General features: G+C 40.0%; 6 gene segments (V, D, J or C); all 6 read left to right on the top strand.

The window, feature by feature from the left end:
- The first annotated feature begins 12,210 nt into the window (after window positions 1-12,210).
- On the top strand, window positions 12,211-12,730 carry LOC122128843. The segment is given in 2 exon segments: window positions 12,211-12,232; window positions 12,387-12,730. Coding segments are annotated over 2 exon segments (366 nt in total).
- Window positions 12,731-27,990: 15,260 nt separating this feature from the next.
- Window positions 27,991-28,539, top strand: LOC116219508. The segment is given in 2 exon segments: window positions 27,991-28,044; window positions 28,195-28,539. Coding segments are annotated over 2 exon segments (360 nt in total).
- Window positions 28,540-35,791: 7,252 nt separating this feature from the next.
- On the top strand, window positions 35,792-40,503 carry LOC105898776. The segment is given in 2 exon segments: window positions 35,792-35,870; window positions 40,160-40,503. Coding segments are annotated over 2 exon segments (423 nt in total).
- A 4,249-nt stretch (window positions 40,504-44,752) lies between these two features.
- LOC116219506 lies at window positions 44,753-45,650 on the top strand. The segment is given in 2 exon segments: window positions 44,753-44,894; window positions 45,262-45,650. Coding segments are annotated over 2 exon segments (360 nt in total).
- A 13,234-nt stretch (window positions 45,651-58,884) lies between these two features.
- On the top strand, window positions 58,885-60,285 carry LOC116219503. The segment is given in 2 exon segments: window positions 58,885-59,476; window positions 59,639-60,285. Coding segments are annotated over 2 exon segments (393 nt in total).
- Window positions 60,286-61,782: 1,497 nt separating this feature from the next.
- On the top strand, window positions 61,783-69,319 carry LOC122128842. The segment is given in 5 exon segments: window positions 61,783-61,822; window positions 61,933-62,091; window positions 67,328-67,384; window positions 68,128-68,900; window positions 69,056-69,319. Coding segments are annotated over 4 exon segments (447 nt in total).
- Window positions 69,320-72,089: the final 2,770 nt, after the last annotated feature.

Below are 72,089 nucleotides of genomic sequence, written 5' to 3'. Positions count from 1 at the left end.
CCCCACAGGAGTATAGCACCACTATGTGGCTCAGTATCTTGTCCCTGACTTAAAAAAATAGCAACGATTAGTAGGCATGAAGGCTGTTTTATACTAAATTATAGTTCAGAACTTTAACATTAAAAAACAAATAACATAAAATAAATTCCTAATGTATGGAAAGGTCAGCTACTGAGTCATTACTTGCATGGCAGAGGACCTTATGGCATTTCTCTTGCTTTAGTGGTTAGCAGAATGATATAAGAATAGACAGTACATGAAGAAATATGCAAATATACAAATACATAATGGGACCCAATTTCACTGACGGGCAGTGAGTATATTCGCACATTTCTTCATATACTGTATATTTTCAAGTCATTAAGTCCAGTGTCACATTTAGACATTCGTTGTAGTTTATTGTGGCCAAATGTGGGAGCGTCTTCACAGTCTACCACCTTTATGACAGTGGTAGTGTGGTGACATGTGATGGCACCTGAATGTCTGGAAGGTCTTACTTTAAACTTCTCCTGTAGCTGTTATGGCTTTGTCCTGTCATATAGTTCAGACACCAGGTCTGTGTCAGCTGAGGGGCAGGAAATAGAGATTACATGTTAATTTGAAATAAATGAATGAAACTCATGAAATTATGTATTTCATTATTACAATAAAAGCTTGAAATGAAAGTATTCCAATGTATACATTTCCTGAAATTATCACAGATCAATTTGGACCCATAGATTTATGGAGAAATCATCACAAATACTGAGAAAGAGCATCGCAAAAATAGATAGATAGATAGTGTGTGTGTGTTTGAGAGAGAGAGAGAAAGAGAGTAGTGTGAGGTTGATGAACTTCCAGTGTAAGACAGTGAGTGTGGGTCTGAGTGGGGGGAGCCAAACGCATGAGGGAAAAGAACAGAGCAGACGGGTCTACAATGTTAGTCACATTTACAGTCCAACTCACTAAAATCACAATGGCATTTCTTTACACCACCATATTACTCTTTGGGAATTTAGGTGAGTAACTAAAACATTTTCATACTACAAATTGATAAAAACCTTTTTCATAGCATTTGGATGCAATATTACTTGACACAACTTACAACAAATATGTGCTTCTTCTCATTTCTGAAGGGAAAATACTTTCAGATTCCATTTCTCCAGACAAAGTTGAAGTTCATCTGACAGAAGGCAATAATGCAACACTCTCCTGCACATACGATGGCTCTCCATACAGTTTCCTTTGGTATCGGCAAAAGCCAGGGACAAGCCCAGAATTCCTGAAACTCATAACGGAGTCAACAAGTTATGTAGAAGAAGCAAAGCCACCTTTCAGGCAAATGTTCACCACGTTTGATAGAAAAACTAAAAGGGTCCATCTGGAGATCTCCTCAACTCAAGGCTCAGACTCTGCTCTGTACTACTGTGCCCTGCAGCCCACAGTGATGGAAGCTCAATCTACCCTCCACAAAAACCTCACAGCAACAGGAGGGGGAGCCATGAACATGCCGGGTCCTTTTCTATGTTATGGTTCTCCAAATACTCTCAGGTTGTTTTAAAGTGAAAAATCATTCATGAACTTGGTTAGACTTTTTATGAATCGTTGTAAACCAACATTGGCTTATTTATCTGAATTCTGTTAACAACAACAAGGCTGACTGCAGTCAGTTTTTTATTGCACGCACAACTCACAGCAACACACGTGTTGTGTATATATATATATATATATATATAATCTTAATGTTTAACAGTAAGTGGTCTATCAGTGAAGTTCTAGGAACATCGAGCTAAGCCTATAAAAATACTCCTTAGTTCAGTGTCAATCATATGATTGTTAAATGTCGTAATGTAATGTAGTAATGTATTAAAACATAAACTAATGACCCAATAAAATGCATTTCATTGACTGGTACTTTACACAATGACAATTATATAATAATGTAAAATCTAACCAACTGCACTGAAAAGGGTGGAGTCTGCAAAACTATGTGTATTTGGATGAGGGGTTAAACAAGATGTCACTCAAGATGTCCCTTTTTAAAATATCACATTATGTGGTAGTGCAACAACATGCTACATCACCTTACATGACAGTACATTACAATAGTGTTCTATTGTGTAGTATAGTATTAGTGTTAGTCTTAATGTTTAACAGTTAGTGGTCTATCAGTGAAGTTCTAGGAACATCAACAGGACGAGCTAAGCCTATAAAAATACTCCTTAGTTCATAAGAGCAAGTAAGACTTTTAACAACAACACCATCAACTTTTTATGAGTTCACAGCCTTACTCCATTTATACAGAGATAAGCCTTTCTTATACCAGTGTGTCTCTTCATTCTCTTTAAACATTGTTGCAGGTGAAAAATGTAAGTACATCAATAGTAAAGTAATGTGGATACAGTAAGAAATACCTCACGTTTGTGTATGAAAAGGAGCACTTGTTGTTGTTTTAAATTGTCATCTGTTCTGTCATCTGCATCTGCATCTGCATCTGCATCTGCATCTGCATCTGTCATCAGGGAGGTGTATGGGAGGTGTACAACCAGGAACAATGTTTGTGATGAGGAATCCAGAATGAATGAATAAATGAATGAAGAACAGAATACAAAACTGAACTTGACTTCATGTAAAGGTATCTGGCCCCATCAGTCTGTCATCTTTCAGATAGAGGACATCATATGACATAAATTCCACACTGGTTCATCTTCACTGGTAAAGGCCGTATCCTGATCAGGCACCTCAGTATTTACTGATATTAAAGTGGTGAAAACATCCATAGTCCCCAGTCTGGTTCTATTACATCACTTGTATCCCCTGAAACCGTCATTTAATTATCCAACTCTGGCAGACACAGCTCTGCACTGTTGTGCTCTGAGCACATATACAGCACATATGATCTCTTTGATGGAGGAGGTGGAGTCACAGTGTGTATGAATCCTGGGGAGACTAGGGGGAGCAGCTGAGGTGAAACTGAAGTAGACCTGAAACACTCAACTTTTAGGCTGTGCAGATCTCTCTCTCAGTAGGCTATAATTCAGGGACCATGGCACCATGGATATGTCGTGTCTTGTCACTCATGATAGGTAGGTTAACTGAAAAATGTATCATAACATCAGTACATCTCTTGACGTCTGTTGGTTGTTAATTCTCCAGAGGGAAGTCTGTAAAATATTTTTTCTTTACCATCACTGACAGGAGATTATCTGTAAAATAACAAATTGTACTTTCTTTTCCATGACTTTGCAGGAGAGTCTGTTGGGGATACAATAACACCATTTCGGTCCTCAGTGGTCATTAGTGAGGGAGAAAATTACACTTTCTCCTGTAACTACAGTGGTAATATCTATAATTTGCAGTGGTATCGACAGTATCCCAGCTCTATCCCAGAGTTCCTCTACTTCATACTTGAGGCTGGTTCCTCTTCAGACAAAGTTCCCCGTCTGACTCCCTCCATAAACAAAGAGGGAAAGCGTGTGTTTCTGGAACTCTCCTCTGCTGAGGCGTCTGACTCTGCTGTGTACTACTGCGCCCTGAGGCCCACAGTGACAGGAACTCCAACCCTGTAGTGCAAAAACCTCTCAGATGTGGAGGGGTGGTGGGTTTCAGGGTGTGTTGCCTAAAATCATGTCACACTGTAGATTAAGATGGAGATTGATTCATGATTGTATTACTGCCAGGTCCTTTACCCTCCACTTCATGAAGGACTGAATTTGCCTGTGTTGACTGCTGTTGAGAAAAAAGAACTTTCCATTCCAATATTGCAAAAAACAATCAACTTTGTTCTGTAATAACATGACTTACAAATCATAATTAGATACCTGACAAAGAAGCACTCACACAAATCATATTTACGAAGACATACATTTAGAAAACATACAACTACATATTATCATTATTGCCTCACCATTATTCACTTCATTCATGATCAGAATCCGAATTGGGATTTGTTGATGTTACTGACATTCATTATATTAACACATTGTGTTGCCATAGACTGTTTGATGAACAGAAAAATTATAATATTGAGGTCAAACCTGGTCAAAGTAATTTGTCACAACATCATTGCATTCTGGGTACTTATGTTTCCCCAATAACAACAGACAGATTAATGATGGAAAAATATATTGTATGCCTTACTGAAACACCTGGGTAGTGAGATGCATATTTTCTAATGTATGTTTAATCTACAAAGATATTTTACTTAAAACTTTGTCTGGGATAAGAGTTTACTACACATGCCATTAAATTGATGATTAGGTCGTCTAAATATGGAAATATGTCCACGAACGTCTCACATCTCGTGATTGTTGGTTCAACATAAAACGAAAATGTAGATTCTAGAATGAGTGATTAATTGATCTTACTCTGACAACGATTTCATTCATTTAAAGTTCTGATTCCTACAAGATATACGTAATGTTGGAATGTAGTAAGATATATTACATGTTATTTGCATGGTCCCCTATAGACTTTCTACAGAGGCTAAGTACAATACATTTCTGTATATACAGTAGTTCTTTCCTGTCCATACCACTGAACCCAGAATGGGCTTAATGGTCTCTGCTGTCAGTCATATGCACTCATTTTTTTTCAGCAGTACCCGGTTGCCAAGGTCTGGAGCTCACTCTACTAATGTAAATGCACTTGGTGTGTGTAATGAGATATATACCACAGGGAGGCAGTGTAAACATGTGGCTGAATCATTTAAAGCAGGGGTTTTCAACTGGTTTTGTCCCAAGGACCACCATTCATTCAAGTAATCCACGGCCCACTGATGTGCCTGCGCGCGCGTGCGTGCGTGCGTGCGTGCGTGCGTGCGTGGAGAGAGGGGAGACCTGTCAGTGTAATATCTGGGCATGGTGAAATCCACACAGCCGGTCTATTCGTGGCGAAATGGTAGATAGCAGTCTCATATCATTCTCTGGTTCAAGCTTTGCCCTGTACTTATTTTTCAAGTACGCCAGTGTAGAAAAACCGCTCCCACACAGGTATTTGAAAGGGCAAAAGACACCTCATTGCTTTTGCAGCAAGATCTGGAAATTCTGTCTGGCAACTTATCCAGAACTTAAGTCATATGAAAATCACGCAACATCTATTGCATGTACTCAATAGGCTTGGCATTCAAGAAAACGTGATGCGTCTCCATATGCCGCAATAGTTTCGACGGCTTTATGGCTTCAGTTGACAGTAATGTTGAACACACGAAACACATTTGGTACCTCCTCTCCTGCTATGTCTGTCGTCACTGTAAATCCATATTTGATGTATTCCTCATTGTGTTTTCTTTTCTTTTTTGATTTTGTTTCCCTGTATCCTGTGAACGTGTAGCTTTGTTGGAAGCCTGTCCCTCTGCCGTGGCAGCTTGTCCCTCTGTCACTCTCCTCACTAAAAACCGATCCATTGGTGCTTCTGACCAGCTAACTCGACGTTAGAATGAAATGTTAGCTAAGGACAGTAGATAACTTCAGTCCTTCACCAAAAGTATTACTTTTTCAACTAAACTTCAAAAGTACACGTAGGCTATGCAGATGCTTGTCAACCTTGCGCGCGAGACTGTACGTTATGAATAATATGCGTATTGTAACGGTTTTAACTAGGTCTAAGCTACTAGTCAGAGTCATTACAAATGACTCAAATTAAATTTACACCATTACCCTTCCAGTACAGTGCTTAAATTGAACCCCTTTTGGACTGGGATGAAGGAATAATTCTTAATTTTCTTAAACAGCAAAATTCAGCAAGAGTCAGACTCAATATTCAATGGATATGGATATATTCAACACAAAAGATACAATGCAGTATTTCAACAAATATAATACAATGCAGTGACGTTGGGGATGCAATGCATTAACATTAGCAAAGCACATGCTACTATAGACTGGATAGGTGCAAGGCTACATTCTGTCAGCGTGAATCTCCTTTATATTATTATCAGCTTGTTTTATTTTTCACGATATTCAAGAGTAATCTGGAAATGTGTTGAAATATCAAAGCGAATTTATAAAAAATAAAAAAAAATCAATGGTGAACTGATAAACGTAGGCTCATCATGTCGCGGACCCCCTGCAATGCTGTCGCGGACCACCAGGGGGCCGCGGACCCCCGGTTGAAAACCCCTGATTTAAAGCCCTGCCCTGTGATTGAGGGTGAGATCACAAGAGCATAGCTGAGATACAGTCACTTTAGGCTTGCGACACCGAGCGAGAGAACATTATAAACCTTTTGGACTGGATTATTACAACCAATTTACCATGCTACACTTGTTTAGGGTGTTAATGTTGCTGACCGCAAACTGTGCCAGTAAGTTGTTATTTCCCTTTAACATTACATTATCACAATTCAATTTCACAGAGTGTGTGCACTACCACATTTTTAGGAGGATGGAGGAAAGAATTATTTATATTCTCCTCTTTCTTTAGTGGTTGGAGCAGAAGATGCTGTCGACCAAACAGATGGAGATTTAAGTGCCTTTGAGGGAGATGGAGTCACCATAGCGTGCAGTTATAAGACTTCTGCTTCAGCATCCCTTCTCTGGTACAAACAGCAGGCACATGGATTCCCTGAGTTCATGCTGATTAGAAATACCTACAACACAGACGGAACTACAGAAGAAATGTTCAAGGAGAGATTTCAGTCCAAAGTAAACACAGCTTCAAAGACCGTTCCTCTCACCATCTAGAATCTACAAGTGTCTGACTCTGCTGTGTACTACTGTGCTCTGCAGCCCACAGTGACAACTGCACACTCAGCACTCACACAAAAACTACATGGATAGCTTTCAGTATGTAAACTCTTGTGATTATAGTAATCTGGTCATCTGAATAAAACATTCTGACCAAATGCTCAGTAGTAGAAGGAGATGCAGTAGATCCCAACCATCCACCGACCTGCAAACAAATAAACATATAGTCACCTGTGTAGTCTGGTACTAGATACAAGGAAAGACAACATTATAAAGTTTGGGGAGTGCATATTTTTAGCTCACATGCCATGGCTTTTTCCTTGCTGTAAATGTTCAGTTTATATACGTATGTAGGGATGTTGGTGGTAAAGTGGTTAGCGTTACGTTACCTTCTGAGCGGTTGACCTGGGTTTGATTTCCGGCCACTGCAGAATGCCTTTGTATGTCACTTTGGACAAAAGTGTCTGCTCTATACCTGACCTTTACTTAGTCTGCATTTGCAAATGAGGGACTGCACTGTCAGATATGCACCACAGGGAGGCAGTGTAAATATGTTCCTCAGCCACTGTGACTGAGTGTGACAACACACAAGTGAGTTTGACTGAGACACAGTCACTTCAGAACTGGAGACAAGGCAGGGGAACATCATAAGCATTTAGGAGTGCAGAATTACAGCTCACTAGCCATGGCACTGTGGGCTAAGACTTTAATTTTCCTTGCGGCACATTTTGCTAGTACGTTTTTTTAAAGTATCAACATTTAAAATGTATTTGATATTGTATGAGGACCACTACATATTGTTTTCTACAGCAGTTGTAGGAAAATAGTAAGTTGAATTCTCCACTTTTACAGCAGCTATAGGTGAATATTAATTTAGATTCTCCTCTTTCTTCAGTGGTTGCAGGAGAAGATGCTGTTGATCAGTCTGATGGAGTTTTGAGTGCCTTTGAGGGAGATGAAGTGACCATCGCATGTCATTATGAAACTTCTGATAAAACAGCTTCCCTTCTCTGGTACAAGCAAACAGCAAATGGCAGCCCTGAGTTCATGCTGATAACCTTTTCCTACCCAGGAGGACAGACAGAGGAAAAGTTCAAGGAGAGATTTCACTCCAAAGTAAACTCAACTTCAAAAACTGTTCCTCTGATCATCCATAATCTGCAAGTGTCTGACTCTGCTGTGTACTACTGTGCTCTGAAGCCCACAGTGACAGCTGCACACCTAACACTCATACAAAAACTACATGGGTAGATCTCGATAACTTGCAATCTGAATGATTTTTTTTTATCTATTCAGAAATGAAAATAAATGTGTTCATATAATTCATCTCCATTATACTGCAATAAATGTAAATAAACACTTGCAACAAGTACAATACTGAGAAAGCATACCATGTTGTCTTGTGTAGCCTATAGGTCTGATAGACTGGTTCTACTCTGTTTAATCTGAACTAAAAACAACTGAAGCAAAAACAACTACAGGCAAAATTCCTCATTCTCCATTGTGCTCTCTCCCATCCAGTTGAATTATAATTTAAACAGCTGCTGTAGAGACATTATTATCATTATTTGGAAAACTAAGCTCACAGTTCACTGCAATATACAAAGAGGCCATGACTGCCTATAACAAAGCAATACGTCTAGCAAGAAAGGATTACCTTTCCAAGGTTATTACAGAGAATGCTGGACATTTTAGAATATTATTCTACACCATCGACCAGCTACTCCGGCAAATGTGGGAGCGTCTTCACAGTCTACCATTATTTTATGACAGTGGTAGTGGTGGTGACATGTGATGAAACCTGAACGTCTGGAATGTCTTGCTTTAAACTTCTCCTGTAGCAGTTATGGTTTGTCCTGTCATATTTTTCACACACTGGGTCTGTGTCAGCTGAGGGGAATGAGAGGCACATGATTTTCTTCTAAAGCTCTGCTCTCTTACAGTAAGTGCTAAAGGTGATAGGTGATAATACGAATAATTGTTTGCAATAAATGACAAGAGAATGAAACTCATAAAATGCTTTATTTTATTATTACAATGGAAGCTTTAAATGTATGCCACAAAATTTCTTAAAATTATCACAGATCACTTTGGACCCATGGATTTAGAGAGAAATCATCACAACAACTGAGAAAAAACATCCTAATAATATATAGATAGAGAGTGAAGAGAAGATAGTGTGTGTGTGTGTGTGTGTGTGTGTGTGTGTGTGTGTGTGTGTGAGAGAGAGAGAGAGAGAGAGAGCAGGAGATGCTGAGAGTGCGAGGGAGAGGGAGAGACAGAGAGTAGTGTGAAGTTGATGAACTTCCAGTGTAAGACAGTGAGTGTGGGTCTGAGTGGGGGGAGCCAAACGCATGAGGGAAAAGAACAGAGCAGACGGGTCTACAATGTCAGTCACATTTACAGTCCAACTCACTAAAATCACAATGGCATTTCTTTACAGCACCATATTACTCTTTGGGAATTTAGGTGAGTAGCTAAAACATTTTCATACAAACTACAAATTGATAAAACCTTTTTCACAGCATTTGGATGCAATATTACTTTTTATTCTCAAGACTTGACACAACTTACAACACAAATGTGCTTCTCTTTGTTTCTGAAGGAAAAACACTTTCAGATTCCATTTCTCCAGACAAAGTTGAAGTTCATCTGACAGAAGGCAGTAATGCAACACTCTCCTGCACATACGATGGCTCTCCAGACAGTTTCCTTTGGTATCGGCAAAAGCCAGGGGCAAGCCCAGAATTCCTGAAACTTTTAATTGAGTCAACAAAATATGTAGAAGAAGCAAAGCCACCTTTCAGGCAAATGTCCACTACGTTTGATATAAAAGATAAAAGGGTCCATCTGGAGATCTCCTCAACTCAAGGCTCAGACTCTGCTCTGTACTACTGCGCCCTGCAGCCCACAGTGATGGGAGCTCAATCTACCCTCCACAAAAACCTCACAGCAACAGGAGGGGGAGCCATGAACATGCCGGGTCCTTTTCTATGTTATGGTAAACCTGCTTTTTTAATTCCCCAAATACTCACAGGTTGTTTTAATGTGAAAAATCATTCATGAACTTGGTTAGACTTTTTATGAATTGTTGTAAACCAACATTGGCTTATTTATCTGAATTCTGTTCAGTGTCAATCATATGATTGTTAAATGTCCTAAATAGTTTCCCAGGTTGGGTACAGTATATATAGTTAAATGTATTAAAACATAAACTAATGACCCAATAAAATGCATTTCATTGACTGGTACTTTACACAATGACAAAAATATAATAATATAAAATCTAACCAACTGCACTGAAAAGGGTGGAGTCTGCAAAACTATGTGTATTTGAGTGAGGGGTTAAACAAGATGTCACTCAAGATGTCCCTTTTTAAAATATCCCATTATGTGGTAGTACAACAACATGCTACATCACCTTACATGACAGTACATTACAATAGTGTTATATATATATAGTGTTATATAGTGTATAGTATTAGTGTTAGCCTTAATGTTTAACAGTTAGTGGTCTATCAGTGAAGTTCTAGGAACATCACCAGGACGAGCTAAGCCTATAAAAATACTCCTTAGTTCATAAGAGCAAGTAAGACTTTTAACAACAACACCTTCAACTTTACATGAGTTCACAGCCTTACTCCATTTACACAGAGATAAGCCTTTCTTATACCAGTGTGTCTCTTCATTCTCTTTAAACATTGTTGCAGGTGAAAAATGTAAGTACATCAATAGTAAAGTAATGTGGATACAGTAAGAAATACCTCACGTTTGTGTATGAAAAGGAGCACTTGTTGTTGTTTTAAATTGTCATCTGTTCTGTCATCTGCATCTTCATCTGTCATCAGGGAGGTGTATGGGAAGTGTACAACCAGGAACAATGTTTGTGATGAGGAATCCAGAATGAATGAATAAATGAATGAAGAACAGAATTTAAAACTGAACTTGACTTCATGTAAAGGTATATGGCCCCATCAGTCTGTCATCTTTCAGATAGAGGACATCATATGACATAAATTCCACACTGGTTCATCTTCACTGGTAAAGGCCGTATCCTGATCAGGCACCTCAGTATTTACTGATATTAAAGTGGTGAAAACATCTATAGTCCCCAGTCTGGTTCTATTACATCACTAGTATCCCCTGAAACCGTCATTTAATTATCCAACTCTGGCAGACACAGCTCTGCACTGTTGTGCTCTGAGCACATATACAGCACATATGATCTCTTTGATGGAGGAGGTGGAGTCACAGTGTGTATGAATCCTGGGGAGACTAGGGGGAGCGGCTGAGGTGAAACTGAAGTAGACCTAAAACACTCAACTTTTAGGCTGTGCAGATCTCTCTCTCAGTAGGCTATAACTCAGGGACCATGGCACCATGGATATGTCTTGTCTTGTCACTCATGCTAGGTAGGTTAACTGAAAAATGTATCATGACACATCTCATAAAAAAACACTCTTGACATCTGTTGGTTGTGCATTTGTCTTCATTCATTTCTCCAGAGGGAAGTTTGTGAAATGTGTTATCTTTTCCACTGACAGGAGAATATCTGTAAAATAACAAAACTCTACTGTCTTTTCCATGACTTTGCAGGAGAGTCTGTTGGGGATACAATAACACCATCACAATCTTCAGTAGTCATTAGTGAGGGAGAAAAGGTCACTTTCTCCTGTAACTACAGTGGTAATGTTGATAGTTTACAGTGGTATCAGCAGTATCCCAACTCTATCCCAGAGTTCCTCTACTACATATATGAGCATGGTTCCTCTTCAGAGAAAGTTCCTCGCCTGACTCCCTCCATAAACAAAGAGGACAAGCATGTGTTTCTGGAACTTACCTCTGCTGAGGCGTCTGACTCTGCTGTGTACTACTGCGCCCTGAGGCCCACAGTGACAGGAACTCCAACCCTGTAGTGCAAAAACCTCTCAGATGTGGAGGGGTGGTGGGTTTCAGGGTGTGTTGCCTAAAATCATGTCACTCGGTAGAATAGGATGGAGAGAGGCTTTCCAAAAATTGATTCATGATTATATTACTGCTAGGTCCCTTACCCCCCACTCTTCATGAAGGACTGAATTTGCCTGTGTTTTGACTGCTGTTGAAAAAAAAAGAACTTTCCATTCCAATAAACTTTGTTCTGTAATAATATGATTTACAAATCATAATTAGATACCTGACACAGAAGCACTCACATCAATCACATTTATGAAGGACATGCATCTAGAAAACATACAAGTGTAAATTGTCATTATTGCCTGACCATTATTGCTTTTATTATTGATATTACTGCCATTCATCATGTGAACACATTGTGTTGTCATCAATTGTTTGTCGAAGGGGCACTGATGAAGGACTAAATTACTCTTTTGTTCCTGAGGGAGGCGCTCTATGTTGATGTTTCAGATCTTCAAATTCAGGAGGTTACAGCAGATCTATCACTCTTGCCTGACTGTGTTTGCTGTCTGTCGAGGTCGAAGAGACACAACTACACAAATAGCTGCCTGTCTGGGAGAAAGGACTAAACAATGATATTTCTCTGTGCTATGATGATTGTGTTCCTGTTTATAGGTGAGTAGATGCCAAATTAAATTAATAACCAGATCTTTTAGTGAGTGACACTTTTTCACCAGTGGTGTGTGTGGCAAGGAGATATTTTCTAATCATGTACAATTTGCCTGAATTTGCCAAATGCTGAAATGTAAATAAATCTTGCCTTTGACAGATGACACCAAAGCAAATGGCATAACATCCCTTGACTCCGCCAAGAATGTTGTACAGGGTGAGAGTGTCATATTCTCCTGTAACTACAGTGGATCTATACGCTCAATACACTGGTATCGTCAGTATCCCAGATCTAAACCTGAGTTCCTCCTATTCATAACGGAATCTAACGGCACTGGAGAAGTTCCCTCACGCATGTCTTCTCACACCACCAAAGACACCAAGCATGTGTTCCTGGAGATCTCCTCTGTTGAAGTCTCTGACTCGGGTCTCTACTACTGCGCCCTGCAGCCCACAGTAACAGGAAATACACAGGTGCTGTACAAAAACCTCATCAGTACATGATGGTCTTTTTAAAGCAATTCTCATACCGTTTATAATTATTTTTACTATCGTATTTCATTTAATTTTAATTTTAATTTGAATTTAGTTTAATTTTAATTTATTTTGTTGATTGCCCACCTAGCTGACCAAGTGCCCAAGAACACCAAGGTCACCTGCTTGAATGACTATCGCCCAGTAGCACTGACCTCTGTGATTATGAAGTGCTTTGAGCGGCTAGTCAAATCATTCATCTGCTCCTTGCTGCCTCCCACCCTGGACCCTATGCAGTTTGCATACCGGTCCAACAGGTCTACAGACGATGCCATAGCCCTGACCACACACACCGCCCTCACCGACTTGGACAAAGGGAATACATATTTGAGGATGCTGTTCATTGACTACAGTTCAGCATTCAATACCACCATCCCCTCCAGACTCGTCTCGAAGCTCGTAGACCTGGGACTAAGCACCCCCCTATGCAAATGGATCTACGACTTCCTGACGGGGAGGCCACAGGTGGTGAGAATCGGTGACCGCACCTCATCCACAGTAGTCACAAATACAGGCACCCCCCAGGGCTGTGTGCTCAGCGCCCTCCTGTTCTCCTTGTTCACACATGACTGTGCAGCTACGCACAGTTCCAACCTCATTGTCAAGTTTGCTGATGATACAACCATTGTGGGCCTCATCACTGGAAATGATGAATCAGCCTACAGAGAGGAGGTTGATACCCTGACTACATGGTGTCAGGATAATAACCTCTCTCTCAACATCAGCAAGACAAAGGAGATGATTGTGGACTACAGGAGACGGCAGGTGGAGGAGCACGCACCCCTGTACATCAACGGTTCCGCAGTGGAAAAGGACAGCTGCTTCAGGTTCCTCGGGGTGAACATCAGCGATGACCTCACCTGGTCTGCTCATACGGACAAGGTTGTCAAAGCGGCCCGGAAACGCCTCTTCTTCCTGAGGAGACTGAAGAAGTTTGCATTGAACCCAGTCATCCTCACCAACTTCTACAGGTGCACAATAGAGAGCATCCTGACTGGATGCATCACAGTGTGGTATGGGAGCTGCACAGCCAAGGACCGCAAGGCCCTTCGTAGTGTGGTCAGGACTGCGGAGTCCATCATCGGCAGGGAGCTCCCAGCCCTGCAGGACACCTACCACACACGATGCCTCAGGAAAGCTGGCAGGATCCTAAAGGACTGCTACCACCCAGCTTTCAGACTTTTTACCCCGCTGCCTTCTGGAAGGCGGTACCGTAGCATCCGGTCTCGCACACGCAGACTGGAGAACAGCTTTTACCCCAGGGCCATCAGGCTGCTAAATGGACATTGATACTACACCGCCACTTTTGCACTCGTCACTTACATGCACTGTCACTGTCACTTTCAGATTACTGTTTGCACTACACTTACATATAGTGTCACTTCCAACCTACTGCTTGCACTAGCAGTAATACCTTATCAGGAAAATTGCACTACCTGTACCTCCCTCACTGGGTTGTATGTAGGTTAGTATAGGTCAATAGGGTAGCATAGTTTATTTTATGTGTATTATGTGTTATATGTATATATGTTAGTATTATATGTATAGGCTGCTATATGTATATTTAGTATTATATGTATAGGTTGTTATTATTTATATGTTTATTAAGTGTAAATTATGTTCATAGTACTTGTGCAGAGTGTACGTCATGGTTATGTTATGTATATTATGTGTTGTTATGTTATGGTAGGTTTGGGCGGCGTCTTGTCGCAAGAATTTCAGTGCCCAGTCTGACCCTGTGTCATTTTGTGCATCCGACAAAAAAAAGACTTGTAACTTGTAACAATCCGAGCACACTGGACTCATCGGGAAAGGGGGATTCTGTAAGATGACTATCCAAATAAAGTGTGGATTACTATAAGTCAATAAGACGTAATTTCTTACCCATAGTTATTTTTTTACAGTGAGGAGCAGACAACTAAATGTTTTGCCATGTTGGTTTAAATCATTCAACTCTATCTCTAGCCCATGGATTAAACTCAATCAGAACATTTCTGTATAGTTATTTCCTGTCCATACCACTGAACCCAGAATGGGCTTAATGGTCTCTGCTGTCAGTCATATGCACACATAGCAGCAGTAGCTGGTTAGCAAGGTCTAGAGCTCACTCTACTAATGTGAATGCACTAGGTGTGTGTAATGAGATATATACCACAGGGAGGCAGTGTAAACATGTGGCTGAATCATTTAAAGCCCTGCCCTGTGATTGAGGGTGAGATCACAAGAGCATAGCTGAGATACAGTCACTTTAGGCTGGAGACACCTAGAGAGAGAACATTATAAACCTTTTGGACTGGATTATTACAACCAATTTACCATGCTACACTTGGTTAGGGTGTTAATGTTGTTGACCGCAAACTGTGTCAGTAAGTTGTTATTTCCCTTTATTACATTATCACAATTCAATTTCACATAGTGTAAGCACTACCACATTTTTAGGAGGACGGAGGAAAGAATTATTTATATTCTCCTCTTTCTTTAGTGGTTGGAGCAGAAGATGCTGTCGACCAAACAGATGGAGATTTAAGTGCCTTTGAGGGAGATGGAGTCACCATAGCGTGCAGTTATAAGACTTCTGCTAATTCAGCTTCCCTTCTCTGGTACAAACAGCAGGCAAATGGATTCCCTGAGTTTATGCTGATTAGAAATACCTACAACACAGACGGAACTACAGAAGAAATGTTCAAGGAGAGGTTTCAGTCCAAAGTAAACACAGCTTCAAAGACTGTTCCTCTCACCATCCAGAATCTACAAGTGTCTGACTCTGCTGTGTACTACTGTGCTCTGAAGCCCACAGTGACAGCTGCACACTTAACACTCATACACAAACTACATGGATAGCTTTCAGTATGTAAACTCTTGTGATTATAGTAATCTGGTCATCTGAATAAAACATTCTGACCAAATGCTCAGTAGTAGAAGGAGATGCAGTAGATCCCAACCATCCACTGACTTGCAAACACATAAAACATATAGGCACCTGTGTAGTCTGGAACTAGATACAAGGAAAGACAACATTATAAAGTTTGGGGAGTGCATATTTTTAGCTCACATGCCATGGCTTTTTCCTTGCTGTAAATGTCCGGTTTATGTGTATGTTGGTGGAAAAAAGTGGTTAGCGTTACGTTACCTTCTTAGCGGTTGACCTTTGTTTGATTTCCAGCCACTGTAGAATGCATTTGTATGTCACTTTGGACAAAAGTGTATGCTCTATACGTGACCTTTACTTAGTCTGCATTTGCAAATGTAGGACTGCACTGTCAGATATGCACCACAGGGAGGCAGTGTTAATATGTCTCTCAGCCACTGTGACTGAGTGTGACAACACACATGTGAGTTTGACTGAGACACAGTCACTTCAGACTGGAGATAAGGCAGGGGAACATCATCAGCATTTAGGAGTGCAGAGTTACAGCTCACTAGCCATTGCACTGTGGGCTAAGACTTTCATTTTCCTTGCTGCAAATTTTGCTAGTAAGTTTTTTTTTAAGTATCAACATTTAAACTGATTTGATATTGTATGCAGACCACTACATATTGTTTTCTACAGCAGGTGTAGGAAAATAGTAAGTTGAATTATCCACTCTCTCAGCAGTCTTAAGAAAAGATTAATTTAGATTCTCCTCTTTCTTCAGTGGTTGCAGGAGAAGATGCTGTTGATCAGTCTGATGGAGTTCTGAGTGCCTTTGAGGGAGATGAAGTGACCATCGCATGTCATTATGAAACTTCTAATCCAACAGCTTCCCTTCTCTGGTACAAGCAAACAGCAAATGGCTTCCCTGAGTTCATGCTGATAACCTTTACCTACCCAGGAGGACAGACAGAGGAAAAGTTCAAGGAGAGATTTCACTCCAAAGTAAACTCAACTTCAAAAACTGTTCCTCTGATCATCCAGAATCTGCAAGTGTCTGACTCTGCTGTGTACTACTGTGCTCTGAGGCCCACAGTGACAGCTGCACAATCAACACTCACACAAAAACTACATGGATAGCATTCAGTTAGTATGTAAACCCATCATCTGTATTGCATTGGCTTGCCAAATAAAACATTTATAACAACAATTAATCCAGTAGGCCCAACCATCCACCTATCTGCAAAAGATCATATTATAATCAATGTAAGGAAATGTACAGAAACATCTGTGAGACTGAAAGAGTCAACAGTTCAGTTGATGTGTAAAGAGACTTCCTCGGTCTCCTACTGTGCTGTCTTGGAGACCCAGCTAAAGTCAAGACAATTGCATGTAAATTCCTCATGACTACAAGAACATCTGCTGCTAGTAAGGAAACCTGAGGATGAACATTTTTAAAAACAGGAAAGCTGTATTTCAAGAGCCAGAGTTATGAATTAGACCATTTCAGGATTTAGATGAAAAAAGTCTAATTCGTCAATCTGGTGCTTGAAATGTTTAGTGTATGACTGAAATGCATGATAGATTTAAATTGACAACACATCTAAAATGTAATAGAATGCAATAGAATAGAATGGAATTGAATACAACAATCTACACAGAGCTTTCCAGTTAAGGCTCCCATCTTGTTGAACATTTCTCTGTTTTACTAAGATATAGCTCAGTGATCACTCTGCCATTGTTTCTGTAGGTGTGCATTATTCAATATCCACCACAGGATGGCAATGTAAACATGTCCCTCAGTTACTTACAGAACTCAACTGTGACCAAGAGAAGACCCAGCAGAGCATAACTGAGACACAGTCACTTTAGATCGGAGACAAGGCAAGGCAACATTATAAGCGTTTGTGAGGGCAGAATTACAGCTCACTTGCCATGGCACTGTGGATGTTTTTCCTTGCTTTACATTTTACTGGTAAGATTGTTTTACAACATTAATGACTTGATATTATGTACATACCATAAAGAGTTTCTTTCTTCAGAGCAGCTATAGGTGAAGACTAACTTACATTCTGCTCTTTCTACAGTAGTTGTAGGAGACAGTGCTGTTAATCAGTCCGATGGAGTTTTGAGTGCCTTTGAGGGAGATGAAGTGACCATCGCATGTCATTATGAAACTTCTGACACAACACCTTCCCTTTTCTGGTACAAGCAAACAGCAAATGGCTTCCCTGAGTTCATGCTGATGACCTTTACCTACCGAGATGGACAAACAGAGGAAAAGTTCAAGGAGAGATTTCAGTCCAAAGTAAACACAGCTTCAAAGACCGTTCCTCTCACCATCCAGAATCTGCAAGTGTCTGACTCTGCTGTGTACTACTGTGCTCTGAAGCCCACAGTGACAGCTGCACAATCAGCACTCACACAAAAACTACATGGATAGCTTTCAACATATGAACCCACATACTTTTCTACGTAGCCCCCCCTGGTGACATTGGGGGGGGGAAATATTATTACGTGGCCACGAGTTATTGTAGTTAGTAATTGATAGGTGAAAATTCACCCTAGTTACCTCAGGACTCCGGAGCTTGTCAATCAGTATATTTATTCAACAAGAACAATTGCAATTGGGCTCACTCACAACACAAGGATGAAAGTGAAGCGATTTCACAAACATCGCACAGAGTTTATATACTCTGACGCCGTATGTGTTTAACAATCATATTCAAAACAAGGTTCTCGTCCGAGCTTCTTGTGTTTTCTCAGGGTCGAGAAAACAATCAGTGGCGCCAGTTAATCAAAGTTACACACATACACAGGAACACAGAAAAGCCATGTCACCGTTAAGAGAAAAGCATATAAGATACTTATTAATACAAGGCACTTGATTCATATATTATAAAGTCATTAACAGTGTTTGGTAATTATTTCCATCATTAATGGCCACGAGTCAGTAAGACATGGGATTGAGAAGTTCTGGCCACAAGTTAATAAGGGCAATCCATGCTTCATGCGTGATAATAGTCCTAAGGAGCTCCCGCGGTGCCTTACTAACTCACGGGCATGACTTAATTATCTCATTCCCACGACTTACTAACACATGGCCATGACCTCATTATATCATTCCCACAACTTACACAGCTCTGAGTTGCTCTGAGGGTAAGAGCCCAGTGATATAACGTCTCTGAGAAGCTGCACATAAACTCACACAGAAGCAACTTTCAAATCAGGGAGAAGCCATTTATTTTCCACACTGAATTTAAAATAGTTTGTCAGAAATACTGTAGGCAAAGATATTAAGAACTACCTTCTCAAAGCAAAGATATTAAGATAAGATGAGACAGCTCTAAACACTCAGATTACTTTTTTACTAAATTTCCTCTTATCTATTTCATTGGGTGAAAAAGGGGACCAAGGAAGGGGAGTCTGAGGGCATAAGGACACAGAGCAGTGGTTTGGTGTTCAGGGTTCGAATCACGCTGAGGCCCCCTAGTTTGTCCAGGGCATCCCTAGTTCCATTTCAAATCAAAGTTGTGGGGGGGTGGGGGCACTTAATTCTTTCCTCGTATTTGTTCATTTCTATAACTGGTGTGGTAACATTCCGGAGGCATTGACTGGTCACAGAACAGACTCTGGAGCTCCCCCAAGTGGTATTAACCAGTATTAGCACACAGCCTCAAGAATGACCAGATTGAGCTACAACCCTCTCTCAAAAAAACACATGAGATATATTGGCTTATTTATAAATCAAAAAGATGCTGAAAAACTGATTCATGCCTTTATTTCAAGCCGTCTTGAGTATTGTAATGCAATCCTTACTGGCCTCCCAAAAAAAACAACTGAGAGACTTCAGCTCATTCAAAACTCTGCAGCTCGGCTATTAACCAGAACCAAGAGGAGAGAGCACATTAGTCCAGTTTTAGCTGCTCTGCACTGGCTTCCAGTAACTTTTAGAATTGACTTTAAGGTCCTTCTCCTAATATACAAAGCCCTTAATGGGCTAGGACCAAGTTACATTGCAAACTCCCTAGTCAAATACTTGCCCTCAAGAACACTGCGATCATCGAATGCTGGTTTATTGGAGGTTCCCAGCAAAAGCCGTAAGAAAATCGGGGACGCAGCATTTGTCAATTACGCCCCAGTGCTGTGGAACATACTGGGTAACACTGAAGTAAGTGAAGTATTTGGGATTGTGGAATCTATAACATGCTGCATGCATTTTGTCAGTGACCGTCGCAGAGGAACATGGCTATGTGCGCGTCCGTTGTGTAACGGAGTTGAAAAATCCGTTTAACTATATAATGTATAAGCAGCCTAATGATAATAATAATACGATCGATTTGTATGGCGCTTTTCATGGACCACAAAGACGCTTCAGAGAGCAAACATGTAAACAGATATGACGATATGGTGGGGAGGTGTTGTAGTAGAGAGCCATGTGACACATATGCTATCAACCTAATTTCATAGCACCCTCGGTAAAACGCCGAGCACCCCCATAGCACCTGCAGAATAAAATCTCTGGCGCCGCCACTGCCTATAGACATCAGGGAAGCCAGCTCGCTTAACATCTTTAAAAGAAAACTAAAAACATACCTCTTCACATTAGCCTTTAACTAGCTACCACTTCGCACTATATATATATATATAAATACTTTTAATTTAATTTAATTTAATTTAAATCTCTACTGGTGATATTAAGGGGTGGGATTAAATATATCTCTATAATTACAATTATAATTTTTTTTTTTTTTTTTTTGCACTATATCTTTGTTATGTTTCTTTGATGTCTATTTTTATGTGCATGTCATTTCTTTGTGCATATTATGTATTTGCTGTAAAGCACTTTGAGCTGCATTCTTTTGCATGAAAGGTGCTATATAAATAAAGTTTTATTATTATTATTATTATCATATATTGAATTGATACAACAATATAGTTTCATGTGGCAGTGGTGAGGGTCAGTGAATGTTCTAAAATCCATTATTTCTGCACTTGATAATTGTGATGCGCACCACAAGTAGTGAAAATGAATGAAATAATGTAATGGTGTGCACACCTTAACTTGTAACTTAATTCTTTAATTTTATGTTTCAGGCAGCTTCAGCCCGCTCTGGCAGTCATGTCACCTCTCTGTTTCCTTCATGTTCAGCTCTAATAGTGATCATAATCTTTCTATACATTTGGTTGGATTTTCTTATTGTTTTTGGTTATGGTGTGTGGCATTTTTGATCAATAGATCTTGATGACAGTGAGACATTTATGGCCTATTTCTGTGTTTTTACTCAAGAACAGCATTTGCTCTGATGCGATTCATTTCCATATCATCTCTCCATTAACGCATCCAGGCAAATTCAGTAGTAATTCATGCTACATGTGTGTTATTATGGTGTGTGGCAAAGGATCATCTATGATGTGGCACTGCCATAATGTATCCCTAGGCTGTCTTGCTGTGCGTAGTTGTTACCTGCGTGAACATGCAGGTGTTGAATTACATTGCTGTAATATGAATTTGCTGAGTCACGCTGAGTGTTGTAGTGAAGGCAACTCTTTTGGGGTGAAGATATTGTGGTCCTTGTTCAATCTGTGTTTGAAAGGGTTTTTGCCTTGATTAAAATTATACAGTTTATTGTCTCATGATGCAGTAGTCATGAATGTGTAACAGCACATATGATCTCTTCGATGGAGGAGGTGGAGTCACAGTGTGTATGAATCCTGAGGAGACTAGGGGGAGCAGCTGAGGTGAAACTGAAGTAGACCTAAAACACTCAACTTTTAGGCTGTGCAGATCTCTCTCTCAGTAGGCTATAACTCAGGGACCATGGCACCATGGATATGTCTTGTCTTGTCACTCATGCTAGGTAGGTTAACTGAAAAATGTATCATGACACTTCGCATAAAAAACACTCTTGACATCTGTTGGTTGTACATTTGTCTTCCTTTAATACTCCAGAGTTTGTGAAATGTGTTGTCTTTTCCACTGACAGTAGAATATTTGTAAAATAACAAAATGTACTCTTTTCCATCACTTTGCAGGAGAGTCTGTTGGGAATACAATAACACCATCACATTCTTCAGTAGTCATTAGTGAGGGAGAAAATGTCACTTTCTCCTGTAACTACAGTGGTATCGTTCAGAATTTGCAGTGGTATCGGCAGAATCCCAACTCTATCCCTGAGTTCCTCTACTTCATACTTGAGGCTGGTTCCTTTTCAGACAAAGTTCCTCGCCTGACTCCCTCCATAAACAAAGAGGAAAAGCGTGTGTTTCTGGAACTCTCCTCTGCTGAGGCGTCTGACTCTGCTGTGTACTACTGCGCCCTGAGGCCCACAGTGACAGGAACTCCAACCCTGTAGTGCAAAAACCTCTCAGATGTGGAGGGGTGGTTGGTTTCAGGGTGTGTTGCTTAAAATCATGTCACACTGTAGATTAGGATGGAGAGAGGCTTTCCAAAGATTGATTCATGATTATAATACTGCCAGGTCCTTTACCCTCCACTCTTCATGAAGGACTGAATTTGCCTGTGTTTTGACTGCTGTTGAAAAAAAAAGAACTTTCCATTCCAATATTGCAAAAAACAATCAAATTTGTTCTGTAATAATATGACGTAAAAATCATGAATAGATACCTGACAAAGAAGCACTCACACACAAATCATATTTATGAAGGACATACATTTAGAAAACATAAAACTACATATTATCATTATTGCCTCACCATTATTCACTTCATTCATGATGTTACTGACATTCATTATATTAACACATTGTGTTGCCATAGACTGTTTGATGAACAGAAAAATAATAATATTGAGGTCAAACCTGGTCAAAGTAATTTGTCACAACATCAACTTTCATCAATGCATTCTGGGTGCTTATGTTTCCCCAATAACAACAGAGAGATTAATGATGGAAAAATATATTGTATGCCTTACTGAAACACCTGGGTAGTGAGATGCATATTTTCTAATGTATGTTTAATTTACAAAGATATTTGATTAAAACTTTGTCTGGGATAATAGTTTACTACACATGCCATTAAATTGATGATTAGGTCGTCTAAATATGGAAATATGTCCACGAACGTCTCACATCTCGTGATTGTTGGTTCAACATAAAACGAAAATGTAGATTCTAGAATGAGTGATTAATTGATCTTACTCTGACTACGATTTCATTCTTTAAAGTTCTGATTCCTACAAGATATACGTAATGTTGGAATGTAGTAAGATTAAACGTCACACATTATTTGCATGGTCCGCTATAGACTTTTTACAGAGGCTAAGTACAATACATTTCTGTATAGTTCTTTCCTGTCCATACCACTGAACCCAGAATGGCAGTCATATGCACTCATTTTTTTCAGCAGTACCTAGTTGCCAAGGTCTGGAGCTTACTCTACTAATGTGAATGCACTAGGTGTGTGTAATGATATATATACCACAGGGAGGCAGTGTAAACATGTGGCTGAATCAGTTAAAGCCCTGCCCTGTGATTGAGGGTGAGATCACAAGAGCATAGCTGAGATACAGTCACTTTAGGCTGGAGACACCTAGAGAGAGAACATTATAAACCTTTTGGACTGGATTATTACAACCAATTTACCATGCTACACTTGTTTAGGGTGTTAATGTTGTTGACCGCAAACTGTGTCAGTAAGTTGTTATTTCCCTTTATTACATTATCAAAAAAAAATGTATTCAATTTCACAAAGTGTATGCACGACCACATTTTTAGGAGGATGGAGGAAATAATTATTCATATTCTCCTCTTTCTTTAGTGGTTGGAGCAGAAGATGCTGTCGACCAAACAGATGGAGATTTAAGTGCCTTTGAGGGAGATGGAGTCACCATAGCGTGCAGTTATAAGACTTCTGCTTCAGCTTCTATTCTCTGGTACAAACAACAGGCACATGGATTCCCTGAGTTTATGCTGATTAGAAATACCTACAGCGCAGAAGGAACTACAGAAGAAATGTTCAAGGAGAGATTTCAGTCCGAAGTAAACACAGCGTCAAAGACCGTTCCTCTCACCATCCAGAATCTACAAGTGTCTGACTCTGCTGTGTACTACTGTGCTCTGCAGCCCACAGTGACAGCTGCACACTCAACACTCATACAAAAACTACATGGATAGCTTTCAGTATGTAAACTTTAGTGATTATAGTAATCTGGTCATCTGAATAAAACATTCTGACCAAATGCTCAGTAATAGAAGTAGATGCAGTGATCCCAACCATCCACCGACCTGCAAACACACGGAAATAATCAAATGCAAATAAAAGAGAAACATATAGACCCCTGTGTACACCAGTGTTCAGTTCATATACTGTATGTATGCAGGGATGTTGGTGGTAAAGTGGTTAGCGTTACGTTACCTTCTGAGCGGTTGACCTGGGTTTGATTTCTGGCCACTGCAGAATGCATTTGTAAGTCGCTTTGGACAAAAGTGTCTGCTATATACCTGACCTTTTTTTAGTCTGCATTTGCAAATGTAGGACTGCACTGTCAGATATGCACCACAGGGAGGCAGTGTTAATATGTCTCTCAGCCACTGTGACTGAGTGTGACAACACACATGTGAGTTTGACTGAGACTAAGTCACTTCAGACTGGAGACAAGGCAGGGGAACATCATAAGCATTTAGGAGTGCAGAATTACAGCTCACTAGCCATGGCACTGTGGGCTAAGATTTTAATTTTCCTTGCTGCACATTTTGCTAGTAAGTTTTTTTTTAACCTATCAATATTTAAAAATGATTCTATATTGTATGCAGGACACTACATATTGTTTTCTACAGCAGGTGAAGGGAAAATAGTAAGTTGAATTCTCCACTCTCCCAGCAGCTATAGGTGAATATTAATTTAGATTCTCCTCTTTCTTCAGTGGTTGCAGGAGAAGATGCTGTTGATCAGTCCGATGGAGTTCTGAGTGCCTTTGAGGGAGATGAAGTGACCATCGCATGTCATTATGAAACTTCTGATACAACAGCTTCCCTTCTCTGGTACAAGCAAACAGCAAATGGATTCCCTGAGTTCATGCTGATAACCTTTACCTACCCAGGAGGACAGACAGAGGAAAAGTTCAAGGAGAGATTTCACTCCAAAGTAAATACAACTTCAAACTCAGTTCCTCTGATCATCCAGAATCTACAAGTGTCTGACTCTGCTGTGTACTACTGTGCTCTGAAGCCCACAGTGACAGCTGCACACTCAGCACTCAGACAAAAACGACATGGATAGCATTCAGTTTGTATGTAAACCCATCATCTGTATTGTATTGGTTTGCCCAATAAAACAATGATTAACACAAATTAATCCAGTAGGCCCAACTATCCACCTATCTGCAAAAGATCATATTTATAATCAATGTAAGGACAATGTAAGGAAATGTACAGAAATATCTGTGAGACTGAAAGAGTCATCTGTTCAGTTTATATGTAGTAGAGACTTCCTCTGTCTCCTACTGTGCTGTCTTTGAGACCCAGCTAAAGTCAAGACAATTGCATGTAAATTCCTCATGACTACATGAACATCTGCTGCTAGTAAGGAAACCTGAGGATGAACATTTTTATAAACAGGAAAGCTGTATTTCAAGAGCCGCGATATGAATTAGACCTTTTCAGGATTTAGATGAAAAAAGTCTATATCATCAATCTGGTGCCTGAAATGTTTAGTGTATGACTGAAATGCATGATAGATTTGAATGGACGAGACATTTAAAATGTAATAGAATGCAATAGATATAATAGAATATAATACAACAATCTACGCAGATCTTTCCAGTTAAGGATCCCATCTTGTTTATTTCTTTGTTTTACTAAGATGCAGCTCAGTGTTCACTCTGCCATTGTTTCTGTAGGTGTGCATTATACAATATCCACCACAGGATGGCAATGTAAACATGTCCCTCAGTTACTTACAGAACTCAACTGTGACCAAGAGAAGACCCAGCAGAGCATAACTGAGACACAGTCACTTTAGATCGGAGACAAGGCAAGGCAACATTATAAACTTTAGGGAGTGCAGAATTACAGCTCACTGGCCATGGCACTGTGGATGTTTTTACTTGCTGTACATTTTACTGGTAAGATTGTTTTACAACATTAATGACTTGATATTATGTACATACCATACAGAGTTTCTTTCTTTAGCAGCTATAGGTGAAGATTAACTTACATTCTGCTCTCTCTACAGTAGTTGCAGGAAACAATGCTGTTGATCAGTCCGATGGAGTTTTGAGTGCCTTTGAGGGAGATGAAGTGACCATCGCATGTCATTATGAAACTTCTGACACATCACCTTCCCTTCTCTGGTACAAGCAAACAGCAAATGGCTTCCCTGAGTTCATGCTGATAACCTTTACCTACCCAGGAGGACAGACAGAGGAAAAGTTCAAGGAGAGATTTCACTCCAAAGTAAACTCAACTTCAAAAACAGTTCCTCTGATCATCCAGAATCTGCAAGTGTCTGACTCTGCCGTGTACTATTGTGCTCTGAGGCCCACAGTGACAGCTGCACAATCAGCACTCAAACAAAAACTACATGGATAGCTTTCAACATATGAACCCACATACTTTTCTACGTAGCCCCCCCTGGTGACATTGGGGGGGAAATATTATTGCGTGGCCACGATTTATTGTAGTTAGTAATGGCCACGAGTCAGTAAGACATGGGATTGAGAAGTTCTGGCCACAAGTTAATAAGGGCAATCCATGCTTCATGCGTGATAATAGTCCTAAGAAGCTCGCCCGGTGCCTTACTAACTCATGGCCATGACTGAATTATTTCATTCTCACGCCTTACTAACACATGGCCATGACCTCATTATATCATTCCCACAACTTACACAGCTCTGAGTTGCTCTGAGGGTAAGAGCCCAGTGATATAAAGTCTCTCAGAAGCTGCACGTAAACTCAGACAGAAGCAACTTTCAAATCAGGGAGAAGAAGATTTATTTCCCACACTGAATTTAACATTGTTTGTCGGAAATACTGTAGGCAAAGATATTAAGAACTACCTTCTCAAAGCAAAGATATTAAGATTAGATGAGACAGCTCTAAACACTCAATAATGATGAAAATAATTTGTATTACAGATTACTAAACTTTTTTACTAAATTTCCTTTTATCTATTTCATTGGGTGGAAAAAGGGGACCAAGGAAGGGGAGTCTGAGGGCATAAGGACACAGAGCAGTGGTTTGGTGTTCAGGGTTCGAATCACGCTGAGGCCCCCTAGTTTGTCCAGGACATCCCTAGTTCCATTTCAAATCAAAGTTGGGGGGCACTTAATTCTTTCCTCGTAATTGTTCATTTCTATAACTGGTGTGGTAACATTCCGGAGGCATTGACTGGTCACAGAACAGACTCTGGAGCTCCCCCAAGTGGTATTAGCCAGTATTAGCACACAGCCTCAAGAATGACCAGATTGAGCTACAACCCTCTCTCAAAAAAACACATGAGACATATTGGCTTATCATATATTGAATCGATACAACAATATAGTTTCATGTGGCAGTGGTGAGGGTCAGTGAATGTTCTAAAATCCATTATTTCTGCACTTGATAATTGTGATGCGCACCACTAATAGTGAAAATGAATGAAATAATGTAATGGTGTGCACACCTTAACTTGTAACTTAATTTTTTAATTTCATGTTTGAGGCAGCTACAGCCCGCTCTGGCAGTCATGTCACCTCTCTGTTTCCTTCATGTTCAGCTCTAATAGTGATAGTAATCTTTCTGTACATTTGGTTGGATTTCCTTATTGTTTGTGGTTATGGTGTGTGGCATTTTTGGTCAATAGATGTTGATGACAGTGAGACATTTATGGCCTATTTCTGTGTGTTTCCTCAAGAACAGCATTTGCTCTGATGCTATTCATTTCCGTTTCATCTCTCCATTAACGCATCCAGGCAAATTCAGTAATATTTCATGCTACATGCATGTTATTATGGTGTGTGGCAGAGGATCATCTATGATGTGGCACTGCCATAATGTATCCCTAAGCTGTCTTGCTGTACGTAGTTGTTACCTGCGTGAACATGCAGGTGTTGAAGTACATTTCTGTAATATACTTAAAAAACTTAATTTAAAGTCATGCTGAGTGTTGTAGTTAAGGCAATTCTTTGGGGTGAAGATATTGTGGTCCTTGTTCATTCTGTGTTTGAAAGGGTTTTTGCCTTGAGTAAAATGATACAGTTTAGTGTCTCATGATGCAGTAGTCATGAATGTGTAACAGCACACATGATCTCTTTGATGGAGGAGGTGGAGTCACAGTGTGTATGAATCCTGGGGAGACTAGGGGGAGCAGCTGAGGTGAAACTGAAGTAGCCCTGAAACACTCAATTTTTAGGCTGTGCAGATCTCTCTCTAAGTAGGCTATAACTCAGGGACCATGGCACCATGGATATGTCTTGTCTTGTCACTCATGCTAGGTAGGTTAACTGAAAAATGTATCATGACACTTCGCATAAAAAACACTCTCTTCCTTTAATACTCCAGAGTTTGTGAAATGTGTTGTCTTTTCCACTGACAGTAGAATATTTGTAAAATAACAAAATGTACTCTTTTCCATCACTTTGCAGGAGAGTCTGTTGGGAATACAATAACACCATCACATTCTTCAGTTGTCATTAGTGAGGGAGAAAATGTCACTTTCTCCTGTAACTACAGTGGTAATGTGGATAATTTACAGTGGTATCAGCAATATCCCAACTCTATCCCAGAGTTCCTCTACTACATATATGAGCATGGTTCCTCTTCAGTGAAAGTTCCCCGTCTGACTCCCTCCATAAACAAAGAGGGAAAACGTGTGTTTCTGGAACTTACCTCTGCTGAGGCGTCTGACTCTGCTGTGTACTACTGCGCCCTGAGGCCCACAGTGACAGGAACTCCAACCCTGTAGTGCAAAAACCTCTCAGATGTGGAGGGGTGGTGGGTTTTAGGGTGTGTTTCCTAAATTCGTGTCATACTGTAGATTAGGATGGAGAGAGAATTATAATTTGAATAGCTGCTGTGGATTGTCATTATAGCTCTGCATATTAGCTTTGCACTGTAATGTAAGTTTTCATGTTACCACATCAAAGTAGGGGCATATTATCACAACCGACTGATTAGAGTAGGCTTTGAGAAACTGGACCTGTGTCTATGGAAGAACATCTTCTCTGACTGAAATAAAACAAAGGGAGTAGATAATGAAATGGTCCAGTTTACTTACATGTCCAAAGCTAACGTATGATCCCTAAAATAAAAAGTTACCTGAAATTTAAATCCTCCAACTACAAAGTCCTGTTAGGTCTAATAAAAATGATTCCACATAGTACTCTCCAATCTACACCACTAAACCAACAATGGGCTTCAGTAATGAACCTATTTACTATTTGTAGCATCTGGTTAAGTAGGCATTTAAGGAGGAATTTTGCCTTCTTGTTCATGGGACACTCTCACACTGTAATGTCTATACAAGTATGCATGATAACATATATACCACAAGGAGGCAGTGTAAACATTGCCTTTAGTTATTTATATCTTACTGATAGAGAGAACATGTACTGAAACACTTTTACTCCAATTGAGAGACAAGGCAGGGAGAGCCTCGTTACAACTAATGTGCCATGGCACACAGGATAAGGATACTTTTTTTCCTTGCTGCAAATTATGTTGGTACGTTTTTACATTTTTCTCTTTGTAATTTATATTTCATATGACATTTTTTATTGTTTACTTAAAATTCCATTGTTTTCTTTGTAGTTGGTGAGGGAGAAGATGCTGTTGACCAACCACAGGCACATTTAACTGCCTTTGATGGAGGAGTTGTGACCATCGCATGCAATTACAAGACCACCAACCCATCACCTTCTCTCCTCTGGTACAAACAATGGCCAAATGGCTTCCCTGAGTTCATACCTATATCCTATATGTACAATGAACAACACACAGAGGAAAAGTTCAAGCAGAGACTTCACTCCAAAGTAAACTCAACTTTAAAATCAGCTCCACTGAAAATACAGAACTTACAGTCTTCTGACTCCGCAGTTTACTACTGTGCCATGACACCCACAGTGACTTTACTGACTCTAAAACAGCCATATCCCATATTGTTGAGTTATAATAGCATTCGTAACATTGACAAAAATAATGTGATTACATTTAGTTTTGTTCATTACATAGAGTTAAATATGTGAAGGGAATGCGATGCAACGTATGACACATCATTATCAGTGCAAGAATGAGAACTGTATTTATACTTGGTTATTTGACCAGATAGATGACTGTGGAGATGGCAGTGATGAAGAATTGTAGATTATGAACTTTAAATTGACACAAAGCACAGTCTTTAAATGCTTACATTTCGTTATCTACATGTTTCACACACAAGATGGCACCTGAACGTCTGGAAGGTCTTGCTTTAAACTTCTCCTGTAGCTGTCATGGTTTGTCCTGTCATATAGTTCACACACTGGGTCTGTGTCAGCTGAGGGGAATGAGAGGCAGGAAGATGAGATCACATGATTTTCTTCTAAAGCTCTGCTCTCTTACAGTAAGTGCTAAAGGTTAAATAGGTGATAATACGAATAATTGTTTGCAATAAATGACAAGAGAATGAAACTCATAAAATGCTTTATTTTATTATTACAATGGAAGCTTTAAATGTATGCCACAAAATGTCTTAAAATTATCACAGATAATTTTGGACCCATGGATTTAGAGAGAAATCATCACAACAACTGAGAAAAAACATCCTAATAATATATAGATAGAGAGTGAAGAGAAGATAGTGTGTGTGTGTGTGTGTGTGTGTGTGTGTGTGTGTGTGTGTGTGTGTGTGTGTGTGTGTGTGTGTGTGTGTGTGTGTGTGTGAGAGAGAGAGAGAGAGAGAGAGAGAGAGAGAGCAGGAGATGCTGAGAGAGAGAGGAAGAGATTTGATTTTTCAACAACTTTTTATTATAAGCTTTGAAAAACACACAAGAACATTATCAGATCATTTGACACAATATTGAATGAATAAATATACAAAAAAAAATACAAAAAACAAAACATATAATTTAATCAGGGGATCCAGCCCTCTTCAAAAAAGTAGCAAAAAACACATTTTCATCCTCAATTTTACACAGCGCACCACAGTGACACCATGTCTGTTCAAATGAATCAAGGTTTTTCATTGCCTTATAGAAACGAAAATCAATTAAAATACGAGATCTCACTAAAATTGAGAAAACTAATACCAAGTCTTCACTAGACATTTGCTCAACTTTGTTTCTTCGACTGACATAGATAGCCATTTTTGCTTGACCAAGAATGAAATTTATCAGTTGGCATTTATAACGTCGTTTCTGTACATATTTAAAACCAAAGATAAAAGTCTCTGATGAAAAGATTTCGTGAAGCTGAACAAAGAGCATTTGCAAAATAGCAAATAAAGGTCTTAGCCTCACACACTGCATAAAAGCATGAAATACAGTTTCTCTTGAAAAACAAAATGGGCACTCTTGGCCTACATCGGGGTTTAAAACAGAAACAAATGCATTGACTGCAACAGCACCATGCAGAATTCTCCACTGCAAATCCCCAATTTTCTTTGTCAATGGTGACTTGTAAAACGCTCTCCATTGAGGTTTAAAACTCTCCTCTACCTGCAAAACAGTACGCCAGGGTGTGTCTGTTCTCTTGTCCAGTATCTTTCTATTTAAGGACTTAACACACGTTTGGTACAAGGCTTTACCCTTTGCTGGCTTTGGACCCAAGAATGTCAATTCATCACATTGCAAATAAATCCCAGTGCAATCCATAAGATTGGGAGACAAAGTAAAGTTAGGGAAAGGATCACTGCAGTCTGGACTGCACAACCCACTGATGAAGTCTCCCAGCATTTGTAACTCTCCACTTGTTAATGAAGCCCGCCATTTCTCCAGGAGTTGGGCAATAACACGGATGGATCTCACACCCAAATGATCTGCAACATTCCTGGTATTCCCAAAGTCTGATCCAGCCAACCTAAATAAGTGGCCTAGTGTGGTGACTCCAGACCTGAGCAGGCTAAAAGTAACTGCATGAATTGGCTTTTCACAAGTTATGTCCAGTCTTGAGCCATAGATCAGAGGTTCCTTTAAAAACCAGTAAAGAGAACTTGTGCTGTGTGCCCTTTGCACTGTTAAAAGAGACCAGACTTTAAAAAGATTTGAGTAAAATATGGGGAATCTGCTCAGGTTGATCTTCTTCGGATCCACCAAGAATAAATTCCTCTCCAGTCCCAATCCATCAAAAGTTCGTAAGATGGCACAAGCCACAGACTTCCAACCACAGTCCACAGGCCCTGTGAGTAGACGCTGCACAAACTGTAGGCGAAAAGCCGCTGTTCTGCTCTGTAAGTGAATAAGTCCATGTCCACCTTCCCCTTTGGGCAGATATAAAACATTCTGTGGTACCCAATGCAGATTGTCCCAGAAGAAGTTTACCAAGATTGACTGGATTTTAGACAGCAGGTGTGTTGGAGGATCTATACAAGCAAGCCGATGCCAGAGGGAGGATGCAGCCAAATTGTTAATAATAAGGACACGCCCTCTGTAAGACAATTTACTAATTAAAAACTTCCAGTTGTGAAGGCGTCCCTTTATTTTTTCTACAGAACCTTCAAAATTTTTCTGTATGAACTTTTCATCCCCTAGAAATACTCCAAGATATTTAAAACCTTCCCTGGTCCAATGTAAGCTATCTGGTAAACTTGGCCCTCCATCTGACCACTTCCCAACCAGCATAGCTGTACTTTTAGACCAGTTAACTTTTGCAGAGGAAATGGCTCTAAAATCTTCAAACATATTCAACATCACATTCACATCCCTCTGCCCGCTTACGAACACAGCAACATCATCTGCATATGCAGACACCTGAAAGGCATTTCCACAATTTGGAATAGTCACCCCATGTAGCTCTTTTCTTAGCCTTATTAAAAGGGGCTCTATTGCCAAGGCATATAGCATACCAGACAAGGCACATCCTTGTCTAACACCCCTATGCACTTTAAAAGGAGCACACAAGTCACCATTAACTTTGAGCATACTCTCAATGTCACAATACAGAACTCTTATTAAATCAATAAAATGTGGACTAAAGCCAAAAGCTGCCAGAACACTCCACAAATAGTTGTGCTCAACCCTGTCAAATGCCTTCTCTTGGTCTATAGATACCAGACCAAACTCCAGGTTAAAAAACTTGCCTAAATCAAAGATATCTCTGATAAAAGAGATATTATTGTGAATTAGTCTACCTGGTACACAATAGGTCTGGTCAGGGTGGATGACCTGCTCCAAAACCTTGCTCAGTCTATTGGCCAATGTTTTAGAGAGCAGTTTATACTCACTACAGAGTAATGACACAGGCCTCCATGACTTTATGTCATTCAGGTCACCTTTTTTGGGCAGCAGAGAGAGCACCGCTCTGCGGCAACTCAGTGGCAGTCGCCCCTTGGCTAAACTGTCACTAAGTACAGCCAGTATATCTTCACCCATTTCGGGCCAAAAGGACTTATAAAAATCAATAGGAATGCCATCGACGCCCGGAACTTTGGCACATTGCATCCCTTGGAGGGCTATGTCCAGTTCCTCTAGGGTCAAAGCCCTACCGAGGTCTACATTAGCCTCTGTGGACACCTGAGGTAATTTGTCAAGAAAGACACTGTCCTCAGCCTGGTTCTGGAAGATCTCGCTTTTGTATAGCTCCTCATAGAAGCCAACTGCTCTCCTGCGTATGTCGGCATGGTCAGACAGCAGTGTCCCATCCTCTGAACGTAGAGCATGAATAAATCTTTTTTGTCCATTTTTTTTCTCCAAATTAAAAAAGAATTTTGATGGTGCATCCATCAACTCCGCACTTTGGAAGCGGGACCTGACCAGAGCTCCCTGTGCTGTTATACCTAGTAGTTTAGCCAATTCATTCTTCTTAACTCTAAAATTTTCAGTGTGGGCCTGCTGGCCTGTGTTTTCAGCTAAGTTCTGAAGCTCAATTATTTCTTTTTCTAATGTTTCCATGCTTTGAGTTATGTCCCTTGTGACATTGACAGTGTACTCTTGACTTAGCTGTCTTATCTGCACCTTGGCAAAATCCCACCACTGCTGTAATGACTGGAAGGAAGGTTTTGTTGTTCTAAAATCATTCCAAAAGTATGTGAACACATCCTTAAAATGGACATCAGACAATAAATTAGTATTAAAATGCCAGTAGGAACTTTTTGGCTTAACAGAATTTAAAGAAAAAGAACAAACAACTAAACTGTGGTCTGAAAAACCGACTGGAATGATGGAGCAGTTTCTAAAAATACTACGCTGGTGTTTAAAACCATAAAACCTATCCAGTCTGGCCAAAGACAATAGATTGTTATACGCATGAACCCATGTATACTGCCTGTCACTAGTGTGGAAATTCCTCCAAATGTCCACAAGGACATTTGAATTTTTCAACTCAATGAGCCGTCTACGTGAGGGCATGTGCGGCTCAACATGGTTCCTGTCTATGGCTTTTTCAGTACAGTTAAAATCCCCTCCCAGAAGTAAAAACTCCTGTGAATCAAGACCATGTAAGGCATTTTCCAGACTATTTAAAAAAAGCATTCTGTCAATTGCCATAGTAGGCGCATAGACACAAATAAAAACAAAAAAATGATTTTCAAATTGGGCTTTTACTTTCAAAAGTCTACCTTTGGCAATTTCCTCAACTTGATATGATAGGGGGGTAAAAGTGCGAGAAAATAAAATAGCAACCCCACCACTATTTGAGGTGTTGTGGCTTAAAACAGACAGCCCATCAAATTCTCTTGCCCAGTCAACTGCATTCAACGCATCAGAATGCGTTTCCTGAACAAAAACAATATCAAACTTTTTTTGTTTTATCGTTTCAAACAAAACAGCTCTCTTTTTCTGTTCTCTAGCCCCGTTTATGTTTAAAGAGGCAACACGAATTTCACCCATGATAAAGAATAAAAATAAAAAGAGCTGTACACACACTTCCATCACAGAAGACAATAATTTAGGCTTTGTCATTGCTACTCAATAGAACCTTAAGCTTGGTCAGCATTTTTTTCAAACGGTAGACCTCCTGTTCAGTAAAACAGCCCTCATGCATAAATGACCTCGTCTTCGAAATGAACTGTTCCACATCAGGGAAATAATCATCAATTCGTACATTTCTCACATGCTTTGTTTCCTTCAGAAACGTTTTAACGTCATCACTGCTGTAAGTGCGGTTAGCATACCCACTCTGATGCAAACTGCAAGTTATGCTGCAGTCTGAGAAATCACTCTCACTCTCGGCATCAGACGAGCTTAAGTCAACGAGTTTCTTTTTAGCACTTTTATTTACATGAGAGCGTTTTCTCTTCTCTGGGGGTAGTTTAAAAATTCTTGCATCCATTTCCATTAGATTTACATCCGTTGCTGTCTGGACTTCACTATTGTCAGTTAATGTAACATTGTTGTCTTGTAGAACATCTGCGCTTTCACGTTCGGCATTGTCCACAACACTTCCCTCCGAACTTGCCATCTCATTTAGTGAATCTGACGTATTTTTTTCTTGTTCCTGAGGAACATCTGCGTCGTCTGTCTCACCGACAGTAGGTGAAATGGTTGCCGTCTCACCAGCACAAGGTTCACCAGTCTCGGCAGCCTGCTTCTCCCCTGCATCACCACTAGGCCTACCAACGTTTTCGCTCTGTCCAGAAGCATCATCTGAATTTCCTCGTTTATCGGGACAAGCGCGTATGAGATGTCCAGTTAGACCGCAACCAAAACATCTCATAAAGTTCGTGGTTGCATAAACAACATAATTAAAGTTATCAGCCTTTACATTCAGTGTCAGATCTAATTCATCTTTGTTATCTTTTAAAACCATGTACACGAAACGCCTAAAAGACATGACATGTTTTAAAAGCGGAGATTTACTCGCAATTGGAATCTTCTTGATCTGCGACACTACTTTACCATGCCGTGAAAGCGTTTGTAATAAAACCTCATCTTTAATGAATGGTGGTACGTTCGACAAGGTTACTCTTTTGGACGGGGTAGAAAGTGGAAGGACAGATGTGAAAACACCATTGATCGATACTCCACTTTCAACTACCTCGTTGGCCATTTCAGTGGTTCTCAAAAACAGAACAACAGCGTTGTTCATGCGGGCCGCTGATAAAATATTACCATGCCCTACAATTTCTCCAATAACCAAACTACAATCTTCTACGGTGGCAGTCGATGCAATTTTGATTCCATGACGCCTCGTAAGCTGTTCAAAACCCATACCAGGGACAGCCATACCACCAGCACAACGCTGGGAGCAGACGCCCGGGAAACACCACACACAAAACAAACAAAAACACCCTACGTGCTGTTTTCACTAACCAAAACAAAAATAAACCTTAATGTTCTAGAGCAGGGGTCTTCAACCTTTTTCAGCCCAAGGACCCCTTGGCTGAAAGAGACACTGAGCAGGGACCCCCACCCCCGCCGCCCCAAATTTGGGCCTGATATTCATATATTTTATTTGGAACTAAGTGTCTGTCACTCACACACACACACACACACTCCCCTACATATGTTTGAACATAATTGCAAATCATCTGTGACACACAACTCGTTTCAATTTATTCTGTTTATTATTGAAATGTTTTCTACCTTACAGTTAGCCATCACTCTGTATTAAATTAGGGAGGGACAAAGAATTGAGTAGCTTGAGAAGCTTAAGTATGGATGAAATATCTCATACCTAGTGAGAGATCTGACGTTTGAGAATTCATCACTCATGTCTTTGGCAACAAAATTCTCCCTATGAAGCATGCAGTGCGTCATACATGGCTCTTGCACCGTCTGTGCACATCGCGACACATTTTGGCCAGGCTATATCATGTTCACGGAAAATAATTGTCGATCACTTTGAAAATCTCTGAACTTGTTTTACGTCCAGGCAGCTGCTTACAGAATAGAAATTCCTCCTGCATCTCATTTTGGTCGACAAATCACAAAAAAGCTAAAAATTCAACTAATTGTAGTGCAAAATAATCTGCCTTTGGGAGTTTTGCGACTAGTAGTGCCCTCACATCAGCTGCCAATTCATCAATAGCATTGTGATGCTTTTCAGTTTTTTTACGTACTCATCCTTCCCAAACATTGTTTTGCACATATAGCTGCTGGCAATATTAAACTTTCCGCAATTATGTATGGCTGTTTGGTCTGAGCGAAACGTAATGCAACTTGATAAGAGGCTTTTAAAGCTAGCTCGCACACTTTGGCTGATTGTCTCATCAAGGTCTGCTGGCCCTCGAAAGATTTTAAACAGGAAATATGTATAAAAAAATATTTGAAGTGAGCATGGGTTGTCTTTAAGTGTCGTTGCAGCTTTGATGGTTTCATAGTTTCGTTTGATAGCACGGAAGAGCAAACCACGCACACTGGTAATTCGTCACCATCGGTCTCCTTGTAGGTGAAGGCAAACTTCAGATAATTCTCTGAATATTTACGTGTCTTCTCCCGTTTTGGCTGTTCATGGAAGGGGTGTTGGCATCCTCTGAAGGTAGGTAATCTGAACCGCCATCAGTGGTGTCTGACGTGGAGCTTTTGTTCGGAGAAATTACAAAACGATTGAGGCAGGTAACTTGTTTTGGCACCAGATAGCTAAAAGTGCATAGGCCTATGTTGCCATGGTGATCAAATGATCGCGTGAAGACTCATGGGTAGCCTATGTATTATTTTTAACGAATAGAAAGCCATTTTACGTTCTGTTTATGTTTATGTAGCCTATTGGACGTTTTACATTTTTGGAAGAGGGAAAAAATGCTTCAGATGAAATAATTTGGCGGACCCCCTGCAGTACCTCCGCGGACCCCCTGGGGGTCGCGGACCCCCGGTTGAAGACCTCTGTTCTAGAGAAAAAAGTACATTAAATATAAGGATAGAAAAAGCTAGAAAAGTTTGGAAAGAACAGTCGTTCCTGGCACAGCGGCCAGTGCTCCTCACTCACTCACGTTTCCGCGTTTCCCACTCGCTCCCAGCATGCACTCAGAGAAAGCAAGATAGAGAGAGAGAGGGAGAGAGAGAGAGACAGAGAGTGGTGTGAGGTTGATGAACTTCCAGTGTAAGACAGTGAGTGTAGGTCTGAGTGGGGGGAGCCAAACGCATGAGGGAAAAGAACAGAGCAGACGGTTCTACAATGTTAGTCACATTTACAGTCCAACTCACTAAAATCACAATGGCATTTCTTTACAGCACCATATTACTCTTTGGGAATTTAGGTGAGTAACTAAAACATTTTCATACTACAAATTGATAAAAAAAAACTTTTTCATAGCATTTGGATGAAATATTACTTTGTATTCTCAAGACTTGACACAACTTACAACAAATATGTGCTTCTCTTCATTTATGAAGGAAAAATACTTTCAGATTCCCTTTCTCCAGACAAAGTTGAAGTTCATCTGACAGAAGGCAATAATGCTACACTCTCCTGCACGTACAATGGCTCTCCAGACAGTTTCCTTTGGTATCGGCAAAAGCCAGGGGAAAGCCCAGAATTCCTGAAACTTATAATGGAGTCAACAGGTTATGTACAAGAAGCAAAGCCATCTTTCAGCCAAATGTCCACTACGTTTGATAGAAAAGCTAAAAGGGTCCATCTGGAGATTTCCTCAACTCAAGGCTCAGACTCTGCTCTGTACTACTGCGCCCTGCAGCCCACAGTGATGGGAGCTCAATCTACCCTGCACAAAAACCTCACAGCAACAGGAGGGAAGCCATGAACATGCCGGGTCATTTTCTATGTATTCAATACTCAAACATCATATCAATTCAAGATTCTTTGGTTATGGTAAACAAGCTTCTCTAATTATCCAAATACTCACAGGTTGTTTTAATGTGAAAAATCATTCCGTTCAGCACACGGACAAAAGGTTAGACTTTTTACGAATCATTGTAAACCAACATTGGTTTATTAATCTGAATTCTGTTCAGTGTCAATCATATGACTGTTAAATGCCCTTAATGATGTGTGTTATTATGGTGTGTGGCAGAGGATCATCTATGATGTGGCACTGCCGTAATGTATCCCTGGGCTGTCTTGCTGTGCGCAGTTTTTACCTGCGTGGACATTGAAGTAAATTGCTGTAATATGAACTTGCTGAGTCGTGCTGAGTGGTCCTTGTCGATTCTCGGTTTGAAAGGGTTTTTGCCTTGATTAAAATGATACAGTTTAGTGTCTCATGATGCAGTAGCCTTTAATGTATAACAGCACATATGATCTCTTTGATGGAGGAGGTGGAGTCACAGTGTGTATGAATCCTGGGGAGACTAGGGGGAGCGGCTTAGCTGAAACTGAAGAAGACCTAAAACACTCAACTTTTAGGCTGTGCAGATCTCTCTCTCAGTAGGCTATAACTCAGGGACCATGGCACCATGGATATTTCTAGTCTTGTCACTCATGCTAGGTAGGTTAACTGAAAAATGTATCATGACACATCTAAAAAAAAAACACTCTTGACATCTGTTGGTTGTGCATTTGTCTTCCTTTAATACTCCAGAGGGAATTTGTGAAATGTGTTGTCTCTCCACTGAGAGTATAATATTTGTAAATGAACAAAATGTACTCTTTTCCATCACTTTGCAGGAGAGTCTGTTGGGAATACAATAACACCATCACATTCTTCAGTAGTCATTAGTGAGGGAGAAAATGTCAAGTTCTCCTGTAACTACAGTGGTATGGTTCAGAATTTGCAGTGGTATCGGCAGTATCCCAACTCTATCCCAGAGTTCCTCTACTTCATACTTGAGGCTGGTTCCTCTTCAGACAAAGTTCCCCGCCTCACTCCCTCCATAAACAAAGAGGGAAAGCGTGTGTTTCTGGAACTCTCCTCTGCTGAGGCGTCTGACTCTGCTGTGTACTACTGCGCCCTGTTGAAAAAAAAATATTCCAATATTGCCAAAAACAATAAACTTTGTTCTGTAATAGTATGACTTACAATCATAATTAGATACCTGACACAGAAGCACTCACATCAATCACATTTATGAAGGACATGCATCTAGAAAACATACAAGTGTAAATTGTCATTATTGCCTGACCATTATTCAGTACATTCGTGATTTGACTGCCATTCATTATGTGAACACATTGTGTTGCCATCAATTGTTTGTCGAAGGAGCACTGATGAAGGACTGAGTTACTCTTTTGTTCCTGAGGGAGGCGCTCTATGTTGATGTTTCAGATCTTCAAATTCAGGAGGTTACAGCAGATCTATCACTCTTGCCTGACTGTGTTTGCTGTCTGTCGAGGTCGAAGAGACAACTACACAAATAGCCGCCTGTCTGGGAGAAAGGACTACACAATGATATTTCTCTGTGCTGTGATGATTTCGTTCCTGTTTATAGGTGAGTAGATGCCAAATGAAATAAATAACAAGATCTTTTAGTGAGTGACACTTTTTCACCAGTGGTGTGTGTGGCAGGGAGATATTTTGTAATCATGTACCATGTACCTGAATTTGCAAAATGCTAAAATGAAAATAAATCTTTCTTTTGACAGATGACACCAGAGCGAATGTCATAACACCTCTTGAATCAACCAAGAATGTTATGAAGGGTGACAGTGTCACATTCTCCTGTAACTACAGTGGATCTATAAGTGCACTACACTGGTATCGTCAGTATCCCAGATCTAAACCTGAGTTCCTCCTATTCATAACGGAATCTAACGGCACTGGAGAAGTTCCCTCACGCATGTCTTCTCACACCACCAAAGACACCAAGCATGTGTTCCTGGAGATCTCCTCTGTTGAAGTCTCTGACTCGGGTCTCTACTACTGCGCCCTGCAGCCCACAGTAACAGGAAATACACAGGTGCGGTACAAAAACCTCATCAGTACATGATGGTGTCTTTTTAAAGCAATGCTCATACCGATTATAATTCCTTTCACTATCATATTTCATTTAATTTTCATTTTCATTTGGTTTCGTTTTCATTTATTTTGTTGAAAAATGTCATCTTCAAAAATCAGAGGAAGTTACAAAACAAAGTCTCATAAGACAATTCCGATTGTCCACCTAGCTGACCAATCCGAGCACACTGGACTCATCAGGAAGGGGGGATTATGTAGGCTGACTATCCAAATAAAGTCTGGATTACTCAACAAGTCAACAAGTCAACCCATAGTTGATTTTTTGCAGTGAGGAGCAGACAACTAAATGTTTTGCCATGTTGGTTAAATCATTAAATTCTATCTCTATCTCAATCAGAACATTTCAGTATAGTTCTTTCCTGTCCATACCACTGAACCCACAATGGCCTTCATGGTCTCTACTGTCAGTCATATGCACACATTTTTTTCAGCAATAGTTGGTTAGCAAGGTCTAGATGTCCCCCTACTAATATTAATGCACTAGGTGTGTATGATGAGATATATACCACAGGGAGGCAGTGTAAACATGCAACTGAATCATTTAAAGCCCTGCCCTGTGATTGAGGGTGAGATCACAAGAGCTTAGCTGAGATACAGACAATTTAGGCTGGAGACACCGAGAGAGAGAGAACATTATAAACCTTTTGGATTGGATTATTACAACCATTTTACCATGCTACTCTGGGTTAGGGTGTTAATGTTGCTGACCGCAAACTGCGCCAGTAAGTTGTTTTTGTTTTTTACATAGCATTACGTTATAACAATGTTTTTAATTCAATTTCACAGTGTTTACACTCTCACATTTTTAGGAGGTTGAAGGAAAGAATTAATTAATATTCTCCTCTTTCTTTAGTGGTTGGAGCAGAAGATGCTGTAGACCAAACAGATGGAGATTTAAGTGCCTTTGAGGGAGATGGAGTCACCATAGCGTGCAGTTATAAGACTTCTGCTACTTCAGCTTCCCTTCTCTGGTACAAACAACAGGCAAATGGATTCCCTGAGTTTATGCTGATTACACATGCCTACAACCGAGAAGGACAAACAGAAGAAATGTTCAAGGAGAGATTTCACTCCAAAGTAAACACAGCTTTAAAGACTGTTCCGCTCACCATACAGAATCTGCAAGTGTCTGACTCTGCTGTGTACTACTGTGCTCTGCAGCCCACAGTGACAGCTGCACATTCAGCACTCATACACAAACTGCATGGATAGCTTTCAGTATGTAAACTCTTGTGATTATAGTAATCTGGTCATCTGATTAAAACATTCTGACCAAATGCTCAGTAGTAGAAGGAGATGCAGTAGATCCCAACCATCCACTGACTTGCAAACAAATAAAACATATAGGCACCTGTGTAGTCTGGTACTAGATACAAGGAAAGACAACATTATAAAGTTTGGGGAGTGCATATTTTTAGCTCACATGCCATGGCTTTTTCTTTGCTGTAAATGTCCGGTTTATATGTGTATGTTGGTGGTAAAGTGGTTAGCGTTACGTTACCTTCTTAGCGGTTGACCTGGGTTTTATTTTCGGCCACTGCAGAATGCATTTGTATGTCACTTTGGACAAAAGTGTCTTCTCTATACCTGACCTTTACTTAGTCTGCATTTGCAAATGAGGGACTGCACTGTCAGATATGCACCACAGGGAGGCAGTGTAAATATGTTCCTCAGCCACTGTGACTGAGTGTGACAACACACAAGTGAGTTTGACTGAGACACAGTCACTTCAGAACTGGAGACAAGGCAGGGGAACATCATAAGCATTTAGGAGTGCAGAATTACAGCTCACTAGCCATGGCACTGTGGGCTAAGACTTTAATTTTCCTTGCGGCACATTTTGCTAGTACGTTTTTTTAAAGTATCAACATTTAAAATGTATTTGATATTGTATGAGGACCACTACATATTGTTTTCTACAGCAGTTGTAGGAAAATAGTAAGTTGAATTCTCCACTTTTACAGCAGCTATAGGTGAATATTAATTTAGATTCTCCTCTTTCTTCAGTGGTTGCAGGAGAAGATGCTGTTGATCAGTCTGATGGAGTTTTGAGTGCCTTTGAGGGAGATGAAGTGACCATCGCATGTCATTATGAAACTTCTGACCCAACACCTTCCCTTCTCTGGTACAAGCAAACAGCAAATGGCTTCCCTGAGTTCATGCTGATGACCTTTACCTACACAGGAGGACAGACAGAGGAAAAGTTCAAGGAGAGATTTCACTCCAAAGTAAACTCAACTTCAAAAACTGTTCCTCTGATCATCCAGAATCTGCAAGTGTCTGACTCTGCTGTGTACTATTGTGCTCTGCAGCCCACAGTGACAGCTGCACAATCAGCACTCACACAAAAACTACATGGATAGCTTTCAACATATGAACCCACCTACTTTTCTACAAAGCCCCTGGTGACATAGGGGGGCAAAATATTATTGCATGGCCACAATTCATTGTAGTTAGTAATGCTTGGTTATGAGTTAGTGAGACATGGGAATGAGAAATGCTGGCCTCAAGTTAATAAGGAAAATCCATGCTTTGTGCGTGATAATAGTCCTAAGGAGCTCGCCTGGTGCCTTACTAACTCATGGCCATGACTTAATTATCTTGTGCCCACGACTTACACAGCTTTGAGATGCTCTGAGGGTAAGAGCCCAGTGATATAAAGTCAGAAGATAAGAAGCTGCACATAAACTCACACAGAAGAAACTTTTTAAATCAGGGAGAAGCCATTTATTTCCCAAAGTGGTCCTCCATCTTGGTGGTTAGCATTCTCTAATTAAAAGGAAATTGTGGTAACTGCACGTCACACCACCCACACCAAGCTCCTGTTAGATTAGACCGAATTTAACATTGGTTGTCATTAATACTGTAGTCATAGTAGTGCTCATTTTTGGGGAAAATCATTGAACTTCATTCTGAAAGCAAAGATATTAAGACCTACATTCTGAAAGCAAAGATATTAAGAACTACCTTTTCAAAGCAAAGATATTAAGCTAAGATGAGACAGCTCTAAACACTTAACAATGATGAAAATCATTTTTATTACAGATTACTGTTTGACTAAATGTCCTCTTATCTATTTCATTGGGTGGAAAACGGGGACCAAGGAAGGGGAGTCAGAGGACATAAGGACACAGAGCAGTGGTTTGGTGTTCAGGGTTCGAATCACGCTGAGGCCCCCTAGTTTGTCCAGGACATCCCTAGTTCCATTTCAAATCAAAGTTGGGGGGCACTTAATTCTTTCCTCATATTTGTTCATTTCTATAACTGGTGTGGTAAGATGCTGGAGGCATTGACTGGTCACAGAACAGACTCTGGAGCTCCCCCAAGTGGCATTAACCAGTACTATCACACGGCCTCAAGAATGACCAGATTGAGCTACAACCCTCTCTCAAAAAAACACATGTGATATATTGGCTTATCATATATTGAATCGATACAACAATATAGTTTCATGTGGCAGTGGTGGGGGTCAGTGAATGTTCTAAAATCCATTATTTCTGCACTTGATAATTGTGATGCGCACCACAAATAGTGAAAATGAATGAAATAATGTAATGGTGTGCACACCTTAACTTGTAACTTAATTTTTTAATTTCATGTTTCAGGCAGCTTCAGCCCGCTCTGGCAGTCATGTCACCTCTCTGTTTCCTTCATGTTCAGCTCTAATAGTGATAATAATCTTTCTGTACATTTGGTTGGATTTTCTTATTGTTTGTGGTTATGGTGTATGGCATTTTTGGTCAATAGATGTTGATGACAGTGAGAAATGTATGGCCTATTTCTGTGTGTTGCCTCACGAACAGCATTTGCTCTGATGCGATTAATTTCCATATCATCTCTACATTAACACATCCAGGCAAATTCAGTAGTAATTCATGCTACATCTGTGTTATTATGGTGTGTGGCAGAGGATCATCTATGATGTGGCACTGCCATAATGTATCCCTGGGCTGTCTTACTGTGCGTAGTTGTTACCTGCGTGAACATGCAGGACGTGTTGAATTACATTGCTGTAATATGAACTTGCTGAGTGTTTTAGTGAAGGCAATTCTTTGGGGTCAAGATATTGTGGTCCTTGTTCATTCTGTGTTTGAAAGAGTTTTTGCCTTGATTAAAATGATACAGTGTAGTGTCTCATGATGCAGTAGTCAAGAATGTGTAATAACAGCACATGATCTCTTTGATGGAGGAGGTGGAGTCACAGTGTGTATGAATCCTGGGGAGACTAGGGGGAGCAGCTGAGGTAAAACTGAAGTAGACCTGAAACACTCAACTTTTAGGCTGTGCAGATCTCTCTCTCAGTAGGCTATAACTCAGGGACCATGGCACCATGGATATTTCTAGTCTTGTCACTCATGCTAGGTAGGTTAACTGAAAAATGTATTGTGACAAATGTCATAAAAAACAGTCTTACATTTAAATTTTACATCAAGTCATTTAGCAGATGCTTTTGTCCAAAGCGACGTACAAGGGAGAGAAGAGTCAAGCTACGAGCAATAGAGATTTATAGTGTAACAATAAATACTATTTTACATAAGAAATAGAAAAAAAGTGCAGGAATGTAACTGCTGTAAGTGCAGGTTAATTAGTACTCTTGACATCTGTTGGTTGTGCATTTGCCTTCATTCATTTCTCCAGAATGAAATCTGTGAAATGGGTTATCTTTTCCACTGACAGTAGAATATCTGTAAAATAACAAAACTCTACTCTCTTTTCCATCACTTTGCAGGAGAGTCTGTTGGGAATACAATAACACCATCACATTCTTCAGTGGTCATTAGTGAGGGAGAACGGGTCACTTTCTCCTGTAACTACAGTGGTAATGTTCAGAATTTACAGTGGTATCGGCAGTATCCCAACTCTATCCCAGAGTTCCTCTACTACATATATGAGGCTGGTTCCCCTTTAGGCAAAGTTCCCCGCCTGACTCCCTCCATAAACAAAGAGGAAAAGCGTGTGTTTCTGGAACTCTCCTCTGCTGAGGTGTCTGACTCTGCTGTGTACTACTGCGCCCTGAGGCCCACAGTGACAGGAACTCCAACCCTGTAGTGCAAAAACCTCTCAGATGTGGAGGGGTGGTGGGTTTCAGGGTGTGTTGCCTAAAATCATGTCACACTGTAGATTAAGATGGAGATTGATTCATGATTGTATTATTGCCAGGTCCTTTACCCTCCTCTTCATGAAGGACTGAATTTGCCTGTGTTGATTGCTGTTGAAAAAAAAGAACTTTCCATTCCAATATTGCAAAAAACACTCAACTTTGTTCTGTAATAAGATGACTTACAAATCATAATTAGATACCTGACAAAGAAGCACTCACACAAATCATATTTATGAAGGACATACATTTAGAAAACATACAACTACATATTATCATTATTGCCTCACCATTATTCACTTCATTCATGATGTTACTGACATTCATTATATTAACACATTGTGTTGCCATAGTTTGATGAACAGAAAAATAATAATATTGAGGTCAAACCTGGTCAAAGTAATTTGTCACAACATCAACTTTCACCAATGCATTCTGGGTGCTTATGTTTCCCCAATAACAACTGAGAGATTAATGATGGAAAAATATATTGTATGCCTTACTGAAACACCTGGGTAGTGACATGCATATTTTCTAAAGTATGTTTAATCTACAAAGATATTTTACTTAAAACTTTGTCTAGGATAAGAGTTTACTACACATGCCATTAAATTGATGATTAGGTCGTCTAAATATGGAAATATGTCCACGAACGTCTCACATCTCGTGATTGTTGGTTCAACATAAAACGAAAATGTAGATTCTAGAATGAGTGATTCATTGATCTTACTCTGACTACGATTTCATTCTTTAAAGTTCTGATTCCTACAAGATATACGTAATGTTGGAATGTAGTAAGATATATTACATGTTATTTGCATGGTCCCCTATAGACTATCTACAGAGGCTAAGTACAATACATTTCTGTATAGTTCTTTCCTGTCCATACCACTGAACCCAGAATGGGCTTAATGGTCTCTGCTGTCAGTCATATGCACTCATTTTTTTTCAGCAGTACCCGGTTGCCAAGGTCTGGAGCTCACTCTACTTATGTGAATGCACTAGGTGTGTATGATGAGATATATACCACAGGGAGGCAGTGTAAACATGTGGCTGAATCATTTAAAGCCCTGCCCTGTGATTGAGGGTGAGATCACAAGAGCATAGCTGAGATAGTCACTTTAGGCTGGAGACACCTAGAGAGAGAACATAATAAACCTTTTGGACTGGATTATTACAACCAATTGACCATGCTACACTTGTTTAGGGTGTTAATGTTGCTGACCGCAAACTGTGCCAGTAAGTTGTTTTTGTTTAACATTACATTATCACAATGTTTTTAAGTATACACTCCCGCATTTTTAGGGGGTTGGAGGAAAGAATTAATTAATATTCTCCTCTTTCTTTAGTGGTTGGAGCAGAAGATGCTGTCGACCAAACAGATGGAGATTTAAGTGCCTTTGAGGGAGATGGAGTGACCATAGCGTGCAGTTATAAGACTTCTGCTTCAGCTTCTCTTCTCTGGTACAAACAGCAGGCAAATGGATTCCCTGAGTTTATGCTGATTAGAAATACCTACAGCGCAGAAGGAATAACAGAAGAAATGTTCAAGGAGAGATTTCACTCCAAAGTAAACACAACTTCAAAGACCGTTCCTCTGATCATCCAGAATCTACAAGTGTCTGACTCTGCTGTGTACTACTGTGCGCTGAGGCCCACAGTGACAGCTGCACACTCAGCACTCAGACAAAAACTACATGGATAGCATTCAGTTAGTATGTAAACCCTCTGTATTGCATTGGCTTGCCCAATAAAACATTTATAACAACAATTAATCCAGTATGCCCAAGCATCCACCTATTAGCAAAACATCATGTTACAATCAATGTAAGCACTTGTGTAAATATAAAAAAACATCTACTGAATTATACTGAAAGAGTCATCTGTTCAGTTTATATGTAGTAGAGACTTCCTCTGTCTCCTACTCTGCTGTCTTTGAGACCCAGCTAAAGTCAAGACAATTGCATGTAAATTCCTCATGACTACATGAACATCTGCTGCTAGTAAGGAAACCTGAGGACGAACATTTTTAAAGACAGGAAAGCTGTATTTCAAGAGCCAGAGTAATGAATTAGACCTTTTCAGGATTTAGATTTAAAAAGTTTAATTCGTCAATCTGGTGTCTAAAATGTTCAGCGTCTGGCAGAAAATCATGATAGATTTGAATAGATGATACATCTAAAATGTAATAGAATGCAATAGATAGAATGGAATGGAATACAACAATCTACGCAGATCTTTCCAGTTAAGGATCCCATCTTGTTTATTTCTTTGTTTTACTAAGATGTAGCTCAGTGATCACTCTGCCATTGTTTCTGTAGGTGTGCATTATTCAATATCCACCACAGGATGGCAATGTAAACATGTCCCTCAGTTACTTACAGAACTCAACTGTGACCAAGAGAAGACCCAGCAGAGCATAACTGAGACACAGTCACTTTAGATCGGAGACAAGGCAAGGCAACATTATAAACTTTAGGGAGTGCAGAATTACAGCTCACTGGCCATGGCACTGTGGATGTTTTTACTTGCTGTACATTTTACTGGTAAGAATGTTTTATACCATTAATGACTTGATATTATGTACATACCATACAGAGTTTCTTTCTTTAGCAGCTATAGGTGAAGATTAACTTACATTCTGCTCTTTCTACAGTAGTTGCAGGAAACAATGCTGTTGATCAGTCCGATGGAGTTTTGAGTGCCTTTGAGGGAGATGAAGTGACCATCGCATGTCATTATGAAACTTCTGACACATCAGCTTCCCTTCTCTGGTACAAGCAAACAGCAAATGGCTTCCCTGAGTTCATGCTGATAACCTTTACCTACCCAGGAGGACAGACAGAGGAAAAGTTCAAGGAGAGATTTCACTCCAAAGTAAACTCAACTTCAAAAACAGTTCCTCTGATCATCCAGAATCTACAAGTGTCTGACTCTGCTGTGTACTACTGTGCTCTGAAGCCCACAGTGACAGCTGCACACTTAACACTCATACAAAAACTACATGGATAGCTTTCAACATATGAACCCACATACTTTTCTACGTAGCCCCCCCCTGGTGACATTGGGGGGGAAATATTATTGCGTGGCCACGATTTATTGTAGTTAGTAATGGCCACGAGTCAGTAAGACATGGGATTGAGAAGTTCTGGCCACAAGTTAATAAGGGCAATCCATGCTTCATGCGTGATAATAGTCCTAAGAAGCTCGCCCGGTGCCTTACTAACTCATGGCCTTGACTGAATTATTTCATTCTCACGCCTTACTAACACATGGCCATGACCTCATTATATCATTCCCACGACTTACACAGCTCTGAGTTGCTCTGAGGGTAAGAGCCCAGTGATATAAAGTCTCTCAGAAGCTGCACATAAACTCAGACAGAAGCAACTTTCAAATCAGGGAGAAGAAGATTTATTTCCCACACTGAATTTAACATTGTTTGTCGGAAATACTGTAGGCAAAGATATTAAGAACTACCTTCTCAAAGCAAAGATATTAAGATTAGTTGAGACAGCTCTAAACACTCAATAATGATGAAAATAATTTGTATTACAGATTACTAAACTTTTTTACTAAATTTCCTCTTATCTATTTCATTGGGTGGAAAAAGGGGACCAAGGAAGGGGAGTCTGAGGGCATAAGGACACAGAGCAGTGGTTTGGTGTTCAGGCTTCGAATCACGCTGAGGCCCCCTTGTTTGTCCAGGACATCCCTAGTTCCATTTCAAATCAAAGTTGGGGGGCACTTCATTCTTTCCTCGTAATTGTTCATTTCTATAACGGGTGTGGTAACATTCCGGAGGCATTGACTGGTCACAGAACAGACTCTGGAGCTCCCCCAAGTGGTATTAGCCAGTATTAGCACACAGCCTCAAGAATGACCAGATTGAGCTACAACCCTCTCTCAAAAAAACACATGAGATATATTGGCTTATCATATATTGAATCGATACAACAATATAGTTTCATGTGGCAGTGGTGAGGGTCAGTGAATGTTCTAAAATCCATTATTTCTGCACTTGATAATTGTGATGCGCACCACTAATAGTGAAAATGAATGAAATAATGTAATGGTGTGCACACCTTAACTTGTAACTTCATTTTTTAATTTCATGTTTGAGGCAGCTACAGCCCGCTCTGGCAGTCATGTCACCTCTCTGTTTCCTTCATGTTCAGCTCTAATAGTGATAGTAATCTTTCTGTGCATTTGGTTGGATTTCCTTATTGTTTGTGGTTATGGTGTGTGGCATTTTTGATCAATAAATGTGGATGACAGTGAGACATTTATGGCCTATTTCTGTGTGTTGCCTCACGAACAGCATTTGCTCTGATGCTATTCATTTCCGTTTCATCTCTCCATTAACGCATCCAGGCAAATTCAGTAATATTTTATGCTACATGCATGTTATTATGGTGTGTGGCAGAGGATCATCTATGATGTGGCACTGCCATAATGTATCCCTAAGCTGTCTTGCTGTACGTAGTTGTTACCTGCGTGAACATGCAGGTGTTGAAGTACATTTCTGTAATATACTTAAAAAAACTTAATTTAAAGTCATGCTGAGTGTTGTAGTGAAGGCAATTCTTTGGGGTGAAGATATTGTGGTCCTTGTTCATTCTGTGTTTGAAAGGGTTTTTGCCTTGATTAAAATGATACAGTTTAGTGTCTCATAATGCAGTAGTCATGAATGTGTAACAGCACACATGATCTCTTTGATGGAGGAGGTGGAGTCACAGTGTGTATGAATCCTGGGGAGACTAGGGGGAGCGGCTGAGGTGAAACTGAAGTAGACCTAAAACACTCAACTTTTAGGCTGTGCAGATCTCTCTCTCAGTAGGCTATAACTCAGGGACCATGGCACCATGGATATGTCTTGTCTTGTCACTCATGCTAGGTAGGTTAACTGAAAAATGTATCATAACATCAGTAAATCTCTTGACATCTGTTGGTTGTTAATTCTCCAGAGGGAAGTCTGTAAAATATTTTTTCTTTACAAAACTATTCTTTCTTTTCCATGACTTTGCAGGAGAGTCTGTTGGGGATACAATAACACCATTTCGGTCCTCAGTGGTCATTAGTGAGGGAGAAAATTACACTTTCTCCTGTAACTACAGTGGTAATATCAATAATTTGCAGTGGTATCGACAGTATCCCAACTCTATCCCTGAGTTCCTCTACTTCATATATGAGACTGGTACCTCTTCAGACAAAGTTCCCCGTCTAACTCCCTCCATAAACAAAGAGGGAAAGCGTGTGTTTCTGGAACTCTCCTCTGCTGAGGCGTCTGACTCTGCTGTGTACTACTGCGCCCTGAGGCCCACAGTGACAGGAACTCCAACCCTGTAGTGCAAAAACCTCTCAGATGTGGAGGGGTGGTGGGTTTCAGGGTGTGTTGCCTAAAATCATGTCACTTGGTATATTAAGATGGAGAGAGGCTTTCCAAAGATTGATTCATGATTGTATTACTGCCAGGTCCTTTACCCTCCACTTCATGAAGGACTGAATTTGCCTGTGTTTGACTGCTGTTGAGAAAAAAGAACTTTCCATTTCAATATTGCAAAAAACAATCAAATTTGTTCTGTAATAAGATGACTTACAAATCATAATTAGATACCTGACAAAGAAGCACTCACACAAATCATTTTTATGAAGGACATACATTTAGAAAACATACAACTACATATTATCATTATTGCCTCACCATTATTCACTTCATTCATGATGTTACTGACATTCATTATATTAACACATTGTGTTGCCATAGTTTGATGAACAGAAAAATAATAATATTGAGGTCAAACCTGGTCAAAGTAATTTGTCACAACATCAACTTTCATCAATGCATTCTGGGTGCTTATGTTTCCCCAATAACAACAGAGAGATTAATGATGGAAAAATATATTGTATGCCTTACTGAAACACCTGGGTAGTGAGATGCATATGTTCTTATGTATGTTTAATCTACAAAGATATTTTAGTTAAAACTTCATCTGGGATAAGAGTTTACTACACATGCCATTAAATTGATGATTAGGGTTTCTAAATATGGAAATACATCCATGAGCCTCTCATGTCTCATGATTGTTGGTTCAACTTAAAACAAAAATGTAAATTCTAGAATGAGTGATAAATTGATCTTACTCTGACTACAATTTCATTCTTTAAAGTTCTGATTCCTACAAGATATACGTAATGTTGGAACGTAGTCAGATTACTGGTCACACATTATTTGCATGGTCCCCGATAGACTATGTACAGATGCTAAGTACAATTTATGGTTAAGGTTAGGGGTTGGGTTTGGGTTTGGTTAAGGTGATGTTCAGTTAACAATTAGAAAGACTGAACTTGAAATTCAACAAACCACCTGTACATTTTCTGTAAGCAGACTATCCAATAAAAGAGTTCAGGGAATAAAAAGTAATTTCTAGCTGAAGACATACTTTACCAAAAGTTATGAGGAGCAGACAACTAAATGTTTTGCCATGTGTCAATCCTTCAACTCTATCTATAGTCCATGGATTAAACTCAATCAGAACAATTCAATGGGAAATAGGCTTCATGGCCTCTGCTGACAGTCATATGCACTAATTTTTTCAGCGTTAGCTGGTTGCCAAGGTCTAGAGCTCACTCTACTAATGTAAATGCACTAGGTGTGTATGATGAGATATATACCACAGGGAGGCAGTGTAAACATGTGGCTGAATCATTTAAAGCCCTGCCCTGTGATTGAGGGTGAGATCACATGAGCTTAGCTGACATACAGTCACTTTAGGCTGGAGACACCTAGAGAGAGAACATTATAAACCTTTTGGACTGGATTATTACAACCAATTTACCATGCTACTCTGGGTTAGGGTGTTAATGGTGCTGACCGCAAACTGTGTCAGTAAGTTGTTATTTCCCTTTAACATTACATTATCACAATTTTTTTTTATTCAATTTCATATAGTGTATGCACGGCCACATTTTTAGGAGGATGGAGGAAATCATTATTTATATTCTCCTCTTTCTTTAGTGGTTGGAGCAGAAGATGCTGTAGACCAAACAGATGGAGATTTAAGTGCCTTTGAGGGAGATGGAGTGACCATAGCATGCAGTTATAAGACTGCTACTTCAGCTTCCCTTCTCTGGTACAAACAGCAGGCAAATGGATTCCCTGAGTTTATGCTGATTAGAAATACCTACAGCGCAGAAGGAATAACAGAAGAAATGTTCAAGGAGAGATTTCACTCCAAAGTAAACACAGCTTCAAAGACCGTTCCTCTCACCATCCAGAATCTACAAGTGTCTGACTCTGCTGTGTACTACTGTGCTCTGCAGCCCACAGTGACAACTGCACACTCAGTATTCATACAAAAACTACATGGATAGCTTTCATTATGTAAACTCTTGTGATTATAGTAATCTGATCATCTGAATAAAACATTCTGACCAAATGTTCTGAGTAATAGAAGTAGATGCAGTGATCCCAACCATCCACCGACCTGCAAACACACGAAAATAATCAAATGCAAATAAAAGAGAAACGTATAGACCCCTGTGTACACCAGTGTTCAGTTTATATATGTATGTAGGGATGTTGGTGGTAAAGTGGTTAGCGTTACGTTACCTTCTGAGCGGTTGACCTGGGTTTGATTTCTGGCCACTGCAGAATGCATTTGTATGTCACTTTCGACAAAAGTGTCTGCTATATACCTGACCATTTCTTAGTCTGAATTTGCAAATGTAGGACTGCACTGTCAGATATGCACCACAGGGAGGCAGTGTCAATATGTATCTCAGTCACTGTGACTGAGTGTGACAACACACATGTGAGTTTGACTGAGACACAGTCACTTCAGACTGGAGACAAGGCAGGGGAACATCATAAGCATTTAGGAGTGCAGAATTACAGCTCACTAGCCATGGCACTGGCTAAGACTTTCATTTTCCTTGCTGCACATTTTGCTAGTAAGTTTTTTTTAACCTATCAATATTTAAAAATGATTCTATATTGTATGCAGGACACTACATATTGTTTTCTACAGCAGGTGTAGGAAAATAGTAAGTTGAATTATCCACTCTCTCAGCAGCTATAGGTGAATATTAATTTAGATTCTCCTCTTTCTTCAGTGGTTGCAGGAGAAGATGCTGTTGATCAGTCTGATGGAGTTCTGAGTGCCTTTGAGGGAGATGAAGTGACCATCGCATGTCATTATGAGACTTCTTACACAACACCTTCCCTTCTCTGGTACAAGCAAACATCAAATGGCTTCCCTGAGTTCATGCTGATAACCTTTACCTACCCAGGAGGACAGACAGAGGAAAAGTTCAAGGAGAGATTTCACTCCAAAGTAAACTCAACTTCAAAAACTGTTCCTCTGATCATCCAGAATCTACAAGTGTCTGACTCTGCTGTGTACTACTGTGCTCTGAGGCCCACAGTGACACCTGCACACTCAGCACTCACACAAAAACGACATGGATAGCATTCAGTTAGTATGTAAACCCTCTGTATTGCATTGGCTTGCCCAATAAAACAATGATTAACACAAATTAATCCAGTAGGCCCAACCATCCACCTACCTGCAAAAGATCATATTATAATCAATGTAAGGAAATGTACAGAAACATCTGTGAGACTGAACGAGTTTATATGTAGTAGAGACTTCCTCTGTCTCCTACTGTGCTGTCTTGGAGACCCAGCTAAAGTCAAGACAATTGCATGTAAATTCCTCATGACTACATGAACATCTGCTGCTAGTAAGGAAACCTGAGGACGAACATTTTTAAAAACAGGAAAGCTGTATTTCAAGAGCCAGAGTTCTGAATTACATCTTTTCAGGATTTAGAGGAAAAAAGTCTAATTCATCAATCTGGTGTCTAAAATGTTCAGCGTCTGGCAGAAAATCATGATAGATTTGAATAGATGATACATCTAAAATGTAATAGAATGCAATAGATATAATAGAATATAATACAACAATCTACGCAGATCTTTCCAGTTAAGGATCCCATCTTGTTTATTTCTTTGTTTTACTAAGATATAGCTCAGTGTTCACTCTGCCATTGTTTCTGTAGGTGTGCATTATACAATATCCACCACAGGATGGCAATGTAAACATGTCCCTCAGTTACTTACAGAACTCAACTGTGACCAAGAGAAGACCCAGCAGAGCATAACTGAGACACAGTCACTTTAGATCGGAGACAAGGCAAGGCAACATTATAAGCGTTTGGGAGTGCAGAATTACAGCTCACTTGCCATGGCACTGTGGATGTTTTTACTTGCTTTACATTTTACTGGTAAGATTGTTTTACAACATTAATGACTTGATATTATGTACATACCATACAGAGTTTATTTCTTTAGCAGCTATGGGTGAAGATTAACTTACATTCTGCTCTTTCTACAGTAGTTGCAGGAAACAATGCTGTTGATCAGTCCGATGGAGTTTTGAGTGCCTTTAAGGGGGATGAAGTGACCATCGCATGTCATTATGAAACTTCTGCCACATCAGCTTCCCTTCTCTGGTACAAGCAAACAGCAAATGGCTTCCCTGAGTTCATGCTGATAACCTTTACCTACCCAGGAGGACAGACAGAGGAAAAGTTCAAGGAGAGATTTCACTCCAAAGTAAACTCAACTTCAAAAACAGTTCCTCTGATCATCCAGAATCTACAAGTGTCTGACTCTGCTGTGTACTACTGTGCTCTGAAGCCCACAGTGACAGCTGCACAATCAGCACTCACACAAAAACTACATGGATAGCTTTCAACATATGAACCCACATACTTTTCTACGTAGCCCCCCCTGGTGACATTGGGGGGGAAATATTATTGCGTGGCCACGATTTCTTGTAGTTAGTAAAGGCCACGAGTCAGTAAGACATGGGATTGAGAAGTTCTGGCCACAAGTTAATAAGGGCAATCCATGCTTCATGCGTGATAATAGTCCTAAGGAGCTCGCCCGGTGCCTTACTAACTCATGGCCATTTCTTAATTATCTCATTCCCACGACTTACTAACTCATGGCCATGACTGAATTATCTCATTCCCACGACTTACTAACTCATGGCCATGACCTCATTATCTCATTCCCACGACTTACACAGCTCTGAGGTGCTCTGAGGGTAAGAGCCCAGTGATATAAAGTCTCTCAGAAGCTGCACATAAACTCACACAGAAGGAACTTTCAAATCAGGGAGAAGCCATTTATTTTCCACACTGAATTTAAAATAGTTTGTCAGAAATACTGTAGGCAAAGATATTAAGAACTACCTTCTCAAAGCAAAGATATTAAGATAAGATGAGACAGCTCTAAACACTCAGATTACTTTTTTACTAAATGTCCTCTTATCTATTTCATTGGGTGGAAAACGGGGACCAAGGAAGGGGAGTCTGAGGGCATAAGGACACAGAGCAGTGGTTTGGTGTTCAGGGTTCGAATCACGCTGAAACCCCCTAGTTTGTCCAGGGGCCCGTTCGTCGTAGGGTTGAAGCTAAGTTAATCAATTGGCCTTTTAGCCCGTTAAGATTAGCGAGCTTCTTGAGAACAGCAAATATCGGTTCGTTAACGGCTGATCCGCATCCAAATCATGTGGTTAATTTCAACCAGGCTAAACTTACAGGGGCATTTGCGCGTGCACGTCCTACTTCAAAAGGCAGGAAAGGTCGATCACCAAAACAATGATTTTCTAACGGTATAATGGTTCTAAACTCAAAGAAAATTGCTCTTTTTTTCTCCGCTGGCGAGCAGGAGATGAACATGAACGCTTATGAAGAATACAAGACCATCATCATGGCAAAATTCAACACCGCCACCGCTGTGAGAGCAAGGTGTGTTGGGATGTTTATAGGGTGATATCTATGTATGAATATCTGACTGCAAGTGTCAACTGGTACAGAGGATCCCTCTACCGGTTTGAAACTACAAGGTTGCAAGTTTGAATCCCCTCACCTCCTTCCTCGATAAAGTACTACATTTTCTTGTAAGTCTGTTAAATGACTAAATGTATTAATAACAAATGCAATACATTGAAACAGTGAAAATAAATTGTCTGTATTTCTCTCTATTCTTATAATGAGTCCACCTTAATCATTTTCTACAATAATGATATGCTATGGTGTACTAATAACGCTCATATAATTATGAGTGCTTTGTTCTCCGCATCACCGACACTACAAAAATGTACCACTCGCAAAAAAGCGCAAGACAGTCAATGTTCGACTGTGGTGTTTGCAATAAATGACTCGAGAAGGTCTTGTAAATGAATGATTCCTTGTCGGCTGAATCGGTAGCGCTCATACAAGAATAATTGATCTCCCTCCGCTAATCTTATTAACTATCTAATATCAATCCTTGGTCAATGGGATCCCTCCTTTTTCCGGGGGTGTGGCAAGCTTATCCAGCTACACTTAAGTTAGCCTGCCCTGGAGCAGGTTAGTGCTAATCGATATGTAACTATGGTGATTTATCAAAAGTTGCTTCCACGAACCAAAAAGAGGGGCGTTTTTTATCTTAGCCTGAAAATTAGCTCGCTAAACCGCTTAGCGAGCTACGACGAATACCCCCCAGGGCATCCCTAGTTCCATTTCAAATCAATGTTGGGGGGCACTTAATTCTTTCCTCGTAATTGTTCATTTCTATAACTGGTAACATTCCAGAGGCATTGACTGGTCACAGAACAGACTCTGGAGCTCCCCCAAGTGGCATTAACCAGTATTAGCACACAGCCTCAAGAATGACCAGATTGATCTACAACCCCCTCTCAAAAAACACATGTGATATATTGGCTTATCATATATTGAATCGATACAACAATATAGTTTCATGTGGCAGTGGTGAGGGTCAGTGAATGTTCTAAAATCCATTATTTCTGTACTTGATAATTGTGATGTGAACCACTAATAGTGAAAATGAATTAAATAAAGTAATGGTGTGCACACCTTGACTTGTAACTTAATTCTTTAATTCTACGTTTGAGGCAGCTTCAGCCCACTTTTCTGGCAGTCATGTCACCTCTTTGTTTCCTTCATGTTCAGCTCTAATAGTGATCATAATCTTTCTGTGCATTTGGTTGGATTTTCTTATTGTTTGTGGTTATGGTGTGTGGCATTTTTGGTTAATGGATGTTGATGACAGTGAGACATTTATGGCCTATTTCTGTGTGTAATTGATGCCTCACGGACAGCATTTGCTCTGATGCTATTCATTTCCGTTTCATCTCTCCATTAACGCATCCAGGCAAATTCAGTAGTAATTCATGCTACATGCGTGTTATTATGGTGTGTGGCAGAGGATCATCTATGATGTGGCACTGCCATAATGTATCCCTGGGCTGTCTTGCTGTACGTAGTTGTTACCTGCGTGAACATGCAGGTGTTGAAGTACATTGCTGTAATATGAACTTGCTGAGTCATGCTGAGTGTTGTAGTGAAGGCAATTCTTTGGGTGAAGATATTGTGGTCCTTGTTCATTCTGTGTTTGAAAGGGTTTTTGCCTTGAGTAAAATGATACAGTTTAGTGTCTCATGATGCAGTAGTCATGAATGTGTAATAACAGCACATATGATCTCTTTGATGGAGGAGGTGGAGTCACAGTGTGTATGAATCCTGGGGAGACTAGGGGGAGCAGCTGAGGTGAAACTGAAGAAGACCTAAAACACTCAACTTTTAGGCTGTGCAGATCTCTCTCTCAGTAGGCTATAATTCAGGGACCATGGCACAATGGATGTTTCTAGTCTTGTCACTCATGCTAGGTAAGTTAAATGAAAAATGTATAATAACACCACTTTATCTCATAAAACACACTCTTGTGGTGCATTTGTCTTCTGTTATTTCTCCAGAATTGTTGTCTTTTCCATCACTGACGGGAGAATATCTGTAAAATAACAAAACTCTACTGTCTTTTCCATCACTTTGCAGGGGAGTCTGTTGGGAATACAATAACACCATCTCAGTCCTCAGTGGTCATTAGTGAGGGAGAACAGGTCACTTTCTCCTGTAACTACAGTGGTGGTAATGTTCAGAATTTGCAGTGGTATCGGCAGTATCCCAACTCTATCCCACAGTTCCTCTACTACATATTTGAGACTAATACCTCTTCAGAGAAAGTTCCCCGTCTGACTCCCTCCATAAACAAAGAGGACAAGCGTGTGTTTCTGGAACTCTCCTCTGCTGAGGCGTCTGACTCTGCTGTGTACTACTGCGTCCTGAGGCCCACAGTGACAGGAACTCCAACCCTGTAGTGCAAAAACCTCTCAGATGTGGAGGGGTGGTGGGTTTCAGGGTGTGTTGCCTAAAATCATGTCACTCGGTAGAATAGGATGGAGAGAGGCTTTCTAAAGATTGATTCATGATTGTATGACTGCCAGGTCCTTTACCCCCCACTCTTCATTAAGGACTGAATTTGCCTGTGGTTTTAATGCTGTTGAAAAAAAAAATCCATTCCAATATTGCCAAAAACAATCAACTTTGTTCTGTAATAATATAACTTACAAATCATAATTAGATACCAGAAAACATACAAGTATATATTGTCATTATTGCCTCACCATAATTCATTTTATTGATGATGTTTCTGCCATTCATCATGTTAACACATTGTGTTGCCATAGATTGTTCGATGAAGGAGCACTGATGAAGGACTGAGTTACTCTTTTGTTCCTGAGGGAGGCGCTCTATGTTGATGTTTCAGATCTTCAAATTCAGGAGGTTACAGCAGATCTATCACTCTTGCCTGACTGTGTTTGCTGTCTGTCGAGGTCGAAGAGACACAACTACACAAATAGCTGCCTGTCTGGGAGAAAGGACGAAACAATGATATTTCTCTGTGCTATGATGATTTTGTTCCTGTTTATAGGTGAGTAGATGCAAAATGAATTAAATAACAAGATTTTTCCATCAGTAAACATTTTCACCGGTGGAGTGTGTGGCAAGGAGATATTTTGTAATTCTGTGGGCTATGTACCATGTACCTGAATTTGCAAAATGCTAAAATGAAAATGAATCTTGCTTTTGACAGATGACACCACAGCAAATGTCATAACACCTCTTGGCTCAGCCAAGAATGTTATGAAGTGTGAGAGTGTCATATTCACCTGTAAGTACAACTACAGTGGATCTATAAGTGCACTACAGTGGTATCGTCAGTATCCCAGATCTAAACCTGAGTTCCTCCTATTCATAACGGAATCTAACGGCACTGGAGAAGTTCCCTCACGCATGTCTTCTCACACCACCAAAGACACCAAGCATGTGTTCCTGGAGATCTCCTCTGTTGAAGTCTCTGACTCGGGTCTCTACTACTGCGCCCTGCAGCCCACAGTAACAGGAAATGCACAGGTGCTGTACAAAAACCTGGTGTCTTTTTAAAGCAATTCTCATACCAATTATAATTCCTTTCACTATCATATTTCATTTAACTTTAATTTTCATTTTGTTTCATTTTTATTTATTTTGTTGAAAAATGTCATCTTCAAAAATCAGAGGAAGTTACAAGACGCAGTCTCATAACACAATTCCAATTGCCCACCTAGCTGATCAATCCGAGCACACTGGACTCATCGGGAAGGGGGGAATCTGAAGGCTGACTATCCAAATAAAGTGTTAATGGATTACTGTAAGTCAATAAAAAGTAATTTCTTACCCATAGTTGATATTTTACAGTGAGGAGCAGACAATTGTTTTGCCATGTTGGTTAAATCCTTCAACTCTGAATTTAATCCATGGACTACAGATAATCAGACCATTTCTGTATAGTTCTTTCCTGTCCATACCACTGAACATTATAAACCTTTTGGACTAGATTATTACAACCAATTTACCATGCTACTCTGGGTTAGGGTGTTAATGTTGCTGACCGCAAACTGTGCCAGTAAGTTGTTTTCTTTCCATAACATTACATTATCACAATGTTTTTAATTCAATTTCAAACAGTGTGTGCACCCTACCACATTTTTAGGAGGATTGAGCAAAGAATTCATCTATATTCTCCTCTTTCTTTAGTGGTTGGAGCAGAAGATGCTGTCGACCAAACAGATGGAGATTTAAGTGCCTTTGAGGGATATGGAGTCACCATAGCGTGCCATTATAAGACTTCTGCTAATTCAGCTTCCCTTCTCTGGTACAAACAGCAGGCGAATGGATTCCCTGAGTTTATGCTGATTAGAAATACCTACAGCGCAGAAGGAACTACAGAAGAAATGTTCAAGGAGAGATTTCAGTCCAAAGTAAACACAGCTTTAAAGACCGTTCCTCTGATCATCCAGAATCTACAAGTGTCTGACTCTGCTGTGTACTACTGTGCTCTGCAGCCCACAGTGACAGCTGCACACTCAGCACTCACACAAAAACTACATGGATAGCATTCAGTTAGTATGTAAACCCTCTGTATTGCATTGGCTTGCCCAATAAAACATTGAATAACAAGAATTAATCCAGTATGCCCAAGCATCCACCTATTAGCAAAACATCATGTTACAATCAATGTAAGCACTTGTGTAAATATATAAAAACATCTACTGTATTATACTGAAAGAGTCATCTGTTCAGTTTATATGTAGTAGAGACTTCCTCTGTCTCCTACTCTGCTGTCTTTGAGACCCAGCTAAAGTCAAGACAATTGCATGTAAATTCCTCATGACTACATGAACATCTGCTGCTAGTAAGGAAACCTGAGGACGAACATTTTTAAAGACAGGAAAGCTGTATTTCAAGAGCCAGAGTTATGAATTAGACCTTTTCAGGATTTAGATTTAAAAAGTTTAATTCGTCAATCTGGTGTCTAAAATGTTCAGCGTCTGGCAGAAAATCATGATAGATTTGAATAGATGATACATCTAAAATGTAATAGAATGCAATAGATATAATAGAATATAACACAACAATCTACGCAGATCTTTCCAGTTAAGGATCCCATCTTGTTTATTTCTTTGTTTTACTAAGATATAGCTCAGTGTTCACTCTGCCATTGTTTCTGTAGGTGTGCATTATACAATATCCACCACAGGATGGCAATGTAAACATGTCCCTCAGTTACTTACAGAACTCAACTGTGACCAAGAGAAGACCAAGCAGAGCATAACTGAGACACAGTCACTTTAGATCGGAGACAAGGCAAGGCAACATTATAAGCGTTTGGGAGTGCAGAATTACAGCTCACTTGCCATGGCACTGTGGATGTTTTTCCTTGCTGTACATTTCGCTGGTAAAATTGATTTATACCATTAATGCCTTAATATTATATACGTACCACACAGAGTTTCTTTCTTCAGCAGTTGTAGGTAAAGATTTATTAAGATTCTCCTCTTTCTTCAGTGGTTGCAGGAGAAGATGCTGTTGATCAGTCCGATGGAGTTTTGAGTGCCTTTGAGGGAGATGAAGTGACCATCGCATGTCATTATGAAACTTCTGACCCAACACCTTCCCTTCTCTGGTACAAGCAAGCAGCAAATGGCTTCCCTGAGCCCCCCCCCTGTTGACATTGGGGGGGGGGGGACATTATTGCGTGGCCCCGATTTATTTTAGTTAGTAATACGTGGCCATGAATTAGTAAGTTGTGGGAATGAGATAGTGAAGTTTTGGCCACAAGTTAATAAGGACAATCCATGCTTCATGTGTGATAGTCCTAAGATGATTGCCCGGTGCCTTACTATCTCATTCCCACGACTTACACAGCTCTGATGTGCTCTGAGGGTAGGAGCCCAGCAGTGGTGTCAAAAGTAAACACATTCGTTACTCAAGTAGAAGTATTGATACTGGAGTTTAAAAATACTCTGGTAAAGTATCGACTTAACCTCTTTACTCAAGTAAAAGTAAAAAAGTACAGGCTCTAAAATGTACTTAAAGTATAAAAGTAAAAAGTAACCTTAATAAAATTTAAAAAATTAAAAACATTTAAAGCTAAACTAGTTGGACTTAATATAATTGACACGACTGTAAGAAATAGAAGCTTAATTTAATAGCTGATGAGTGCTACATGGAGCCCAAGACATGGTAAAAAATGTCATACAAAAATATAATAATGCTGTCAAAGACAACAAACTCGAAGAGCATGTTTTTCTCAAACTTTATTGGAATTCAAGTAGACCTCCACCCCATTTCCACATTCGTCTCTCATCAAGGGCCTTTGCAACTAGGTTCATAGTCTTCGCATATTCTGCCAGAAATGCAAGCTCGACAGGAGTAAACCTGTTAAAATAACAAATAAAAAACTCAAAATGTCATATTTTTTTGATGGAACACCTTCAATTCAATAACAAACCAATTATGTAATGCTAATCATCTGTGCTGAGGGTTAGTAAATATACTGTATATATAGTGTTTTATAGCTTTTCAATTCAAAGTGAAAGAATATAGACATAGTTCAGCTTTAAAAATTAAAAGGGACAGTTATCTCCCAGGACAATCACAAGCCTAACTAACACATTTCCTGTGGGAAACACTGATACATAAACTGAATATTAAATAGCCTTATATTAGCTTACTACTGTGTAGTGGCGTTTCTACATTAGGGGCACGTGGGGCATTGCCCCATCAGATCCCCATGGCGCTGTTTTGCAGAAAGCTCAATCTGTGCTTTGTGGCAAAATATATCTTATTTTATTTAATATGCATAGTAGCGTGAATGTGTTTGTGAATGTGTGTGTGAGAATAAGCTTGACTCAGGCATTATAGTCCTGTTTTGGAGTAATTTGATTCATGTGTGTTTCTGTCTGTGTGCTTGCTCTGTGAAATGCTGCTCTCCGCTGTCCTTCTCTGCTCTGTGGGCTACGGCGCAAGCTTAAGACCGTTGCCATGGAAACATTAATGAGCGTGAACCACACAGGCCAAAGATAACATTGGGAGATGGGGCACTATCAGATGTGCCCCACGAAATCTGCCTAGCAACTCAACTCGAATATTGCGAAAACCGCGAGAACTGTACCCTGTGACCAAGAAAAAAAAAAACATAGTCAGATCATATCAGACAGACCAATGCCAGTAACGTTACTGCTAGTTAGCTATCGCTAGTTTTCGAGTATTTTAGAAGTTTTAATTCAGACTACAATGAGGAATGTAGACTATTTGGGTGAGGTGACATGACCTCATACAAAATTGCCCCACCTAAAATTGACACTGCTACTGTGTAGTACATTTTAGATCGTGGTAGTGAATTAGCCTACAGCTTATTTGTCAAACATCACAGAGAGCTAACTAGGTTAACCTGTAACTTAGGATCATTCAGTAGGCAACTGCTAGCAAGCAAACCAAGGCATGTTGGCATGTTCCTCTGCTAGCCAAGCTGTCGCAAGCATTGTAAATCGACTATTATATTATTAATAATAATAATAATAATACAGAGCTTACCTCTACATGTTTTGAATGGCAAAAGTACGTGGTTCTTGGGTTCGAAAAGTTTGCATCGCATTCTCCATGAGTCCTTTTTACTCCCGACGATTTCGAACAATTCTTTGAGGTAGGGCCAGGGATGTGGAAGGTTTTGCTGTTCTCCATCGCCACTACTGTCTTGCGTCTTCAGACCCTTCAGACATCTCGCCAGAGTTGCCATCTCTTTCTGACACTGCCATTGCTGCGCGTTGTATCATGTGTTCGCCTCTGTTGTCTTGTTTTGCGTCATGCGTAAAGAAGATGGATAGCCTAACCAATGAGTGTTATGAGTTTCTATGCTTCATCCAATTACGCTCGAAATCAGTATATCTGGATGGCGCCATTGAGCTGTATTGGATGGCGCACATTTGAAACTTTTGAAATAAAACCGGAACCAAGAGTAACACGCCTGTTTTAAAAATGTAAGGAGTAGAAAGTACATATACTTGTGTTAAAATGTAAGGAGTAGAAGTAAAAAGTTGCCAGAAAAATAAATACTTGAGTAAAGTAAAGCTACCTAAAAATTCTACTTAAGTACAGTAACGAAGTATTTGTACTTCGTTACTTGACACCTCTGGAGCCCAGTGATATAAAGTCTCTCAGAAGCTGCACATAATCTCACACAGAAGCAACTTTCAAATCAGGGAGAAGCCATTTATTTCCCACAGCGAAGTCTGCCAACTTGGTGGTTAGCATTCTCTAATTAAAAGGAAATTGTGGTAAATGCACCACCCACACCACTATAAGCACCTGTTAGATTAAACAGAATTTAACAATGTTTTTCCAGCAATACTGTAAGCATACTATTGCTCATTTTGGGGGGAAATCATTGAACTTCATTCTCAAAGCAAAGATATTAAGAATTACGTTCTGAAATCAAAGATATTAGGACCTATGTTCTGAAAGCAAAGCTATTAAGACTTACCAACTCAAAGCAAATATATTAAGCTGAGATGAGACAGCTCTAAACACTTAACCATGGTGCAAATCAATTTTGTTTGAGATTCGTTTTTTTACTGAATGTCCTCTTATCTATTTCATTGGGTTGAAAATGGGGACCAAGGAAGGGGAGTCTGAGGGCATAAGGACACAGAGCAGTGGTTTGGTGTTCAGGGTTCGAATGACGCTGAAACCCCCTAGTTTGTCCAGGGCATCCCTAGTTCCATTTCAAATCAAAGTTGGGGGGCACTTAATTCTTTCCTCATATTTGTTCATTTCTATAACTGGTGTGGTAAGATGATGGAGGCATTGACTGGTCACAGAACAGACTCCGGAGCTCCCCCAAGTGGTACTAGCCAGTATTAACACACAACCTCAAGAAGGACCAGATTGAGCTACAACCCCCTATCAAAAAACACAAGTAATTTTGGGATAATCAATACCACAAGGTATTTATGGCGACGGTCAGTGAATATTGTAAAGTCTATTATTTCTGATCTTAATAATTGTGATGTGCAGCACTAATAGTGAAAATTAAGTAATGTAAGTAATGAAGTAACGGTGTGCACACCTTAACTTGTAACTTCATTTCTTAATTCTATGTTTCAGGCAGCTTCAGCCCGCTTTTCTGGCAGTCATGTCACCTCTCTGTTTCCTTCATTTTTAGCTCTAATAGTGATAATAATCTTTCTGTGCCTTTGGATAGATTTTCTTATTGTTTGAGGTTATGGTGTGTGGCATTTTTGGTCAATAGATCTTGATGACGGTGAGACGTTTATGACGATTTATGTGCATAATTGTTCCCTCACAAACAGTATTTGCTTGATGCCATTAATTTCCATATCATCTCTCCATTAACGCATCCAGGCAAATTCAGTAATATTTATTATACATGCGTGTTATTGTGGTGTGTGTCAGGGGTTCATTTATGAAGTGGCACTGCCATAATGTATCCCTAGGCTGTCTTACTGTGTGAAGTACTTTGCTGTAATATGAACTTCACTTAAAGTCATGATCTCTTTGATGGAGGAGGTGGAGTCACAGTGTGTATGAATCCTGGGGAGACTAGGGGGAGTGGCTGAGGTGAAACTGAAGTAGACCTAAAACACTCAACTTTTAGGCTGTGCAGATCTCTCACTCAGGGACCATGGCACCATGGATATGTCTTGTCTTGTCACTCATGCTAGGTAGGTTAACTGAAAAATGTATCATGAAACAGCTACATATCATAAAAAACACTCTTGACATCTGTTGGTTGTTATTTCTCCAGAGCAAAGTCTGTGAAATGTGTTGTCTTTTCCTTCACTGATGGGAGAATATCTGTTAAATAACTAAATTATTCTTTCTGTTCCATGACTTTGCAGGAGAGTCTGTCCGGGATACAATAACACCATCTCAGTCCTCAGTGGTCATTAGTGAGGGAGAACGGGTCACTTTCTCCTGTAACTACAGTAGTAGTAATGTTCAGAATTTACAGTGGTATCGGCAGTATCCCAACTCTATCCCTTAGTTCCTCTACTACATATATGAGGCTGGTACCTCTTCAGACAAAGTTCCCCGTCTGACTCCCTCCATAAACCAAGAGGAAAAGCGTGTGTTTCTGGAACTCACCTCTGCTGAGGCGTCTGACTCTGCTGTGTACTACTGCGCCCTGAGGCCCACAGTGACAGGAACTCCAACCCTGCAGTGCAAAAACCTCTCAGATGTGGAGGGGTGGTGGGTTTCAGGGTGTGTTGCCTAAAATCATGTCACTCGGTAGATTAGGATGGAGAGAGGCTTTCCAAAGATTGATTGGACTGAATTTGCCTGTGTTTTGACTGCTGGTGAAATAACAGAACTTTCCATTCCAATATTGCCAAAAACAATCAACTTTGTTTTGTAATAAAAGTCATAGTTAGATACCAGAAAAACATACAAATATATATGGTCATTATTGCCTCACCATTATTCATTTTATTGATGATGTTACTGACATTCATTATGTGAACTCATTGTGTTGCCATAGATTGTTTGATGAAGGGGCACTGATGAAGGACTGAGTTACTCTTTTGTTCCTGAGGGGGGCGCTCTATGTTGATGTTTCAGATCTTCAAATTCAGGAGTTTAAAGCAAATCTATCACTCTTGCCTGACTGTGTTTGCTGTCTGTCGAGGTCGAGGAGAAACAACTACACAAATAGCTGCCTTTTCTGGGAGAAAGGACGAAACAATGATATTTCTCTGTGCTCTGATGATTGTGTTCCTGTTTATAGGTGAGTAAATGCCAAATTAAATTAATAACCAGATCTTTCAATCACTTAACATTTTCACCAGTGGTGGTTGTGGCTGGGAGATATGTTGTAATTATGTACAATGTACCTGAATTTGCCAAATGCTGAAATGAAAATAAATCTTGCCTTTGACAGATGACACCAAAGCAAATGGCATAACACCCCTTGACTCCGCCAAGAATGTTGTACAGGGTGAGAGTGTCACATTCTCCTGTAACTACAGTGGATCTATAAGTGCACTACACTGGTATCGTCAGTATCAGCGGTCTGGAACCATGCACTCCTCTTTGCCAGAGTAAAAGTTTGTTATTTATTATATTCTTGGTTGTGTGAGTCTTAATTCTGAGGTTAATACAGTCCTGATAAAGGGTGAAAAAAATCCCTAACACTCTACTAATGTGAATGCACTAGGTGTGTATGATGAGATATATACCACAGGGAGGCAGTGTAAACACGTGGCTGAATCATTTAAAGCCCTGCCCTGTGATTGAGGGTCAGATCACAAGAGCTTAGCTGAGATACAGTCACTTTAGGCTAGAGACACCGAGAGAGAGAACATTATAAACCTTTTGGACTGGATTATTTTAACCAATTTACCATGCTACACTTGTTTAGGGTGTTAATGTTGTTGACCGCAAACTGTGTCAGTAAGTTGTTATTTCCCTTTATTACATTATCACAATTTTTTTAAATCAATTTCACAAAGTGTATGCACGACCACATTTTTAGGAGAATGGAGGAAATAATGATTTATATTCTCCTCTTTCTTTAGTGGTTGGAGCAGAAGATGCTGTCGACCATAGAGATGGAGATTTAAGTGCCTTTGAGGGAGATGGAGTCACCATAGCGTGCAGTTATAAGACTTCTGCTACTTCAGCTTCCCTTCTCTGGTACAAACAACAGGCAAATGGATTCCCTGAGTTTATGCTGATTAGAAATACCTACAACACAGACTACAGAAGAAATGTTCAAGGAGAGATTTCACTCCAAAGTAAACACAGCTTCAAAGACCGTTCCTCTCACCATCCAGAATCTACAAGTGTCTGACTCTGCTGTGTACTACTGTGCTCTGAAGCCCACAGTGACAGCTGCACACTCAGCACTCACACAAAAACTACATGGATAGCTTTCAGTATGTAAACTCTTGTGATTATAGTAATCTGATCATCTGAATAAAACATTCTGACCAAATGTTCTGAGTAATAGAAGTAGATGCAGTAATCCCAACCATCCACCGACCTGCAAACACACGAAAATAATCAAATGCAAATAAAAGAGAAACATATAGACCCCTGTGTACACCAGTGTTCAGTTTATATATGTATGTAGGGATGTTGGTGGTAAAGTGGTTAGCGTTACGTTACCTTCTGAGCGGTTGACCTGGGTTTGATTTCTGGCCACTGCAGAATGCATTTGTATGTCACTTTGGACAAAAGTGTCTGCTATATACCTGACATTTTCTTAGTCTGCATTTTCAAATGTAGGACTGCACTGTCAGATATGCACCACAGGGAGGCAGTGTTAATATGTATCTCAGCCACTGTGACTGAGTGTGACAACACACATGTGAGTTTGACTGAGACACAGTCACTTCAGACTGGAGACAAGGCAGGGGAACATCATAAGCATTTAGGAGTGCAGAATTACAGCTCACTAGCCATGACACTGTGGGCTAAGACTTTAATTTTCCTTGCTGCACATTTTGCTAGTAAGTTTTTTTTTAACCTATCAATATTTAAAAATGATTCTATATTGTATGCAGGACACTACATATTGTTTTCTACAGCAGGTGTAGGAAAATAGTAATTTGAATTATCCACTCTCTCAGCACTTAATTTAATTCAGATTCTCCTCTTTCTTCAGTGGTTGCAGGAGAAGATGCTGTTGATCAGTCCGATGGAGTTCTGAGTGCCTTTGAGGGAGATGAAGTGACCATCGCATGTCATTATGAAACTTCTAATCCAACACCTTCCCTTCTCTGGTACAAGCAAACAGCATATGGCTTCCCTGAGTTCATGCTGATAACCTTTACCTACCCAGGAGGACAGACAGAGGAAAAGTTCAAGGAGAGATTTCACTCCAAAGTAAACTCAACTTCAAAAAATGTTCCTCTGATCATCCAGAATCTGCAAGTGTCTGACTCTGCTGTGTACTACTGTGCTCTGCAGCCCACAGTGACAGCTGCACACTTAACACTCATACAAAAACTACATGGATAGCTTTCAACATATGAACCCACATACTTTTCTACATAACCCCTGGTGACATTGGGGGGGAAATATTATTGCGTGGCCATGAGTTATTGTAGTTAGTAATGGCCACGAGTCAGTAAGACATGGGATTGAGAAGTTCTGGCCACAAGTTAATAAGCGCAAACCATGCTTCATGCGTGATAATAGTCCTAAGGAGCTCGCCCGGTGCCTTACTAACACATGGCCATGACTTAATTATCTCATTCCCACGCCTTACTAACACATGGCCATGACCTCATTATATCATTCCCACAACTTACACAGCTCTGAGTTGCTCTGAGGATTAGAGCCCAGTGATATAATGTCTCTGAGAAGCTGCACATAAACTCACCCAGAAGGAACTTTCAAATCAGGGAGAAGTAGGGAGAAGAAGATTTATTTCCCACACTGAAGTCTGCCATCTTGGTGGTTAGCATTCTCTAATTGAAAGGAAATTGTGGTAACTCCACACCCACACCACTATAAACACCTGTTAGATTAAACAGAATTTAACATTGTTTGTCAGCAATACTGTAGGCAAACTAGTTCTCATTTTGGGGGAAATCACTGAACTTCATTCTGAAAGCAAAGATATTAAGAACTAACTTTTCAAAGCAAAGATATTAAGATAAGATGACAACAGTCAATGAATGTTGTAAAATATTTTATTTCTGTTCTTAATAATTGTGATGCGCAGCACTCATAGTGAAAATGAATACAATTAAGTAAAGGTGTGCACACATTAACTTGTAACTTAATTTTTTGCTACATGCGTGATATTATGGTGTGTGGCAGGGGTTTATCTATGATGTGGCACTGCCATAATGTATCTAGGCTGTCTTGCTGTGAGTAGTTGTTACCTGCGTGAACATGCAGGTGTTGAAGTACTTTGCTGTAATATGAACTTCATTTAAAGTCATGCTGAGTGTTGCACTGAAGCCAATTCTTTTGGGTGAAGATATTGTGGTCCTTGTCTATTCTGTATTTGAAAGGGTTTTTGCCTTGATTAAAATGATACAGTTTAGTGTCTCATGATGCAGTAGTCAAGAATGTGTAACAGCACACATGATCTCTTTGATGGAGGAGGTGGAGTCACAGTGTGTATGAATCCTGGGGAGACTAGGGGGAGCGGCTGAGGTGAAACTGAAGTAGACCTAAAACACTCAACTTTTAGGCTGTGCAGACCTCTCTCAGTAGGCTATAACTCAGGGACCATGGCATCATTGATATTTCTAATCTTGTCACTCATGCTAGGTAGGTTAACTGAAAAATGTATCATGACACATGACATCTGTTGGTTGTTATTTCTCCAGAGGGAATGCTGTAAAATGTGTTGTCTTTTCCATCACTGACGGGAGAGGATCTGTAAAATAACAAAACTGTTCTTTCTGTTCCATCACTTTGCAGGAGAGTCTGTTGGGGATACAATAACACCATCACATTCTTCAGTGGTCATTAGTGAAGGAGAACATGTCACTTTCTCCTGTAACTACAGTGGTAATATCAATAATCTGCAGTGGTATCGGCAGTATCCCAACTCTATCCCTGAGTTCCTCTACTTCATATTTGAGGCTGGTACCTCTTCAGAGAAAGTTACCCGTCTGACTCCCTCCATAAACAAAGAGGAAAAGCGTGTGTTTCTGGAACTCTCCTCTGCTGAGGCGTCTGACTCTGCTGTGTACTACTGCGCCCTGAGGCCCACAGTGACAGGAACTCCAACCCTGTAGTGCAAAAACCTCTCAGAGTGGGTTTTATGGTGTGTTGCCTTAAATCATGTCACACGGTAGATTAGGATGGAGAGAGAATTATAATTTGGACAGCTGCTGTGGATTGTCATTACAGCTCTGCATATTTTATATGCACTGTAATGTTTAAGTGTTCATGTTACCACATCAAAGTAGGGGCATATTATCACAACCAACTGAGTAGGCTATAAGAAACTGGACCTGGTCTATTGAAGAACATCTTCTCTGACTAAAATACAACAAAGGGAGTAGACAATGAAATGGTCCAGTTTAGTTATATGTTCATAGCTAACAAATGATCCCTGAAATAAAGTGTTACCTCAAATTACAATCTTCCAACTAGAAAGTCCTGTGAGGCCTAATAGAAATGATTCCATATAGTACTCTCCAATCTACACCACTAAACCAACAATTGGCTTCAGTAATGAACATATTTACTATTTGTAGCATCTGGTTAAGTAGGCATTTAAGGAGGAATTCTGCCTTCTTGTTCATGGGACACTCTCACACTGTAATGTCTATGCAAGTGTGCATGATAAGATATATACCACAAGGAGGCAGTATAAACATTGCCTTTAGTTATTTATATCTTACTAATGGTGACATGTACTGAGACACATTCACTCCAAGTGAGAGAGAAGGCAGAGCCATTTGGGAGTGCTGGTTACAACTAACTTGCTATGGCACACTGGATTAGGATGCTATTTTTCCTTACTGCAAACTATGTTGGTAAGTTTTTCTCCCCACGCAATTTATATTTCATATGAAATTGTATATTGTTTACTTAAAATTCCATTGTTTTCTTTGTAGTTGGTGAGGGAGAAGATGCTGTTGACCAACCACAGGCACATTTAACTGCCTTTGATGGAGGAGGTGTGACCATTGCATGCCATTACAAGACCACCAACCCATCACCTTCTC

The sequence above is a fragment of the Clupea harengus genome, chromosome 25 (genome assembly GCF_900700415.2).
Source record: "Clupea harengus chromosome 25, Ch_v2.0.2, whole genome shotgun sequence".
In the NCBI taxonomy this organism is placed as follows: Eukaryota; Metazoa; Chordata; class Actinopteri; order Clupeiformes; family Clupeidae; genus Clupea; species Clupea harengus.
Note: the sequence above shows the minus strand (reverse complement) of the source record. Positions and strands in the feature narration are given on the sequence as shown.